The sequence below is a fragment of the Cupressus sempervirens genome, chromosome 3 (genome assembly GCF_028749045.1).
Source record: "Cupressus sempervirens isolate cs-2001-9-10 chromosome 3, ASM2874904v1, whole genome shotgun sequence".
Taxonomy (NCBI): domain Eukaryota; kingdom Viridiplantae; phylum Streptophyta; class Pinopsida; order Cupressales; family Cupressaceae; genus Cupressus; species Cupressus sempervirens.
The window spans coordinates 797120364-797192452 of NC_143120.1; the positions used below are offsets into that span (position 1 = coordinate 797120364).

Genomic DNA, 72089 nt, shown 5'->3' on the forward strand with positions numbered 1-72089 from the left:
AAGCCCTTAGGGCATGTTTTGAAGTTTATTTTCTCTATACTGTTTGTACTAGCTTATTTTCCCAGTTAATATAATTTCCCCTTTTCTGTTGTGTCCATTCTGTGCGTGGGTCATGTTGCCATCAAGTGGTATCAGAGCTGGTTTTCCTAAGTGTGTAGACAGAGCGCCGACTATGAGGCAGTTTGCACCAGGACTGTGTGGTTGTGGGTTTGAGTTAAGAAGATGCCTCCACGAAGAGAGCGTGGTGGAAGGGCCAGAGCTATTAATTCTGAGGAGGTTAGAGCCCTCCAAAGGTAGGTACAAGCATTGCAGGAGGAGCTCTGTAGAGGAACAACTGTGGTCGCAGGTGATGAAAGTGAGGATGACAACGAAGAAGACGAAATTGGACCAGAAGGGGAATTTGACAAGGAAGTTCTGAATCAGGCAGAGGAAAGGCTTTCTAGGGCCATTACTAAGTTTGGGAAAAGACCTACAATTGAAATGGGTGTATTTTCAGGAAATCTGAAACCAGATGAGTTTATCGATTGGATCAGTGAACTGGAAGAATACTGAGTATGAGGATATCAGGGACCCAGATAGGATTAAGTTTGCAAAGGCCATGCCAAAATCTGGTGGCAAGAGGTTCAATTGGAAAGAAACAGAAGAGGAAAGGAGAAGATCACAAGGTGGGATCGCATGGTGGACAAATTGAAGAAGCAGTTCATTCCTGTGGACTACAAGCTTGATTTGTTTAAAAAGATGCATGGGTTAAAGCAAGCAGGAAGATCAGTCCAAGAATATACAGAGGATTTATACCGACTCTTGATTAGAGCAGGGCATGCAGAAGCAAATAAGGACAAGGTTGCTCGTTATATCAGTGGGTTGCGACCTAGCATCCAGGAGGAATTAAGTCTGGTAAGAAGTACCAGCGTTGAAGAGGCATACTAGTTTGCCCTACGAGTTCAAGAGAAGCTGAATAAAAGGTTTGAAGGAAGACAAAGAGGGCGCGATCAAGGAGAAAGGGGAAGCGGTAGGTCATCTGGAGGCCGCAATGAAACCCAAAGGAAAAATGAAGATGTGGGTACTAGCAAGAACCAGAGGAATGAGGGTTTCAATCGCTCCCGTGATCAAGACTTTGGAAATCATAGAGGAAGAGGTAGAGGACATGGACAAGGAAGAGGAGGCTTCTGTGGTACCTATTTCCATTGCAATGAAGAAGGCCATCGTGCCTTTGAATGCCCTCAACGACAAGGAAGGACGGATAAGAGAGCTGAGGGTCAAGCTAGGGTTGCTCATGTGGATGAGGATGCACAATCATCACATTTAGAGGATGTAGAAAGAGGAGAGACCTTGGTAAATGAAAGAGTCCTACTAAGTGGTGAGATTGAACCAGGACAACGGAGGAGTTTGTTCCGTACCAGATGCAAGTTTGAGGATAAATGTTGTGACGTGATCATTGATGGTGGTAGCATAGATAACTTGGTATCAGAGGAGATGGTCTCTAAGCTGAAGCTCAAGAGGGAGAGACATCCCCAGCCCTATCGGATTGCTTGGGTGAAAGATGATCATAAGGTCCTGGTAAGTGAACAATGTTCAGTAAAATTTAAAAAATGGACTTACCATGATGAAGTTCTCTGTGATTTTATTCCGATGGATGTTTTCCATGTATTGTTGGGTAGACCATGGCAGTTTGATAGGCATGCAATACATGATGGTCATGCAAACACATACTCTCTAACAAAGGATGGAGTTCGCCACAAATTGAAGCCCATGAAAAAGGAAGGCGAAAAGGTATGTAGCAGTGCTAGGATTTGTCTTGTTGATGGAAGGAAGTTTTTAAATGGCATGAAACATCAACGTATGTGCTATGCTTTGATTCCTAGGAAAGATAAAGAAAGTAGTAGTGAAATACCACTTGAAGTTTTAGATTTACTAAGTGAGTTTGGAGATATTATCTCTGAAAATGTTCCAGATGGATTGCCACCAGTAAGGCAAATCAGTCATCAGATAGATTTAATCCCAAGAGCTAGTTTGCCTAACAAGGCTGCTCACAGGATGACTCCTACTGAAACAGAGGAGCTAAACAGACAGGTTCAGGAGTTGTTGAGGAAGGACTTGATTCGGGAGAGCCTAAGTCCATGTGTAGTACCTGTAGTACTCGCACCAAAGAAGGATGGAGAGTGGAGGATGTGTATAGATTCTCGAGCTATAAATAGGATAACCATAAAGTACCAGTTTCCTTTGCCAAGGATCGATGATCTTATGGACTGCTTGAGTGGAGCTCGGTACTTCACAAAGATAGATCTGAAGAGTGGTTATCACCCAATACGAATTTGAGAAGGAGATGAGTGGAAAACAGCCTTCAAGACCAAGGAGGGTCTTTATGAGTGGTTAGTCATGCCCTTTGGATTGACGAATGCCACAAGGACCTTCATGCGGCTCATGAATGAGGTACTTAAGAAGTTCTTGGGAAAATTTGTTATTGTTTATTTGGATGATATTTTAATTTTCAGCAAGACTTTGGAAGAACATTTATTGCATATTCGTAGTGTCCTTGAAAGGCTAAGGGAAGATAAACTATTAATTAATTTGAAGAAGTGTATCTTTGCAAAAAGGGAGTTAGTCTACTTGGGGTTTGTTATATCACCTAAAGGTCTCAAAATGGATCTAGAGAAGGTAAAAGCCATCTTGGAATGGCCTACTCCAAGGTTTGCTAATGAGGTAAGATCATTTCATGGTCTGGTTAGTTTTTACACGAAGTTTATTAAGAATTTCAGTGGCATATGTGCACCCCTAACTGACACAATAAGAGGGGATAGAAAAGAGTTGAAATGGACTACAGCAGCTGCGAAAAGTTTTGAATTGCTGAAGAAGAAGGTGACAGAACAACCTATGTTGGCACTTCCAGATTTTAGAAAAGTGTTCCAGGTGGATTGTGATGCTAGTGGCAGCGCTATTGGGGCTGTATTAAGCCAAGAAGGTAAGCCTATTACATATTTTAGTGAAAAATTGAATGATGCAAAGAAGAAGTATTATGTTTATGATCAAGACCACTATGCAATAGTTTAGGCCTTAAAGAAATGGAGGCATTATTTATTGCCAAAGGAATTTTTTTTGTATATTGATCATCAAGCATTACAGTACCTAAATAGCCAAGGTAAACTGAATCAGAGGCATATGAAGTGGGTAGAGTTCTTGCAGAGTTATACATTTGTGTTGAAGCCTAGAAGCGGAAAATCTAACAGGGTTGCAGATGCACTAAGTAGGAGACAGTTGTTGCTTACAATAATGCAGGTTGAAGTTGTTGGGTTTGATGAACTCAAGAATTTGTATCCTGAAGATCCTAATTTTTCTGAAGCATGGAAAGCTTGTAAAGAGCCTGTTGCTATAGATAGAACTAAGTGGTTAGACTATCTGATTCAGGATGGTATGTTATTCAAGGGCAGTCAATTATGCATTCCAAGGAGTTCCATGAGGGAAAATCTGATTAAGGAGAAACATAGTGGAGGGATGGCAGGACACTTTGGTCAAGATAAGACCATTGCCATTCTTAGAGAACATTATTTTTTGCCTCAGATTTCACAGGATGTGAAGAAGTTTGTACAAAGTTTCCAGGTTTGTCAAGTTGCCAAGGGACTTAGCCACAATACTGGACTATATCAGCCATTGCCTATTCCATCAAAGCCATGGGAGGACATAAGCATGGATTTTGTTCTTGGATTGCTGACGACACAAAGGGGTAATGACTCAGTATTTGTGGTGGTTGATAGGTTCTCCAAAATGGCACATTTCATTCCATGCCACAAAACTCATGATGTTGTCCAAATTGCAGACTTGTTTTTCAAAGTGGTGGTGAGACTACATGGTCTCCCAAGGAGTATAGTTTCTAACAGAGATACTAAATTTGTGGTGTATTTTTGGAAGACATTGTGGAAGAAGTTGAGAACAGACTTGAAATTCCGTTCCACACATCACCCGCAAATTGACGGCCAAACAGAAGTCTGGGCAATTTGCTGAGATGTTTAGTTGGGGATAAGCCCAAGGGATGGGATTTGATTCTACCACAGGCAGAGTTTGCTTACAATAACTCTATAAATAGGAGTACTGGAAAATCACCATTCCAAATTGTATAAGGAAGTAGCCCAAGGACTGCACCAGAATTGAGGAAGATAGAGCAAGGGGAGAGGACAAGTGCTGAAGCTGAAGAATTTGCTAAACATATCAAGCGTCTACATGAGGAGGTTCAGGCACACATTACCAAGATGAATCAAGAGTATAAAACTAGGGCTGATCAAAGGAGAAGACATAAGGAATTCCAAGCAAGGGATCTAGTCATGGTACATTTATGAAAAGAAAGATTTCTAGCCGGTACTTACAACAAGCTGAAAATGAAGAAATTTGGCCCCTGCAAAATTCTGAAGAAACATGACTCAGAAAATGCATATGAGGTGGAGCTGCCAGATGGTATTCACATTTCTCCTATTTTCAACATTGCAGATTTAACAGAGTATCATGATGATGGTGGTGGAGATGAGGAGCTGGTGTTAGAGCCATGTCCAATTCCTACTTCTAAGAAGGAGGAGATAGAAGACATTCTAGATCATCGTGTGGGTAGGAGTACCAAAAATAGGCAGTATGAAGAGTATTTGGTCAAGTGGAAAGGGCGACCGATAGAGGACTCAACTTGGATTTCAGCAGCTGAGGTTTCCCATTTGGGATTTCCTCTACCATTCATAAAGTGACAGGGTCACTTTTCAATCTACCCTGGGTGTCTGATGCAGGAGCATCCAGAGGTATAAGGGTAATCCTGTGTCACCCAAAAAAAATGTACTTAGACTTAGTTTATATTTCATGTGTTTTCATTTCTGGATACCCATTTGGGTCAAATAAAGGTTCCAACTCTCACAGTTCCACTATTAGTGTTCTAGGATAGAGTATTTGAGCCCCTTGGGGATACTTGAAAAAGCCAAAAAAATAGGAGCATGTAATTAAGCCATCATTTTGGTGAACTAGGAGGTGTAAATTGGCCAGATGAATGTAATTGTAATTTAGAGCACTCCAAAAAAAGAATCAGGTCAAAAGGCCCCACGGTTTGAAAGTTATTGCAATTTTTCGAGTTTTGGAGACCTCCTAAGAATGCTTCAAAGTCAAGTTAGGGGCTTTAAATGACCTCGAAAAGGGCTGAAAAATGGGGGACAAGCGAAGTTGGTCCATAGGGCTATAGAGCGCTTCGAGAGCTTTTCGAAAATGTAAACGGTTCGTTAATTGGAGCTATGGTTCAAAAGTTATGCCTCCCAAAAGTTCGGTTACCGTTTCTGGATTCTTCTAGATTTGCGTTGACTTCTAACGTAGCTTCTAGAACCTTCTATTTGGTCGGTGGAGGCCTACTAGCACTTTCTAGAATGTATTCCTAGTCCTTAACCTCTGGGGTCTATTTAAGGAGATTTCTGGCATTGTAAAAGGCAGTTCGGAGTGGAGTTTGAGAGGAGGTACTGAAAGGAGAAATTATCTCCAGATTTATGCTATTGTAAGCCCTTAGGGCATGTTTTGAAGTTTATTTTCTCTGTACTGTTTGTACTAGCTTATTTTCCCAGTTAATATAATTTCCCCTTTTCTGTTGTGTCCATTCTGTGCGTGGGTCGTGTCGCCATCACGAATCGTGCCACATGGGACATCTCACGGTCCTCGCTATCCCTCCAAGGAGAAGTTGCTCACGTGATAACATGGCGACATAGCGAGGGTTGATGTTGTGACGACATGTGGCAGTAGGTCCCAATAGCACTGACTAGGCAGATGTGAGTTTTGACCGATAATGGAGTGCCATGTGGCATTAGAGTGGCACGATGATGTGGCAAGTACAAGGATGAATGAAGTGATGTTATGTGGCACTAGTTGTACAAGCCTGAGCTAATCAAGACCGAGCTAATCACATCTTGACACATGTCTAGGTTGAATCGGATTGGAAGGGGAGGAAGAATTTCAAAGGTTTCAAATAAAGTTTTTTTTTAATTCCTTCTCAAGTTCTATGTACAGGTCAGACATTTAAATAAAATCTGAAAGTTTATATAGTTCAAACTATATAAAAGTTTAAAATTTTGCAAAATATTATGGAAGCCATGACATGGAGGTTTGAATTTCAAACAAGCATAACCTGGGCAATTTTTGTCAAAAACTAGCATTCCAATATACCACCGGAACCGAGAAAATCCGAATTTTCCAAATTTGAGGTCAATTTTTGCACAGGTGTTCACCAATTCCTGCTATAGATCAATTTATGATTCTTGTGGCATTGGCAGCAGAATAGGCAGATTTGATCATGGAACATCAGATTTGGTTAGAGGGCAGTTCTAAAGGGTTGTTTGGATCCGAATGTGAAGAAAATCATCTTTAAACCTTTTTCCCGCATTCTTGAAGTCACTTTCGACTGATTTGTTACTTTTACCTTGTGAATTCATTTTAACGTCAGAATCAGTTACTTTCTTTCATCATTGTGTTCTGAGATATTTTTGCATTTGGGAGGCTAAATGATGAAGGTTTGATTCACCTATTGAGGACAGAGGGTAGAAAGAGGTTTTTTCATCTTCTTGGGAATGAATTCTGAGTGGACACTTGTCAGTTGCAGAATAGATTTGAGAATTCACTTCTTCCTATATCATTCCCTTTCTTTCTCATTGTATAGGTTCTAGTCTTTTGGAGAAAATTGGCATAGTACTGTGATACCATGGTTTTGGTTCCAGTCTTGATGCATTCCCAATACTGAAACACCATATTTTTCAGCAAAATTCTCTTGTATGAACAACAGTAAAAGGATAACACAGATATTTCAGATCTATTAGGTATTTCCATGTTTTCATTTTCATGCATATGACTGTATTAATTTCAAGGAAATAAATGCAAAGAGCAGTAGATGATTGAGTTTCACTTTAAATCTTGTCTCCATCTTCAGTGAGTTGTGATGTTTTATGGTCTTGGAACAGAGAGCCTAGGTCATAGTTACAGTCCTTTAAGGTTGTATGTTGTTTCATCGTTGTTGATAATTCAAGGGATTGTGTAAATGCTTCAGAGATTCAACAGGGTTGCAGGTTTGTTGAGGAGGATATCATGTAAGAATGAGGTTTAAGCTGAACATTGATGTCTATTTACAAGTTGAATAGATAGATCAGATATCTGAAGATACAAATAGGTATCAGATATCCACATGTGTGCATTTGATTCATGGATTTGTCCAATGGTTAAGGAACTGATCAGCTACAGGGTCACTTAGTTCTTGCTGCTGCATATTAGGGGTTTTATTGAATTCAACATTATTAATCAAACGTTCTTTTCCTTTCATGTTGAAGGATCTAAATGTTTAACCCTCACTCAGCTTATGAGATTCATAGCTTTGCATTTAGCTACTATAGATATGTGTCATTTCATGAGTCATTAGGAGAAATAAGGGTAAAATCTACTTAATGGATTCAGGGATATGTTTTTGCATTGGTACAGTATCATTTGAATCTGAAGGTCTACCCACCTAGGTTTAGCAGAGCCTGAAGTAGAAGAAGGTTCAAGCCTTATAGTTGGCCCTGTGTCTGAAATTATATGTTGAGAATGGGAATTAGTTGCCCCTAGATATGTCATATTCTCATGGGGATAATTGAAAACTTGGTAACGTTTTCAAACACCAACAAGATGATACCCTTAAACTTAACTATGGCTTACAGAAGAGAAATTTATTTCTTGGAAAGCATAGGCATGTGCATATTACAAATGGTTCAACCACAAACTCATTTGTTGACCAAATTGTGTTATTAAGTGGATGAAGAATAAAAAAGGAAGCATATTGATCAGCTATTGACAATGCCAATTAACCATAAATAACAAAGGTGTGTCATATCTAAGAAGAAAATAAAGGAGCTAAATGAGCAACAAGAAGTCATTGCAGAGGAGAAGAGGTAGAAGAAAAAGAAGAGCACAAGTCAAACAATGAAACAAATCAAAGAAGACATATTGGAAGAAGGCGATGAAACTCGTAGAGGATATTCTTCATCTAAGCTAGAACTGGAGAAGAAAGCCACCAAGAAGAAGATCCCTGCTACTGTAAAATATCCAATGGTAGAAATGTACAAGATGAAAGCCTCAAAGAAGGACAAGAAGAAACCTGCAACTTCACTAAAGGAAGAAGAATTTGAAGAGGAAACAAAGATAGAGAGTCTCAAATCACCAAAAGATGGTAAGAAACTTAAATTTAAGAATATTATTGGTGATATGGAGAATAATGACAATTATATATATTGAAAATTAGTTTTTTCCTTAAAGTTCACCGAAGAAACTAAGAATAAAATTGTAAATGATGCATTAGTAAGTTTAAGATTGTTCAATAGAACACCAGAGTCCATCGAAACACTGGTGCCCAGTGAAGGTTACGCAATGAAAGGAGAAATATGGTCAAAAGGAATACTTGAGTGAAAGAATATGCTAGATGATGCTCTAGCCAAAATAAGAACTGACTTAGATGATAATGAAAGAGTCACATTATTGAACTCATGCAAAAAGGATTTTTACATGTTTGTTAATGTAGCACTAATAACAATATGTATAAAGAAAGAAGCATTTTAGAATGCAAAGAAGTTTTTGGTCAAAAGTTTACACTAAATAGGAAAAAATCTTGATGATGAAGAATGACCAAAAATAACTGACATAGGAGAAGCCAAAGAAGAAAAAATCAGAAAACAAAACAAAACCAAAGGGTTCACAAAAGTAGTCAGTAGAATAGGTTGCTTCACAAAATAAGAAAAGGACTCGGATGAGTCAAGATTTGAACATGGAACCCAAGGAGAGTGGAGAAGTTCAATGGGAACAATCCAACACAACACAACTAGAGATGAAATAACAACAAAAAGATGACATATATATTGATGAAATTCATCCAAAGATTATTGATGTCTTGATGATGGACTTAAGTTCGAAGAACGTAGAAAAGAAGGTCAAATTGTGACCATTATTTCACATAAAGTACATAGAGATAAAAAGGAAGGAGAAAAGACCAAAGAAAATGGTCAAAAGATGGGTGTTGTAGATGAAGAACAAAAAGTGCATGTAATGGATACCCCAAAAGATACAATAGGACAGGCCACCCAAGAAGAAGAAGAAATACAAACTAAAGAAATTGTCTAGCAAGAGACATGAAAGGGAGAGCACATTGGTCAAGTTCAGGGACATAGTTTAGTAGAATGCACCTAAATCTTGATTCAAGAAACAATATGATTTGATAAGTCAAGTCAAAAAAAAATCAATCATATCTACGAAAAGGCTGAGAAAATAAAATAGGTCTTTGAATAAATGGTTCTAATGAAAAACTTGTCAAAATAAATAAATCTTGTTGAAGACATGACAGGGGAACTAATATCATCGAAATACAAAATGTCAAATGCATTAAAAGATATAATCCATGCATTCAAAATCCATGCACATCATACACCTTAACTGGGGATCATGAGAAGATAAGAGAGAAAGCTCAATAGAATCTTGATGAATCCAATCAACCTTACAATCCATTAATAGGATTAGCCTCATAGAAAACCACAAATATTTAGTGTACCATGTATTTGGTACATCAATTAAGAGAATAAGAAGAAAAGAGAGTTTTCAATTGATGTAACTTCAATGTTTCTTATCTCCACTGGGAGAGATCATTAGTGAACATCTAACAGATGCAAAAGCTCAATTAGCCAAGCCATTGATAAAGAAAAAAAGGAGCAATTGATTGGAAATTGGTTGAGCTCAGGAGTGCAATACTGACTTTTACTCACTTGAAGGACTCATGGGAGACTCAATTGAACACAGCAAGAGATTGATACAAGGAAATATTTGAGAATCTATAAGCCACTACAACCCCCATACACTTTGTTAGGATAATGCACCCAAGAGGGAGAGAATTTATGTAAAATATGGAGCTTAATCCTTATATACCCTTTTTTCCTTGATGCCAGAAAGGGGGAGAATACAAAGAATAAATACAAGGGGGGGAATATGAGAATACAAGGGGGAGAATACAGAAAATACAACCAAAAAAAAAGGTGAATAATAAAGAAGGTCAAGGGGGGGGGAGTAATGTAACAAGAGAAAGGGGGAGAACAATAAGAGAAAGGAAAATTGAATTTTGAAAGATAAAATGACACAAGGAGATCATACAAAAAGGGGGGATGCAAAGAATGAGGCAACTTCATGTTAAAGGAGTGAAAATAAAGTCTTAGGTCATAGATAGGTAGAAAGAAGACTTGTAAATGAAGAGATAGGAGAGCTTTACATGTATAGAGAATGTAGTCTTGTTAACCAAGCCTTTATTCTTAATAGAGAAGTTCTGCAATCGATACTAAAGGGCAAGACTGTTGGACTTAACTAATCAGATCGACATGATCAACTGATAAAGTGGTGATGAGAGGACTCACTCATGAAGTGTTGTCATTTATTAGAAACTGGTCAATAAGAAGTTTGGAGCATTGCAAGGCAGTGCAACCACAGGTAGACTAGCATATCAATCATGACAAGAAATGGGATGAAGACAAGCTATGACTGGAAGACAATTGTAGAAGTTTGATTGCCATAGTTGAGTCACCATTGATGTGACAAGACCAATAGAGAATCTAATAGTGATGTGACATGCATACAAAGAGAAGTAGCAGAAGTGATAGAAGGAGGCAAGAACACAAATCTAGAAATAGACTTAGAGGTGGGAAGACTAGCCTGTGTGAACAGGAAGTTATGAATAGGTAGTCATAGGTATTTTGTGACTAGGATCACCAATGTATTTTAAAATTTTGAATGGATGATTTGAGTGAGATAATTTTACAGTTTTGACACCTATATTGGATGAGTGGAATTAAGGACACTTGAACTTAATTTTGGAGAGGTTAGTGCTAATTTTATTACTAGACATCTATGGGAAGCAAATGAAAATAGAAAGAACTGAGAGCCAATAGAAGATTGGTGCTTGTGCATAGGAAAGTAGTGAAGAGAGCTTGTTCACTGAACAGGGCTAGATTAGAGGAAGTAGATTAGAGAATCTTCATAGTGTATCATAGTGGATCTACAAGGCAAGTTGTGCCACATATTTAGATCTAATATTTAGTTTTCTTTCTTACCATTGAAACTATTGTAAGCCTATAACAAGGTAGACTTGTAATGAGCCTTTGAAATCCTCTAACAAGGAATCTCTTAGAAAATGATCAAAATCCATTAACAAGTTAGCCTTAACAAGTTGTTGTAATCTTAATAGATTATGTTTATTCCTAACAAGGTGATTTGTCCAAATGAATAGATGCAATCTTTTTTCAAAGCACCCTTTTATTTGCAAGGAAAGGCTAGTGGGTATATTACTCCCACTGTGGTTTTCACCCTTACATTGAGGGTTTTCACATAACACTATCTATGTAATTGATGCATGCTTCTCCATGTGATCTTGTATGGTTTTACTATATTATATCTATTATTATTTTGATTATAAAAGAACTAATATCAAGTAGTGTGAATAAGGTTGCTATCAAAGCCAATAGAATAAGTCATATTGAATAAGATTACACAGATTAGCCAACTGGAAGTGTAGAACTTGTCAAAATTCGTAAACATCCAATCCTTTCCATTAGGGATCCTCCTAGATTTAATTGGGTTTAGCCAAAGATGGTATCCAACATTCACTTCCTTCTTAGGTGGTGTAATATTATAAAAAATAACAATAGCCAATAGCTCAAATCCTTTTACAAAAAAGATAATGTAAATATTTTATCCTCCACAAACCTCAATAACCAAAAAGAGTATAAATTCATCCTTCCTAAGGTCAAAAAATCTAGCAAATCTAGGAAAATCTCTCAGGGTTCATCGTTAGTAGCTACTACTGCAAAAACTGATCTTTATTAAATATATTTTTTGGCTATAATCAAAGTTTTGTGAACATATTGTACTTGATAGATCTCTAAGAGTGATTAATATGATTATACCTTCTATGTTTTTTGAATTTAATTTATACCAAATGGTTTACTTCAACATTTTTGATGTGATAAAATTGATGACCTCATTGTCAATTCATAGGTATAGGATTTAGGGTTAATATAAAGATCTTTCCCTTATAGCCACATCAAATTATTCCTATCACAATAATGATTTTAGATAGCTCATTCATGTCAAAATCTCCAATGTGTTTAATGATTTGAGTGCGAAGCAATTCTACTAGTAAGTTCTTTATTACCAAGCAAGTCAAAACTAAAGCATGGCTTAGATCACTTTCATTGAAATTTGGCTTCCATTTAAAGAGATTAACACTATAGCATTCATACAAACATGTTGGCCCATATAATAATTCATTCCTAATACTTCTATTTTTGTATGCCCATATAATAATTCATTCCTAGTACTTCTATTTTTGAATTGCATATGGATAAAATTACTAGAGGGGGAAGTGATACCTACTTGATCGCAAAATGCTTCAAGAGACCATCAACATTCTTTGCAGATCATTCCAATAAATAAAGAGGCCAAGAAATTTATAGTAGAACAAACATTCTTTTGTGTGGCTATTGCCAATAATAGTTAAGCTAGTATTGTTGTCATTTCTATTTATGTTGCTTTCTTGTGATCTCTTTGTTTTGCTTTCTACTCATGGCGTCTTTGTTATGATTTCCTCTTTATAGCTAAATTTGCCCCTTTTTCCATGATGAATCTTGACTATACATGATGTTTGTGATCCAAATGCTTTATAATTTTTTACTAAACTTGCCCCTTTTTTCATGATGAATCTTGACTATACCTGATGTTTGTGATGCAAATGCTTTATGTTTTTTATTTGAGAGGGAATTTAGTGGATATGATCAGATTTAGGGTTTTGACCCTAGGTTTGAGGATATTCCTATTTGTGCTTATATTTCCACATGTGGCTAGGGCATATCTTAGCTTTTTTTCCTTATTAGAAATGGATGCTCGCTTCTTCTAGACTAGCTTCTATCCCTCCTCATGGACATCTTATGATGTTTGGTCTTAGTGAACCTTGAGCAAGTCACTTATTATATTGTTCAATATTCTTTGTACATAACTCATTTATAAATGATTTTTTTTAAAAGGTCAAAATAATGAAAAAACTAAGAACAAATATCTCATCTATGAAATTTATTTCCTTTACTAACATCTCAATATTTTAGCACAAAATTAGAATTTCAAATTAATGTTTATTAGAAATTAGAAAAAAGAAAACATCTATTTTATATTATCATAAAGTTCGATTACCACAAACACATAGTAAAATGACTTTCGAAATTTTACTCCAATTTTAAAATGAAATGTACAAAGTCTGCTACCTAATATTGAATATGATTATCATGAATACGTTAAGAGATGAGTATTTAAATTTTTCCCATACAATACGAGTGTTTAAAAAAATTAAAACATTCTTTGCCCTTCAACGTTCATGATGATAAACGAGCAGTTTATCATTTATTTAAGTTGTCTGCTCCGAGTCAAAATGGGATTCTGGGTGAATTTAACTTCTTCAACTAGTGAGTAAAGAAACCAGTTCTTCTCTGGGGCCTGTCTGAGTGGTGAGTAAAGAACATAGTATGCATATCAATTTTGCCGAAGAGATATTCATTCGTGGATTGGAACCCTGAACCTGTTTTCATATAGCAGAGGCAGAGGAGGAGATAAGAATCGTCCACAGACTGTAAAGAACACCACGCATGTGAAGTAAGCCTCTTTTGCTTCAATTGTCTGCGTTCCACAATGAACCCCGGCTCTCCCTCTCATCTGCGTCGGAGAAATTTACCATGGTATATACCAAATTGGTCAACCTTGTTTCAATCATGCTTTCTCATAACGTTTCTGTTCCTGTTCTTGATTATCTTCACTGGAATACATTTCCCCAGTGGGAGATCATCAGCATCCAGAGCCATGGAGTCGGCCTGTAATAGAACATTGTATCCGGAGCTCTGCCTTTCTACTCTCCTGTCATATCCCAATGCCGAAAGAGAGAGCCCCAAGAATTTCGCATATATGACCACGAATGTGACAATGAGTCAAACCCATGAAGCCTACCGCCTAGCTCTGAAATTAGACCCCCAGCACGGGGATTTGTATGAGAGAACGTCCTTGGAAAGGTGTATTGTTATGCTGGAGGATTCTATGTCTGCCATAAAGCTCTTGCTAGCAGAGGGGCTCCAGCCCTCAAATGGGTGCCAGATTGCGAACCTTCACTTATGGCTCTATGAAGTTGTGAAGAACCACGACACCTGTTCTGAGTGGCTTCAAGATTTTGGCAGTGCAGTAACTGTTCCGCTACAGGAAAGATCTCGGCACTTGTCCAACTCCATAACCAATGCGATTTACCTCCTCAATATCTCCTTTCCCTTAACCACCCAGGAGGCCGAAACGTGTTATGCCCCGTATCAGGAAACCAGTGAGCAAGTGTTTGTGCAATCTCACGGGCGGCACCCACTACAAGTAGCGAAACAGGGGATTCAGGAAAGATTTCCAGAGTGGATTAAAGATTCTGGTGCTCTACTAAAGAATGTGAATGTGACCGTGGCCCAAGATGGAAGTGGGCATTACAAGACTATCACAGAGGCTCTCCATAATGCGCCATCCTACAGCAGGGAGCCTTATGTTATCTTTGTGAAGCAGGGGATTTACAACGAGAATGTCAATGCGGGGCTTTGCAAAGAAAAGATTAATGTGGTGCTGATTGGAGAGGGAAGGACCAAGACCACCATTGTTGCGGATACTCTCCCTTGTGCAACTTTAATTGGTATGACCTTGTCTCTTTTTTTCAACTCAATTATGCGAATTACGAAAAAGAAGTGGTTGCAATTATATGCTTTAATGTAAAGGGAGGAGATTTCTCTTCATCTCTGCTCCTTGAGCCTCCCTGCCTTTCCTTGCACATAATTCTATTTCTTTGGCGACCCTAAGATTCTTTATATCTTCTTAAACCAGGAAAATTCTGGGTAGCTACTATTTGCTATATATCAGAAAGATTGTTTTCTTTTAAATTTTATTTTGCATTATTTCATAGTTACTAGAAGGATTAGTACTGTACTGTTTCAGGTTCATTCCAAAATTTCTTACAAATTTTATTGCGGTAAAGAAACTCACAACTTTTCTTTAACAAGTGTTCGTCTTCTCCACTTGTTTCGGACAGATCAGAAAATCGTCCCAATCTTGTTAATATTTTGTTTCTTTTAAACTGAAAAAAGCAATTCGTTTTCCATTCTCTCCTCTTCCTTATTTCCAATGCCCATATCTTGTTGCAAAAATAAATCTAATCCGTTATATTCTGCTGCCTCCATAACACGTTTTAAGTAGTGAGAAAGATTTCAAACCTGCCTTTCGTTTCACAAATTCTTTTCCTCTGTATTTTGTGGAGTCAAGTTCAATTTAATGAAGACGCACAAGTGTTTATTTCTTTCGAAAATGAAGAATAACTAGTAATCCGTTCTTTAAGGTTATTTCAAATTGGACAGTGTAGATTTTAAATTGAAAGGCAATCCACCCTTCTAACTAGATTTTTTGTTCCCAATGGCGATATTTCAGGTCTAATCTCACATTCCGCTGCATCATGATTTAAATGAGAGAGACTTCAAACCTGCAAAATTGTTCATAATATTTTTTCTTTTTGTAAAAGAATTCCGTTATCTTGTTACCGGTTGCTCCTCCATTCTGGTTTAACTCGTTTAATTTGAAGTTAGAATAATGAAATATGCATGGATGTATTGTTCTCATATATAATACTAGCATCTGTTTCTGGAGATTTTCAAGATAACTGTTTCTCTTCTTTTAAGGGTTATTTGATTTGCTATCGCCACACTACAATCATATTTTTGTAAAAGAATTCCGTTATCTTGTTATCGGTTGCTCCTCCATTCTGGTTTAACTCGTTTATTTTGAAGTTAGAATAATAAAATATGCATGGATGTATTGTTCTCATTTATAATACTAGCAATCACACCCTAAGGTGCAATGGGTTTACCGAAGTCAAGTTTAGTGGGTCGTTTTATAAATGTGCTGAGTTATTTTGGTGGTTCGAAATGGGCATAAATACTGAAGATTGCTGTCAATTGTAAAAGTATAAATAATTAATTATTCAGCTCTGATGTTTTGGGAGCAATAGATTAAGTGATTTGATCGCTCACATAGGGTAGTAAATCAATGCAGAACATGCAGTAAAGTTTGGCCTCAGCATAAGCCTTTTCATGTGAATCCTCATTCTAAAATAACAACAATTCAGCCGTAGAAACCAGAGAGCTCCAAAATGAACCACAAAATACACCTTTTAAGCTGTGAAACTTAAATGACTGTAACAATTTGGATCCTCAATTAGTCATAGTAGCACAAGAACTATACCTCTAAAATCTGCAGAGCACATTGACTTTTGTAATGCAAGGGTATAGTTCCAGATTGGTTTTCAAAAACATCATTACTTGCTTGACTAAATACTGTTGTATTTATACCACGACAGTCCCATTTCCAAAAGGATAAATGGCTCATGATATAAGACTTGGTGGATTTGAAATGCAGAACAGTTTGTTTTGTCCAGACCCTAAGGACTGTTGCAATTGACTTTGAAGCGGACATGACTTGGACTTTCCATAGGAAAGGGCGTTTCTGAAACTGGGGAATTTGTGAAGGCTCAATTAACACTGGTTTTTATCCAATTGCACTGTATTCTATTGATGGACTGTGGCATGGATCTCCCCTTGTGGTGTCCATTTCAACAGGTTTCAACAGGTTCCTCCAACTATTGTGGTGTTCATTATAACTCCAAATAGCAGTATGAGAAATCCAATAGTTCAATAAGCAGCTGGAATCACAAGACAAATTATTCAAAATATATGAGTGACATGCTTTGCTTGGATTTGATCAGCAGTAGAAAAGATACATTAAAAAAATTCTAGAACCCAAAAGATTGCTCGTTTCCAGAACATAAGAAAAATAAATCATCCAACTCCCAAGCAGAAGACACTAACAATTTTAAATCAAAATAAGAGATGCATAATATTTTTCAACAAGCATGAACCCTGATTGCTGTGTGATATAAAGTGAATGAATGCCCTCGGTTCTTAGCTAGATAAACCATGCCCTAAAGATAATGACAATCACACAGTAATAGGAAATTAATGACAATCACATGCTTTCTTAAGGAATGCTTGCTCAGATCGTCAGAGGATTATAATGAAGTCTTTTATATCACATACGGATTTATATAAATGTTGGAATGCTTGCTCAGATCGTCAGAGGATTATAATGAAGTCTTTTATATCACATTCAGATTTATATAAATGTTGGAAGTTGCACATTATAGAAGATATTGCTCTTATCATAGACACAACCCTAGCTACAGATGTTGCGAGGAATTTTCAACAACTGCTTACTATAATTACATCACAAGAAAATACTAATCCATGAGAAGTGACAAGCAGAACATCAAAGAGCAGTTTGTAAAGTTTGAACTGGTGTGCATATGATGATAAAATTCAAACCTCTAGTTATACAGAGCATGCAACAAATGTTAACATTGGAGTTGACAATCCACAGAAACGATGATGAATATCTCTTGAAACACATTCAAATTACAAGTCCTTTACTTAACGTTCCATCTATTCATTTTTGGCATATAATCCAAAACTGGCATTCAAAGCAGTAGTACTGACATGGATCAAGGCATTCAAAGCAGTAGTACTGACATGGATCAAACTAGACAGAGTCTAAATAACTGACACAAATTAAATGTAATAATCCATCACTAACTGTATGATGAATCAAAAATCCGTCTTATGGCCACATAAGGAATCCAATTATAAAAGCTTATATTTGTGGACACAGTATAACATTGGACTACACATGATAGAAATCAGCTTGTTAAGGTAAATAAGGAAAACCTCAGTCTAGTCTGTTATGCTTAATAATAAGGATGATCTAAGTTAAAAGATGCCAATCCAGATTTTGTGGAGAAATCACCTCAAATTCCACATCACAACTATCCAGTTCATGTAAATTGTCAAACATGAATTTTGCCTGTATAGTTGTGGTCTAGTAGTAATAAAAATTATAATGAGATGCCTATCACAATTTTATACTATTTTGAAAACACAGTGGGGCACTTGCATCATAAAATAAGAAGAATATCATCAGAAATTGTGTGGGAAATTGAATGGGCTTATCATGGGCACATTAAACATTCAACCATATTTAGCAAGATCCTATGATCGTAAATGAGAACAAATTCTACATTGTAATATTCATGTGGTGTACGTATGACTACAAATCCAAATATATGATAAATTGGAAAAACAATCTTATGACCACATTATGTACGCAGGTATATCATGATCAGCATAAATTCTATGGACATGCTATGTGATTGAATTCCAGAATGTAAGAATTGCCTGGCACAGCTAAACAATTAAACACCAATGTACTGTGTTAGTTTGTACTCTATCAGTAAGATAGTCCACTTATCAATAAAATAACCATATTTCAAATCATGGTGGGCTGCTGTGCATATGCAAGTAGGTAAGAATTCACCACTACATATATTAAAAATTAAGATGTCTTTACCATGCCCACATTCTAAATCAATCATATCAAAATTGCCTTGTATTTATAGGCATCCTGTGATAACTAACTATATTTGGGTTAGTAACTAACTCATTTTTGCGCAGTTAGAACAAAGTTATGAACTTCACAAATTCTGTGCAAAAAACGTTGATATCTTAACTTTGACCAAAACTGATAATAGTCACTAATCACAAAAAGAAATTTGAAACCCATAAGGCAAATTAGAAAGAAGATATTGGCTTTGCTAAAACAATTTTGCATCTTTGTCTACTTGATCTTTGATGCTTTTGATGTAACTAATTTTCCACCTAGCCATGTAAGCTTGGATCCTTGTTCATCTAGAACCTCATACCCTTTTATCCTTTAACTGCTGTCACATGTGTTATTAATTCTATGCCATGTGCAAAAACGGTGAGCTCAGAGCTTGAACATGCTCTAAGCAAATTTACATCTAGAAGCACAGGCGAATCATGTAACTTGGAAATGAGATATGTTGAAAATGAACTGTCATCTACACCACTATTGTATTCTACCACTTCCTTGGATTGATACATATAATATGAACGTGAGGCAAATCATCATGTTATATAGTAAGTGCCTGAATCAATAGAGTCCATGGGTGTACTTTAAAAGCTAATAGCCTTAATAAATCTTCGACAAACTTTGTGCCAAATGCCCCTATCTTCTGTAAGTGCATGAAGTGCTTAGGCTGTCATAGTGGTGTACCACATAAAGATATAGATTTGAAAAGTCTTCTTGTATTATATTTGTGTCTTGATGTCTGCTTTTTTTATGTGCCGACCTCTATCTGTCCCCATATTTCCATCATGCTGAAATGATTGTAACAGCAGCTTTCTATTGGTTCTACAAATTCATGGTATTTTGTCTCATTTGACTCTGCTTAATCCATTCATGACTGCTAGAACATTTCTAAGGTCATTGTCTGAAGTAAACTCACGCCCATTATGATTTCCTGGAGATGTATATCTGCTCTCAAAAGATGGCTGCGTGTAACTGGCTCGAAGATCATCAAATATTCTTCCCAAGTCCTGTATTTTTTCTCTTCTACTCATTCTTGCCATGCAAACTCTCAACATTTGATATTTTAACAAATAGATAGTGTTCCACATAGGAGATTTCTTCAATTTATGAAATGTGTAAAGTTACTACAAATTCTGTTATTAAATCATAATACCTTCTATCCTTGCTGTAGATGATCTTCTTTATCTTCTGAATGTAGGAGGTGTTATCAGAATATTAAATGTTGTTCTGAAATTTGTTTTATCTCTGCAATAAATTCGTATAGGCAGAATTGCTTAAAGGAGCAGACTTATTTTTCTTGTGTGTCATTTAACTACAATCACACCTTGTATAAATACCTTAACCAAAGGGCATGTCCCTTAAAGGGACATGACCCTATCTAGGTTGGCCCAAACAATGCATTCTCAGAATCGGCGCCCAAGGAGATAATGTTTAGCAAACAAGAATAACTAAAACTAGTTAAGGTAAATGCCAACACACACTCATCTATGAAATCGCCGATCATGCCTATTCAAGGAAGAATGTATTTAAAGGCCATCATAAGGTAATATACCAAGATGAGGTCTGTACAATCTGCACATTCAGATCTGTATGATGATCGAAGTTATAGTTCTAACACTCCCTCTTAACTTGATAATCATACTGAGAGATAACGTATGTAGCATCATCAATTTCGATGAATAAGCATAGAATGATACTCTATATCTATCTAAATCTTATTTATCTTGTGGTATCATTGAACACATGATACTATGTCATATTACTAGATCTGTGATATGACTTATCACTGATACTAGTGATAACTGTATTGCATGGAATGCAATACATAGGATAAAATCTGAAAAATTATTAAATTTTTCTTTTATCCAAGTTGTGACTCATAAGTACTGGCAATCCTATATCACAACATGATCTTGAGTTAAGATCTACCAGTACACAGGATAAAGTCTGAAGAATAAATTCTTCCTTTATCCGAGTTGTGACCCATAGGCATAGAAATGTCTGTCACAAATGATTTTGAACTCATCTAGATCCGACAGTAGTTCTCTGTTGTTCAGCACATTATCTAAAAGATTGTCATCTCTCATAATGTCTTTTATACAAGTGTTCATTATCTCAGAGATCGTCACCTCTTGAATAAGGAATACAAATGGTGGAGCCCATAATAGTCAATAGCTTGACAATAAAATTATTTTATTTAAAAATTTAAAGAATACAAAAAAATTATAATTCAACCATACCAAGTCTTTTTCTAAAGTGATCTATCTTCACTCGAGAGAGAGGTTTGGTAAGAATATTTGTTATCTGATCTATAATACAAATGTATTCTAATTTTACAGTATTTTTGTCTACCATATCTCTAACATAATGGTAAGGAATTTCAATATGCTTGGATCTATAATGGAAAACTGGATTCACAGAAAACTCGATGGAACTCTGATTATCACAATGAATAACTGTAAGATTCATGGCTTGACCAAATAGTCCCACAAGTAGCTTCCTAAGCGAAACTGCTTCCCCAAAGGCCATTACTGCTGCGATGTATTCGGCTTCTATGAAACTGCGTGCTACTGAAAATTGTTTTCTACATATCCATGATATCATTGTTGATCCTAAATTGAAACAACATCCTGAAATACTTTTTCTATACACTTCCACCCCACTCTGAGTTTGTGAATCCATGTAAATCCAAGTCAACTTTCTCATATTTGAGCGCAAGGTTAAGAGTGCCTTGTCTTAGCCTTGTAAGTATCTCATAATGTGTTTGACTGCAACTAAGTGAATCTCCTTTGGCTCACACATAAACTGACTTAAAGCGTTAACAGCATAGCAAATATCAAGGATTGTATCTACCAAATACATAAGGGACCCAATCATCTGTCTGTAGAGAGTAGAATCTATGGAAGGTGATTCTAATGCTGCTTCTTTAAGTTTATGTAGATTAGTCTCTATTGGAGAAGATATAGACTTGCAATTCCACATTCCAAATCTCTTTAAGATATCTAATGTATACTTTCCTTGATTAAGTATAATGTTGTTAGAATTTCGCCTTACTTCCAGTCCTAGAAAGTAATGAAGGAATCCCAAATCTTTCATCTTGAATTCTCTGATTAGATCCTTCTTGCATTGACCTTTTAGATGATCATCACCTGCTATTAGTAAATCATCAACATACAATATCAAAATTACCATATCATCTTTATCCCTTTTATAATGTAGATTTGGATCAGCTTCATTTTTGGAGAATCCTAAGCCAATGAGATATTTATCAATTCTTTCATACCAAGCCCTTGAAGCCTGTTTAAGCCCGTCGAGAGCTTTCTTGAGCTTGCAAACAAAAGCTTCAGGATCATGAGTTTCAAATCCTTCAGGTTACTCCAAACATACCTCTTTTGTAATCTTTCTATTCAAAAATGTTGTTTTTACATCCATCCGATGTACTTTCTATCCCTTCGATGCTGCAATAGCTAGGACTGCTCTTACAGAGGTGTATTTGGCAACAAGGGCAAATGTTTCTTCATAATCAATCCCTTCTTTCTGAGAGAACCCCCTGGCTACAAATCTAACTTTATATTTTTCAATGCTACTGTTAGCAACATGCTTTATTTTAAATATCCACTTGGAAGAAACAAGAGATTTTCCTTCAGGTCTATGAACAATTTCCCAAACATCATTTTTCATAATGGATTGGTATTCTTCCATCATAGCATCCTTCCAAGCTATATGTTTAATAGCATCTGAAACATCGGTTGGTTCTGATTTAGACAAATCATTTATGTTTGTTGTATAACTAGAAAATCTTTTGGATCTTTTGCTTTCTCTGATTGTTCCTGATAGTGCAACGAAGTCTTGTGCTTCCTCTACTGTCTTAATGACCCAAAGTGGTCTTTTCTTAGAATTTTGAGTTTCTTCAAGATTGAGATTTTGAATTTCATCTTCAATTTCTTCAATGTTCTCCCTCTGAGACTCAGATTCAGTATTTATTTCAGAACTAGGTAACAGAGAGGGATTTTCAAAACTTAGGGCTCTTTTGAATGCCAAATCTTCTTCAAAAATTACATCCCTACTAAGTTCAATATTTTTCTAACCAAGTATGAAAAGCCTATATGCTTTAGATGTTTCACTATACCCTACAAAAATACCTTTCCTCCTGGAGGGTTCTAACTTAGTTCTCTTTTCTTTTGGAACATGTATATATACAGGGCACCCAAAAACCCTAAGGTGACTTATATTGGGTTTAACCTTAGCAAAGACTTCTTCAAGAGTTTTATCTCTAAAGTAGGAGAGAGGACTCTTGTTTTGAATATAGAAGCAGTACAAGAGGCTTCTACCCAAAGATAATATTCTAGATTTTGATCAAATATCATAGCTCTTGCAGCTTCTATAATTGTTCTATTCTTCCTTTCTGCTACTTCATTTTGTTGTGGCTTATAAGGAACAGTATACTCCCTCTTAATTCCTATTTCTTTACAAAATTCTTTAAACAAATCTGAGGTATATTCCCCTCCATTATCAGTCCTAAGAGTTTTAATTTTATGTCTTGAAAAGTTTTCAATTAAGGTTTTAAATTCCTTAAATCTCTTCAGGATTTCTTCTGATTCTTTGCATTTTAAGAAGTAAATCCAATTTTTTCTAGAGAAGTCATCTATTAAAAGTATATAGTACCAGAATCCTCCATGAGAAGGAATAGACATAGGTCCACATAAATCTGAGTGGATTAGTTCCAAAATAGTTTTTCTAGTGTTATCATGAAATAGACTTTTGGTGTTATTACCCAGAGCCCGTCCTTTGCATATGCTTGAGTAATCTTTATTCAATTTAGGTAAACCAGTAACCATCTTCTCCATAGTTGATAAAGTTTTTAAATTTAGATGTCCAAACCTTCTATGCCATATTTCATTTATATCAATAGCTTCATGAAATAAGGCTTGAATAAGTCAACTAGGTTCTGAATTCAATTCATACAAGTACTCTTTTCTTTGACCAATCAACTTTGCTTTCTTAAATGAGGAGTTCTTAGCCCAGGTTATTACTTTACCGTCCATGAATGCAATATTATGTCTATCATCTTCAAGTGTTGTAACCGAGATTAAATTCCTTTTTATTCTTGGTACATAGAGTACTCCTTTGAGAAGAAGAGAATTACCCAACTTTAGTTTCAAGGTGCAATTTCCAATTCCTTTGACGGAATGTGCTGATCACCATTAACCTTTTCTGATATAGAGCATAGTGCTTGTTTGTATCATGTAATATGTCGAGATGATCCACTATCAATCACCCATGCTTTGCTTGAGATTTCATTTGATAGTGGCGAATACAATACACAATTCTCAGGATCATAGTTATCTTTTCCCTAGTAATGTTTGTACAGTTCACTTGCTGTTTAGAATTCTCAGGGCAATTAGATCTGTAGTGTCCAAACTTTTCGTATCTGATGCATTTTATTTTGGATAGATCTTTCTTAAGTTTGTCATTCGTTTGATTACCCTTTTTCTTCTTGAAGTGCTTCTTCTTTCCTTTATGAATTTGTATTAAAAACATTTAGTTCTTCATCTTTTGTTTTCAATTTTCCTCCTTTCTTAAGTTTTCTGGATTCTTCCTGAAGACAATCTCCCTCAAGTCTATTGAAGTCAGGAAGATTATCTCTGGCACTTACTCCTTGTGCGAATGTTTCCCATGAATTTGGCAATCCATCTATAGCCATTAGTGTTAGTTTTGTGTCATTAATGATGGTTCCTATACTTGCAAGTTCATCTCTTAAACTGGCAACCCTAATAAAATATGAATTCATCGATTCTCCCTTCTTTATTTGTATATGATTTAGTTGCCTTTTCAATGCTAGAACTCTAGTTGCATTGTTAACCTCATATGCATTTAGTAATGCATTCATCATATCAAATGTTGTTTGATGTTTCGTTAGCATGGGTACTATATCATTTCTAACCCCATCTAATATGATCTGTATGGCTTTCATGTTTCCTATGCTCCAGATAGTTTTATGAGGTTCAACATTAGGTTCTCTAGATGTTGAATCAACAAATTGTTTTATATCATTTTCTTTAAGAATCATCATGATTCTAAATTTCCAAGCATCAATGTGTTCTTTCCCATCAAACCTGTACTCGGATCTGATTGTGTATGCCATTTGAAGATAGTAGAATGATGCTAGATATATATTAAGTCTAATTATTTAATTTGCTGAGCCTAGGTTCGGCTACCAAAGCTCTGATACTATGTAAAGTTTTTACAAATTCTGTTATTAAATCAGACTTAGATAATACCTTCTATCCTTCTTGTAGATGATCTTCTTTATCTTCTGAATGTAGGAGGTGTTATTAGAAAATTAAATGCTGTTCTGAAATTTGTTTTATCTCTGCAATAAATTCATACAGGCAGAATTGCTTAAAGGGGCAGACTTATTCTTCTTGTGTGTCCTTTCACTACAATCACAACTTGTATAAATACCTTAATCAAAGGGCATGTCCCTTGAAGAGACATGACCCTATCTAGGTCGGCCCATACAATGCATTCTCAGAATCAGCGCCCAAGGAGATAATGTTTAGCAAACAAAAATAACTAAAATTAGTTAAGGTAAATGCTAACGCACACTCATCTATGAAATTGCCGATCATGCCTATTCAAGGAGCAATTTATTTAAAGGCCATTATAAGGTAATATACCAAGATAAGATCTGTGTGATCTGCACAGTCAGATTTGTATGATGATCGAAGTTATAGTTTTTAACAAAATGTGCATTTGTGTTTCTGGAAAGATTGTGTGCAAATTTCAGACATCAATATTTGAAAGATTGTTGTCAAAAAATTCGAACACAATCTTTCCAAAAACATAAATGCAAATAGATAGAGTGCCAAGTGCCAACTGGTACGATATTTAATAAAACAAATTTCTGTGTTGTGCGCTTTCGATGTGAGCAATTTGTCAAATGATTGGTGTGCTATTCCGCATTTGTCATTTTGTTACAGACATCAAAGCTAATAGCAAGATATTCAAAGCTCTTCATTTCATTTCCTGAGTACCCATGTATACTATCTATTGCGCAACATGCTTCCAATGATTCTTGGCATGGCACCGGTCTCAACAAGAACGGCAGAAATAGATTATGAACCTTTCAGCACATCTGTTTTATGAAAACTCTTGCACTTATGGCATTTCTTGTGACATCGCTGCTTTAATAGCTTTTGGTGGGCCGATTTCTCTATGAGGCATTTTGTCAAATAGTTGCAGTATAATCTATGTTTCCACAATTTGCATGCATGTCCATTGCGGCTATTTCCTCATGAGGCAATCTTGGCATGAGTGTTCTATATCTGCATTCCACACAGCAAGGATATTAGTAAAAATCTGCCAAGTGCTTTTGTTTGATCACAGCGATGGAAATCAATATTTATTCCAACCAATCCATAATGTGCATCCTGTTCTGGCAACATCTCCAAGTTTTACCCAAAACTTCACCTCAACCCATTGCATATCACGAATCATATTCAAGAATCCTCTAACATTTTCATCATCTAGTTAAAAAGAATTAATAATTGTTTCTTGGAATAGGGTTTGATCGTAAAGTTCAAAATGCTCCATTTGGGAGCTTTTGGAGCCACAACCCGAGTTGAGTTATGTCTGCTTGGATTTTGAACAATAACAACTTAACCAGTTATGAGTTTGACCATACAGAGCATAGAGGTTTTGGTTTTGACTTTTTTGAGCAATTTAAAGAAATAATTTGAAATGTTCAATTTTTGAGCATTTAAAACTACTAAGTTATACATGTTCAATTTTTGAGCGCACGCAATCTTTTAAATTGTTTTGATTTTGAAATTCTCAAATGCCTTAGAAAAATTGGTTGTGAATGCTCACTTTTCAAGCATTAAGAACTATTAAGTGCCATGGATCTCCCCTTGTGGTGTCCGTTTCAACAGGTTCTCCAACTATTGCATTGTCCATTCCAACTCCAAATAGCAGTATGAGAAATCCAATAGTTCATTAAGCAGCTGGAATCAGAAGACAAAGTATTCAAACTATATGAGTGACATGCTTTAGTCGGATTTGATCAGCAGCGGGAAAAAAAATCTAGAATCCAAAAGATAGCTTGATTTCAGTGCATAAGAAAAATAAATCATCCAACTCCCAAGCAGAAGACACTAACAATTTTAAATAAAAAATAAGAGATACAAAATATTTTTCAACAAGCATGAATCCTGATCGTTGTGAGATATAAAGTGAATGAATGCCCTCAGTTCTTAGATAGATATACCATGCCCTAAAGATAATGATGCTCTAAACAGTAATACTAAGTTGCCGATTCGGGTTCAGGGACGGATTTGGGTTCGAGGTTCGGGTTTGTGGGTTCAGGCTAAATTTGTTTTCACCATTTGGGTTTGTGAGTGAGTGTGTGTGTGTGTACATATATACACACACACAACAGAAAAATGTATAGTTGCAAAACAAAGTCATTTCACAGTATGAATAATTGTTGCTTGATCATTGATCAGTGCCAAATGTCAACGACAAACATTAAATACTCACTCATTAATCTATCTTCATGATTGTAAAAAAACTCATACATTGAATTACTAGATTGCAAAACATAGACCTAGTTCATCAAATAATAAAGTTTGAAACATAATGATAGATGACAAGTGTTTAGTAGTTTATCAATGATCATAGTATCAAATGCTCTGCGAGGGCCAAATGGATCATCATAAAATGAGGGATCAATGGCTTCATCCTCGATTGCAACTATATCTTGATCCTCATCATTGGAACCCAAACTCGTTCCACTAGTCCCATATGCTGCTATATGATCATCCTCCTCAACATAAGAGATTAGATGAGTGAACTGTCTTTATTAGGTTCCTTTTAGAGTTGCATAAAAAAATAATTCAAAAACACTCTTTAAAGTTGTTTTATTTCACATTTTGGACCCTACTGCCACAAGTTCACCATGGGTTCGCTGTGTTCACCCGGGTTCACTCCAGCAAGGACCCGGACAAACCCGCAGTCCAAACTAAAGATTGTACCTGGACCCACAGCGAACCTGGGAGCAAATCCAGACCCGGACCTGAATCTGGGCAGCAGGGGACAAATCCAGCTTCTTAGCAGTAACAGCAAGTTAATGACAATCGCATGCTTTCTTAAGGAATGCTTGCTCCAATCGTCAGAGGATTATAATGAAGTCTTTTATATCACATACGGATTTATATAAATGTGGAAAGTTACACATTATAGAAGATATTGCTCTTGCCATAGACACAACCCTAGCTACAGATGTTGCAAGGAATTTTCAATTTAACTGCTTACTATAATTACATCACAAGTAATTACTAATCTAATCTATAAGAAGTGACAAGCAGAACATCAAAGAACAGTTTGTAAAAGCTTGAACTGGGTTCAATGTGCATATGATGATGAAATTCAAACCTCTAGTTATATAGAGGGTCCAACAAATGTTAACATTGGAATTGACAATCCACAGAAATGAAGATGAACATCTCTTGAAACACGTTCAAATTACAAGCCCTTTGCTATTCATTTTGGCATATAATCCAAAACTGGCATTCGAAGCAGTAGTACTGACATGGATCAGCATAGGCAGAATCTAAATACACAAATTAAACGTAGGAATCCATAACTAACTGTATGATGAATCAAAAATATGTCTCATGGCCACATAAGATATCCAATTATAAAAGCTTAGATTTGTGGACACAGTATAACATTGGATTACACATGGTAGAAATCAGCTTGTTAAGGTAAACAAGCAAAACCTCAATCTAGTCAGTTATGCTTAATCATAAGGATGATCTAAGTAGAAAGATACCAATCCAGATTTTGTGGGGAAAGTATGACCACAAATTCCACATCAGAACTATCCAATTCATGTAAATTGTCAAACATAAAGTTAGCATGTATAGTTGTGGTCTAGTAGTAGTAAAAATTAAAATGGAACACGTATTACAATGTCATACTATTTTGAAAACACAGTGGGGCACTTGCCATCATAAAATAAGAAGAATATCAATGTGTCGGAAATTGAATAGGCTTATCATGGGCACATTAAACTTTCAACCATATTCACCTAGATTCTGTGATCATAAATGAGAACAAATTCTACATTGTGATATTCATGTGGTGTATGTATGACTCCAAATCCAAATATATGATAAATTGGAAAAACAATCTTATGACCACATTAAGTACACATGTATATCATGTTTAGCATAAATTCTATGGACATGCTATGTGATTTAATTCCACCATGTAGGAATTTCCTGGCACAGCTAAACAATTAAACAGCAATGTACTCTGTTAGTCTGTAATCTATCAGTAATATAGTCCACTTGTCAATAAAATAAGCATATTTCAAATCATGGACTGCTGTGCATATACAAGTAGGTAAGAATTCACCACTGGATATATGAAAAATTTAGATGTCTTTACCATGCCCACGTTCTAAGTCAATTATATCAAGCTAGATTCCATGAGCACGCTATGCAAGTGAATCTCACATTGTGGAATTGCCCAATTCAGGTAGGCTTTAAAACCTATATGCAATCTGTTGGGTTATGGTAAAGGAGAAAGAGGGTTGCCTATCACAATGAGAATCCATAATATAAATATTAGTAGGGAAATACAAGCAAAAGTAACGTAAGAATCCTTCACTATAAATGAGAAGATAAGACAGAATCCTTCACCAAACAAAAATGAGAAATTGACAGCCTTACTTATGGCTAGATGATGTATCCAATTATGTCAACATAATGCCATAGAGTATAGACATTGTGTTCCATTAAATAACACACTGTGGGAATCAGTCAATTCAGATGAGCATTCAAGCCTAGATATAGCCTGCTAGGATCAGAGACTTGCACTAGGAAGGAGCAGTTATCACAAAGATGAGCTTTGTTCAAAGCCAGATAAGATGTTTTCCACATGAAATTGATCTCCAAAATTATTCCCCTCTTTCATGTCATACTATTTTTTGGACACGGTTTGATTGGGTTTTTGTTGCACCATGTATACAGCACATGTGCCACAGGGATGTCAAGTTGGAGACTACTTTATTAGATGGAAACTCTTCTCCATGGATGAAAATATGAGGCCATTATTGGATGAAGTTCCTTTAAACAAAACAGACTATTAAATCAGTTCTGAGATAACACAATGTGGGAATCAGGCAGTTCAGATGAACATTCAAACCTAGCTATAGCCTGTTAGGATTATAGACTTGCACTAGGAAGGAGCAGTTATCACAAAGATGAGCTTAGTTCAAAACCAGATAAGATGTTTTCCACGTGAAATTGATCTCCAAAATTATTCCCCTCTTTCATGACATACTGTTTTTTGGACACGGTTTGATTGGGTTTTTGTTGCACCTTGTATACAACATGTGCGCCACAGGGATGTCAAGTTGGAGAATACTTTATTAGATGGAAACTCTTCTCCATGGATGAAAATATGAAACCACTATTGGATGAAGTTCCTTTAAACAAAATAGGCTATTAGATCAATTCTGAAATAACACACTGTGAGAATCAGTCAGCTCAAATGAACATTCAAACCTAGATATAGCCAATTAGGTTTAGAGGCTCGCACTAGGATGGAGCAGTTATCACAAAGATGAGCTTGGTTCAAAACCAGATAAGCTGTTTTCCATAGGAAATTGATCTCCAACATTATTCCCCTCTTTCATGTCGTACTATTTTTTGCACACGGTTTGATTGGGTTTTCGTTCAACCATGTATACAGCATGTGTGCCACAGGGATGCCAAGTTGGAGAATACTTAATCAGATGGAAACTCTTCTCCATAAATGAAAATATGAGGCCACAATTGGATGAAGTTCCTTTAAACAAAACAAACAAAGAAAAGATGCATGACATAACAGAATTTAGTTAAAAATATAAAATCTCACAATGAAAAACTTTGCAGTGTAGGGGACGATTAAAACAGGACAAGAATGAAACCAAGGATCCTTCCAACTTTTAGCATGAGCAGACCGAAGTTATTGATATCCCAAAAAACAAAGAAAAGAAGATTTGAGAGACTGTAATTCAACATTAGAAGATTCTTCACTAAAATTTGACAAATCAATAACACTCCAAGACTCCGCACCTCTGTGTGTTTCTCTCTCAAAAGAATTGTGCATTTAAAAATTAAGAACCCTAAAAAGAAAAAGAAAAATTATTACTTGCAAATAGTTTAGTGTTATGAAAGTAAAATGCATGTGTCTGTCATTCTAATAATTGGCCAACAGTATCATTTTAAAAGGACTTGCAACAACTTTGAAATTGAGGCGTTATATCGTTCATTTCCCTATGGCATTGCATCAACAGACTATTAAATCGGCTCTGAAATAGAATTGCACATGTATGTGAAAGGCTGAAAACTAAAACCTTGAGAAACAGCAATAATTAGACCAAAATAATCAAATATTTAAGAGATGGGGCAAATACAACTACCCAAATAAAACAAAATGAGAGGGATCTCAGTAGTACATAAGCAACACACGATTATAAACTCTATGCACATTGTACGAGTGGAATGATGATAATCTCCTAGTAGTCTGGACTCTCAAATGAGAAAGCTGAATATATTTTGATGAAATATTTCAACCCACTAGCTTTTCATCTCAATCTCCAGAAATAAGCACAAGAAGGTCTACATGAATTAAGAAGAGAGAAGTCGTACCCACCTCACCACAAAGTGACTCAAAGGAAAGTTTCATGTCTTCTTTTCATCTCGGTCTCCAGAAATAAGCACGAGAAGGATACATGAATTAAGAAGAGAGAAATGATACCCACCTCGCCCCAAAGTGACTCGAAGGAAAGTTTCATGTCTTCTTTTCATCTCAATCTCCAGAAATAAGCAGAAGAAGGGATACATGAATTAAGAAGAGGGAAGTGGTACCCACCTCACCCCAAAGTAACTCAAAGGAAAGTTTCATTTGCACTCCACCTTTCCATTAAGGTTTGTAAATTAGATTGTTCATGTACACCTATCCCACTCATCTTCTGACTGAATCATGATTAATAAAACGATTATCGCCTTCTATGATGGAGAAAATTGCCAAATAGTAGTCACAATGACTGCGACAATGAAAATAAGAGCATTTTTATGCAATTTTGATCTTAATCTTGGAGGCAATGTTAAGGCAGTGAAATACAACGCATCAATTTTGTCCATTTGGAGAACCAACCAATTCTCCCAATAAATGCAGTCTTCAGAATAACTCGAGCCCTTATGAACAATCATAGGTGGTTTGCAAACCACCTGAAATCTATCTAATCGAATTTCTCATGTAAGGCCCACAAAAACATCGACTTATGTAAGGTTCTGGCTTGATTTTTTATTCAAATCTCAAAAAGGGTTGTCTATCTATATATAGATGACTTCATTGATCTAAGCTGATAGGGAGTGACTTTGGCATGATTGAGAGTATTTTTTACCTTAACCTTATCGCTGCATTTGGGAGACCTCTCTATTGGCTATTGAGAGTATTTTTGACCTTAATCTTATTGCTGCACTTGAGAGACCTCTCTATTGGCTAAAGGAAGATGATTACAGCAAGCTTCTTGTTGTCCTCAAATTCAGCATGGCACTACAGGTCTAAGGCTCTAAGGATTGCTTCATTTTAAGATATTAGCAAGTTGCACAGTTGGCTTATTTCTATCAGCATGTGGTCAAACTTGCTATGCATATTAAATCTTCAATGTCATTGTATTAGAAAAATGAATAAAACTGGAATTATTCGAATTAGAATTTTTCTTATCAGCAAAACTCATTTTTCCATTTGTTACCTTATCTCTCTATAGGTAGAACTAAAGGGAAAAAACAATTAGGGGCGCATGTTACATTTGGATGCTCTAGGACGCTAACAGATCATGGCAAAAGCTATGCACTTTCATATCTTTCCCATATTGTAATTTGAGTTTACCAAAGTTCATGCTCTAAATAGTAGCTCATGTTTGTCAGGAAGTGCATGGTGAAAACTTTGGTTGGAGGAGGGAATATGCACTTGCTGATCAGGCATCCAATCTTGATGACCTAGGGATTAGACCTCATTGCATGATGGATCCCCTCACCCCCTAGATATATTAATTTCTGTAGCTTTACGTAGGCATGTCTAGAAATGTGGTTTACTATGGCCAATTTGGCATTGAACTTGACTTCTGATTTGACAAAATCTGATGCTATGTGCCCTCGACAACTTTAAAACTCTGAGCACACATACTAATCATAAAATTGATTATGCCATGACAATGGTTTCAATGGGCTTTGTAGTAACATTTGTAAACTGTACCCATAATAATGTGCAAAGCATCTCAGTAAGATTTAACCACAAGATATTCAAGTCTCGAGGCTGGCTAGACAATGTAACATCTTGAATCTGTTGAATGTTATCTAACACAAGATGTTCAAATTTTTTTTGAATGCCTTAAGCTCATATGCATATTGCAAAAATGCTGCAAAATGCTTTAGCCATTTACCTTATATAATTCAGTCCGCAACATATCATCTTGACTGTGTAGGCTCTACCAAGAGATATAATTTTATTCTTTATGTCTTGTGACATCAGCCACCTTGGTTAATCTAGGATTATATTGATATTTCTATCCGAAAGATAAGTCTAAAATTTCTCACTTAGATTGCTTTGGTTAGCTATCACTCCAAGTATATTTATAATTTATCTCTTTTTTATAGTTATACCAATTCTTTCCAGTCAATATTTTAGATCAATATTTGCATACCCAGGTGTATCTTTCATTCCAAACTAAAAAGAGCATAGCAGCAATTCCTTTTTGGTTGCATCAACTTGACATAGTAAATCAACCCCTTCTATCTCTGATGTTTATTCTCGGAGCTAAGATCATTTATATATGTAATAGCATCTGCAAGCATAGAAGCCTTATCCATCTTTGAGACATTTTCTGCTACAGCACGAACCTCGCAGAATTTCTAGTTTAACAGGGCTTGACATCAGAAAGCTCTGATTCAATAGTAGAACGCAAACCTGACTTGCAAAAAAATTAAGTGCCCAAAACTTGATATCATGCAAGTCGCATAATAAGATGTGACCACAACCTAAGAGTAGACTATAACACAAGGAAATGACTTCCAAATTACCCATTAGTGCTCTATGTCCTCTCCCTCTTTGGTAGTCCAAGGAAAGGACAAACGATGCCCCGTCATGACATGAGTCGGGGACGTGACACATTACCCATAGTTTCTTCTGGTCAAGAAAATGAAAGATCAACAAAGAAGTGTATTGAGCATCTAGTTCTTATGTGACTGAATCCTAATTCTACTTGTGCCATTCTGTTTTTCTCTTCGAAGGTTTTTGACCTAATTGAGGACTATGAAATTGTAATTAGAATGGATATGATAATATGCACTGCATCTGATAATCATGAACTACATAAATTTGTCGTAAATACCTCACATATGTTGTTTTTGGTTCTACCAGGCAATATAGATAACCACAGAACAGACTGGGACGGGAAAATGTTGATTACGTTGGTTTAAAATTTTAAAATGTATAGACCATAAAGTACAATAAATTTGCTGTGATTTCAGACTAAAGGAAACTATTCATTTATTGCTGTTCATTGAAGGAAAGCTGTACATTATCAAAATTCAACACAAAACCCAAAATTTGTTAACTTTGACACTGCTCTGGCCTTATGAAAATGATAACTAGTAATGCAGGCCACAGAGTCAGAGGCAAAATTTTAATACCCACTATTTGAAACTCAGGGAGGAGATTGCTCCTGCCGCCGTCGCCAGGCAAGCATAACCAAAACCACGGAGTTTTCGGTCAATGGCTGCACAGACACAAATAATGAACACGCTACATTAGCAGGCAGAAGAAAAGATCAAAATCAAAGAGAACACAGCAGGAAACCGCTGGCATGCCTTTGCTACTGCAGACCTCAAACACATGATATTGTAAAAACCTGCCAAAAACCGTACTAATATCATCCCTGCGGTCCAAAAATGCCCACAGTAAACAGTACCCCGCCACGAAAAATGAAGGCCATAGCACGTTACAGACCCGTGATGACCCACTCTCGTAGCAATGCACAGGTGAAACAACAGCAGGTCCGTGGCCGCTGCTGCAACCGCCAAAATGCATTCACGACTACACACCCCGATCATTCCAAGCCAACTGGGGCCGAGTTTGTTCAGAGAGGCGTACTTATGTGAATAGAAAATAATTATAGGGTCTCTTTTGGGAGAGGTTGGTGTGCAATATAATAACTGTGAAATAAATTTTAGTTTAAGAAATATTTTTATACGAAAATAAAATTAAAAGTTAAATGTATTTCATTTTATAATAAATGAAGTAATATGTTCATTCTAAATATATAAAAGTTAAATGCCTGGATTATGCTAGTTCTATATTAAGTTTAGTAATTATGCTCATTTCAAATGAAATGGAGGTATTAGTATATAAAACAAGTGAATGGTTTTAAGGTCTAGACATAAGTGTTAGTTGTATAGATTCATAATTCAACTTTCATAATAGTCTTAAAGTAGCATATATAAATGTAGTTTAAATTAATGTACTATTTTTTTGGCAGATTTTGGCACTATAATCATCTTGCAAGCAAGAAATATGATTTATCTATATAAAGATGATGATTTTATTTATTAAAAGTATCATCACATAAGTGAACAATATTTACAATATACTAGTATAGTTCTCCACGAATTTAGTGTGGGAGTTACTCATCATAAAAACTAAATATCCCATCCATCAAACTGTTTAATAACAACTATCTTGTAATTTTAATTTTATTGAATAAATATAAGTAAATTCTCACATTTACTTTGAGAGTTGGGTAGCCATTTGCTCAATGAATTGAGTTGCTTGAGTGCAAACAAAGAGATATTCAACATATATTATGCAACATAGAATGACCCAAATTTAATTTTTGAAGAAGATAACAAAAATGTTTAATGATCATTTAAACTTGATTTAGACAAGTGGAAAGGATGGAAATACACATCATATGAGTTTTTTGTCGTTTAAGAGCAAGAGACAAGTTCATAATAACAATCCATTGAATAATTATTGTTTAATATTCATGATAATATTTAAATGTATAATATTGCAAAAGTGCAATAATTTCATTAAAAAAATTTCAAAGAACTTATACTAAACAAAATGCTTGCTATAAGAAAAATGAAGTAGCTCTAAAACTAATCCCAACATGTCCCCTTACCATCCATTGGACACAATAAGTTTTTTATGAAGATCAAGTGGGCCTAATGTATATATGAGTTGAATCCAACACTTCAAAAGAAGTCTTAATCATTATAAATAGATACAAAAGAACTACATATAGAGTCAAAATAATAATAAATAGAGTTGTCATCTGATTTTTGAAAGGTGTTGTTTGTCCCTCCCAACTAAGTTAGGGACTAATATTTTGGGGGCTCTATTTTGACTTAATCTCCACCTCAATTTCTGTGCAAACATCCCAAAATTCGCTTTACACAAAGGTGTGTGAAAAACCAAAGCTTAATGATCATTTAAACTTGATGTAGGCAAGTGGAAAGGATGGAAATGTGTATCATACAATTTTTTTTGTCATTTAAGAGCACGAGACAAGTTCATAATAACAATCTATTAAATAATTTTTTTAAATATTTATGATAATATTTAAATGTATAATATGACACATAAAAAATTATTAAAATAACTCATCGTATACTAAACAAAATGCTTACTATAAGAAAAATGAAGTAGCACTAAAACTAATCCTAACATGTAATTCTCACAAGGGCATTGACATGTTTAGTTTATTACTACAAACCACTTTTCCAATTGACCAACTAAGTATGCATGCATTGGTATTTCTGTTCTCAATCACTTATTCTATGTGTGTTTCTTCTAAACATATAGGTTTTCAGGGTTGAGTCAATTAACTTACCCTATAGTTTGAAAAAAAAAACTGTAGTATTATTTATGCCTTTTACTATTACACATTTGGCTTGTATGGACTACCACTTTGACTTGGTATACTTTTGCATAGTTTATTTTATAGAAGACCATTTTATCATAGTTGTGTGCAAACTTCTTGCATGATGCTAGTCATTGTATTCTAGGTCTTTCTATTCCATATCATACCTGAGTCCTTATATCTACCTCTATCAAAATATTGGCCATATAAGTCTTTCCTTATTTATTCCAACTTTGATGGATCTGAATGATAATGAATGCAAACTTTCTTTATGTTAAACCTTATCTATCAAAGCTCATAGTCTTCTTCTTAATTTTCTAGAAATAAATAACCATTACAATAGTGAGGTAAATTCATAGTGAAATTATGATTGCCATTTGAATTATTTTAAGCATATTGAGATTCAAAAATGCTATGAGCAATTCAGTATTCAAGTGTAAATATTGTTCACATGGAAAACTAAAGGTTCCTAGTAGAGAGAACGCATTCAAATATATCCATAATTCTCTACTAACTTATAAAAAATGAAATTATCTAGATATATTGTAAAAAATCCTAAAGATTGTGTGTAGTTGGAATCTTCTCTTAGGCGCACCATAAACTACAGACAACAACATAAATAAAAACATTTATATTTTACATTTTGAATTGATATATTTTTATCATAAACATCGTTGAAGAATAACATGCATATAGCTTCCAAAATATCATTTGATTAATGACCGAAATAGAAAATTGTTTGATTTGGATAACTAGGGGGCAAATCAATTATCACATAGGTCATTTAAACACTTTTTCACAAACTTAACCTTATACACTTTCATATCAATAGCTTGATAAACATATCAAACTTTAAGATTCAATTTGATTTAAATACTTACAAATTTTAAACATATTTCTTCTTAATATAGTGAGTATTAGAGTATTCATTCAATTTATGTATGTTTATGTCTAATTACATAATTACCTTTTAGTGTATACCGACTTGTAGCAATAATTAGTAAACATGAAAACAAACATGCAACACAATAAAAATTCACATAATTTGACATAAGTATTTAATGTGGAAACCCTATAAAGGGAAAAACCGCTGTGGAACAGGCAACCCAAAAATTGAACTCTTTTGAAGTGAGCTCTATTAGAAGCTTGCCTTGTTAAAGGTTACATACACATCATAACATATGACCTTGTTAGAGGATTTTCACCAAAGATCATCTAGACCTTATCACTCCATGAAACTTCTATAGAGTGGCATGCTCTAAAGGATTTAAAAACATTACTATTGAATATTACCATATAGGATTTCAGGTAAAGTCACATATCTTTGTCACCTTTAAGGATATCGAAACCTATTGTGGTCAAATCTCATTTCTCTATCAAAACACCTTCTTTTTTTTCAAAAAGTAAAAATACTCTTTAATAGATCTCAAATTCAATATCATCATTATATAAATTCCTGAGTGTTTTGATTAGTTATAATATGTTATAATTTCAAAATATTATAAGTCGATATTTCAACACTTCAGAATATGCTCCCTCAAAAAAGGAAAAAAATAGTAAATCATATCAAAAAAATAAAAATTTGTATTTATCTCTAGAGGAAAGAGTCCTCTTCATGAATATGTAATTTTTTTTCAAAAAGTTGTAGATTTGATAGGGAAGTTTTGACAGGAGGAAAAAATTGTTGGATTATAATAAGGTCGACCTTGAGTGCTCATAACAAAGAAAATATACATAAAAAATAATTATTTCTTTTTTTTTTTCCCTAGCGATACATGTCATCTATAAAATATTTTTAAATCATAATTAAAAAGGATGATTTTCATGTACTTGTTTGATGGGAACTACACCCTATATTTTTTACAATTAAAAAAGGGACTTCAATTTTTTTTAAAGTAATTAAATTCTTACTCAAAAAATTATAAAAATTATAGGCATAAAATTCATCCAATCCTACACATTTCATCAGTTTACATCATCTTCAAATTCTAAACAAAAATACCATTTTTTTGTCATTAAAGTTGAACAGTAGCATTTTAATATCCTTTTTCTTTATAAAAGGTGACACAAGTTTATGTTTTTACCCTTTTACAAGACTATTAGGTCAACTTGATTAAGATATTTTATACTACAAATGTTAAAATGTAACAATGAAATGATATGTTAGGTTTAGCACTACCTTACTTGTTTAGATATTTATTCTTCTTTGTCTCGATCATATATCAATCCTTCTAATCGTTTCTCTAGATGATCATTTAAACTTGATTTAGGCAAGTGGAAAGGATGGAAATATGTATCATACGAGTTTTTTGTCATTTAAGAGCATGAGATGAGTTCATAATAATAATCCATTGAATAATTATTTTTTAATATTTATGATAATATTTAAACGTATAATATTGCAAAATTATAACAATTTCATAAAAAAAGGGAACTTATCTTGTAGAAAACAAAATGCTTACTATTAGAAAAATGAAGTAGCCCTAAAACTAATCCCAATATGTCCCCTTACCATCCATTGGACACGATAAGTTTTTAATGAAGATCAAGCATGCCTAGTGTATATTTGAGTTGAATCCAACACTTCAAAAGAAGTCTTAATCATGATAAATGGATATGTAAGAACTATATATAGAGCCTAAATAATAATAAATAGAGTTATTGTTTGATTTTTGAAAGGCATTGTTAGTCCCTACCAACTAAGTTAGGGACTAATGTTTTGGGGGCTCTATCTTGAATTATTATCCACCTCAATTTCTGTGAAAACATCCCAAAATTGGGTTGACAAAGGTGTGCAAAAAATCAAAGCTTAATGATCATTTAAACTTGATTTAGGCAAGTGGAAAGGATGGAAATATGTATCATACATTTTTTTCATCATTTAAGAGCACAAGACAAGTTTTGATGAGGGCATAAGCTAAGACAAAATGAACACAACATGAAAAGGAGAATTATATTATTAGAAATGAAATGCTATTACATTTAGTACAACAAAGATAGACTCCACTACATGCCCTATGAGCTTACAATACAATCAAATTCTGGAGAAAACCCCTTCGCACAGTACCTTTTATTCAAACTCTACAAAAAAATTTCCTTTACAATGCAAGAAATAACCTTAAGTAACCCAAATTAGGTTTAGGGTTAGGAATACAATTTAGAATATGTCATTTGGAATCCACCACCAAAGTAGAAGGTTCTAGAAGACGTGTCAAAAGTCGATGCAAATTTGGAAGAATCCAAAAAATGATAGTCCAACTTTTGAGAGGCATAACTTTTGATTTGGGACTCTAATTGACAAACCATTTACATTTTCAAAAAAACTCTCTAAGTACTCTATAACTCTATGAATAAAATTTTCTCATAACCTATTTTTTGGACCTGTACAAGGCCGTTTAGTGCCTCAAATCTTACTTTGAAGTGTTCTTAGGGGGTCTCCAAGAAACTTAAAACTATAATAACTTTCAAACTGTAAGGTCTTTTGACCTGATTTTTTCTCTGGAGTACCTTAAATTACAAGTAAAATCACCCCTCCAACTTACACCCCCTAACTCATCATAATAATGGATTAATTACAAAATGTCCCATTTTCTACACTAGCACATATCCTGAGGTGGTCAAAAACACTAAATCATAAAATCAATAGTGGAACTAAGAGAATTGGAATCTTTATTTGGCCAAGATGGTATCCAGAAATGCACACACATTAAATGAAAACTAACACTAAGCATGTCTTTGGGTGATACAAGATCGCCCTTACACCACTAGATTCTCCTGCATCAAACACCCAGGGTAAATTGAAAAGTGACCCTGTCACTTTACAATTAGTTGAGGAAAACCCAAATTGGAAACCCCCATCTTGAATAACCAAGATGAATCTTCCACTGGTCGTCCCTTCTATTTCACTAGGTACTCATACTACATGTTTCTAGTACAATGGCCCTTACGACTATCCAGAATTTCTTCAATCTCCTCCTTCTCAAAAGTAGGAATGGGACATGACTCTAGTATCAACTCCTCCTCTACACCATCTTCATGATATTATGTTAAGTCGACAATATTGAAATTAGGGGAAATATGGATCTCATCTGAAAATTCTACTTTATCCGCATTCCCTGAATCATTTTTTTTCAAATTCTTATAGGGACCAAAATTCTCCATCTTTGTCTTGTTGTACGTGCCACTGGAAATTGTTCCTTCCTCAAGTACACCATAACTAGATCCCCAACTTGGAACTCCTTATGTCTCCTCTTTTGATTTTCTCTAGCCTTATATTGTAGGTTCATCTTGGTAATATGTGCACGTACCTCCATTTATAGGTTTTTGACATGTTCAGCAATGTCTTCTACCTCAACACTACTCCTCTCTCCTTGCTCCATCTTCCTCAACTCTGGTGTAGTATGTGGTCTACTCCCATACACAATTTGGAATGGTGACCTACTAGTACTCCTATTCACTAAATTATTATAAGAAAATTTTGCTTGTGATAGAATCAAATCCCATCCCTTAGGATGATCTCCTACTAAACACCTCAACAAATTTCCCAGACTTCTATTCACCACTTCATTTTCTCCATCAGTCTACAAATGATGTGTAGAACTATACTTTAATTATGTCTTCAACTTCTTCCACAAAGTTCTCCAAGAATACCCAACAAATTGTGTATCTTTGTCAGAAATAATACTTTTTGGAAGACCATGTAGCCTCACCACCTGTCTGAAAAATAAATCTACAATATGCACTGCATCATTATTTTTATGGTAGGGAATGAAATCTACCATCTTGGAAAGCTATCAACTACCACAAATACATAATCATTACCCCTTTGTTTCATGGATAACCCAAGAACAAAATCCATACTTATGTCCTCCTAGGGCTTTGATAGAACAAGCAATGGTTGATAGTCTACTATTCTTACTGGCTCCTTTATGTTAGAAATGTTTAGAATAACTGAGAGGGGGTGTGGTATGAATCAGTTACTCAAGGTCCATATGTACCATTTGAACAATTAAACATAAACATTCAATGTTCTGCATATCCTGTTGTTGCTCAGTCTCTACTGTATAAAAGCAAAATTAGTGTCCTACTATCTTAAACATAACATACTTTGTTGAATATAAAATGTAAAGCATGTAAAGCATTCAACACAAGTTTTGACACTAGGATTTCATGTAGAATCCCAATTTGGGAAAAACCACTAGCAACATGTCAATATTTTTTCACTCTTTCAAAGTGAGCTCTGTTAGGAGCCAACCTTGTTAAAGGTTTACAATACACACTAGTAAATGTGACCTAGTTAGAGAATTTAATCACCCTATTAAGAGTGGTCTTGTTAGAGAACTTTGATCATTCCGCTTAGAATCTCACCTTGTTAAAGGATTTACATAGATTGTTAAGTCTTCCAAATGACTGTTAGGTCAACCTCTATTAAAATGATTTCAATAAAAACTATTTACAATTGTTAAAAAGAAAATAGTAGGTTTTAATATGTATGATTACAACTCACTTTGCATGTTTAGATCAATGTTGTGTTCATTTTTCGAGTCACTGATAAGCTTTCCATTTTCATCTTTGTTTCGATTTGCTTGGCGGCCCTTCAAACAATTAGACTTCACCTAACAATAAAACTTAAGCCTTCTGCTTAGATTCACTTATCAATATTAGCAGCATCTATCTAAGCAATCTTCTTTAGCTTCATATTCACTAACACACTCTTATATTCACCTTTGTGTGTCTTTGATCCACCTTTCTCTATGCGCACCTCTCACATACATTCACACACATAGTGACACTCACACATCTTCATTCAGCATTGTGCCTCTTTATACAGGTAATTCTTGCTTTATTATTTTCCAAAATCATCATAGATCTTAGGGTTTGCGATCAGGTTCAACATGATTCATTGTATCTATCCATCTTCTTGATCTTCCTTTAGAAACTTCTCTAGAATCTATCTATTAGGCCTTTATATAATCCTCATCTTGAATTTAATAATCTAACTCATCAATCTTATCTTCAACGTGGTTTACATCTCCTAAGAAATCAACTAAGTCCACTAAGAATCACAATTTCCTAAAAATTCATTCTCAACATTGTTACTCGAGAATCACTAAGTCCTGACACTCGGTCGTCACTTAATACTTATTCATTATAAAACATTTGTCTCGGCATCAACTATCTTGCTCGGTCAATACTGATGCTCAGTTAACATTAGATTTTCTTGGCACTTATTGTGGCTCGATTAACACTAGCATCACTTGACATTCCTTTACATTTACTCTATTGCTCAGCTTAGCTGAACTTTCTTGCTATAAACAATCACTTTTGTCTCATCAAATTCTAACTAACCAAATGTCTATTTGTAGCTTCCTTTTCATAACTCAACCTTTCCTTTAGGTGCTATGAGCAATTTGTCAAATCCTCTTCATTAATCAAAATAGATATGACATCTAGATTAGGTAGCAACATGCCTTATCAATAGATTTGACATCAATGACAAAACAATAATTGTTCCAATTGTAATTTTCAATAATCTCCCTCCTTGGCATTGATGGGAACATCTTTACAATTCATCTCTACATCTTAAGAATAGTACCTCACTTTGTTACCATGCAATCCAAAAATATTTTCCCCCTCTAAGATAATAGTTCTCCCTCTTGCTTCATTTTCTCCTTCTTTGAAATTTTGTATACCTCTCATTTTCTTAATTATGGCTCCCCTCGCTGGTATATGGTTTTTGTTGGAAATGATTGAAAAGATCATGAATGAAGAATAATGGAACTGGTAAAGAATGTTTTCAATCATTGTTTTTTATTGATGTCAAAATTTCTACTTGCACGAATGACAATTGCTTAAGTGATCCAAATACTATCAATTGGTTGATTGACAAGGAGGAGGCAATCAATAAGATGTAACTAGAGCACCTAGAGAAAGGTTGAAGTTATGATGTTGTAATGAAGTATAAGGATCAACTAAGCCATTGATGAAATAGTGTATTGTTGACATACTCTAAGACACAGGGAATGGACACACTAAGACACATCAAAGATGTAAGGTTTAACTAAGTCATTTGTAAAGCATAACTAAGTTCATTTGTGAGAGTCGAGCAAGCTAGTTAGTGCTGAGAAAATTCTCAGTTGAAGCCAAGCAAGTTCGACTTTAGTGTGTGCCAAGAAATTCTTCAGGTGCCGAGCAAGATCATTTAGGTGCCGAGTAACACAGAATTGTTCAGGTGCCGAGTAATACAGGATTGTTCAAGTGTTGAGCAATCCAGAACTAGATAGTGTCGAGCATCAGTAAATAGCAGTTGAAGCCAAGTAACCCAGTTAATGTGGAGCATCAGTAAACCATTGATGCTGAGTTGTTGCATTATTTGTTAAGTCAAAAGATTCACCAAATCAGTAACGATAAGTTTGTTGCATTGAATTTTTTGAATTAGTTGGATGATAAGGATGATGAGTAGATGTCACAGAATTTTATGTAAACCATGCAAACCAATTCAAGGTGAATGCTGATGGACTTATCATGAAGTTTCTGGAAGAAACAATTTGGAGGGAAAACAATATCATTTTCTCAGATCCAATCAAATTGATGAGCGAGAAGATTTGAGCAGGAAATGAAGAACATAACTTCTTTATAAGGAGTTACAGGTCAGAGATCAAAGTGGTGGTCGTGGTCGTGGTCGTGTGGAGAAGCTAAGAGAAAGCTAGTGTGAAGTGTCAAGAAGAGTACACAGTGAGGAGCAAGTATAGAGCATCAAGACTCTGAGTTGATCAAGTGACCATAGAGTGCATTGGCATAACAAGTGGAAGAACTCAAGGATATAGATCTTGAAGGGTGGACACGTTGTTAGCACTACAAGGAAGAAAAGCCAAGCAAAGAAAAGAACTGAAGAGTGATATGAAATCTGCAAGGTTAGAGTTGCAATCTTTATTAGGTCAAAACCTTTCTAATACTTTCTTACCATTGTATTGGACATTGAAATCCTACATTGCTAGGTTAGCTTAATAGCTAGGTGGATAAGCCTCAAGAAAAGGATAGAAGATCCCCAGGAGAAGGATAAGAGATTCTCAGGAGAAGGATAGGAGATCCTTAGAGAGGGATAAAAGATCCTTTTGAGAAGGTGACTGTAAATCCCATGGACTTGGGTGGGCCTAACAGCTCTATGTAAATCCTTTAACAAGGTGGCATTCTAAGTTGAATGTTCTTAAGTCCTCTAACAGGGCACACTCCTAACAGGGTGTAGAAATCCTTTAACAGGGTCACATATGACAGTGTGTAAAGCCTTTAACAGGGCAAACCATCAGAAGTGGTTGAAATCAATTGTGTAGTTATTTTGTGGGTGTCATCTCCACCCCAGTTTTACCTTCTTATTCCTAGAGGGTTTCTGGGTCACCAAAATCCTTTGTGTTATGTGGTGATGCATGTTTACTTTTCATGATTGTTTAATGTTTAATTGCATACATGATAATTTCAATTATATGCCATTAAGGATTTGACAAAAAATTTGTATTGGACATTATTGGACCTTGAATAACTGATTCACCCCCCCTCTTAGTTATTCTAAAAGAATTCTAACAGTTTCTACTATATATTCTCTGCTCTTTTATGGCTATCTTTCCCTCTTTTACTATATATCTCTCCCTCTTTGACAACAATTCCAAAGACACTTAGTTTTTTTAGCTTCAATCGCTTCATACATCTGAGTTATGTAGATTTTGCATGTTTGGCTGATTCCTGTCATCTATCTATGACTGATCTGTTATGTTGTACTAGACTATCTACCTTAGGCAGTTCCCAAAGTAGAGATGTGTTGCATCAATGTGCAAGAAATTTTGATTAGCACATTTGATGCAATGCACCCAACCTCTTTAAGTAGCTTTGTTTAGGGGAATCACCCCTAATTTACCTTTAAGATATTCATGAGCATCTTTAGGTAAGGCTTTTGTGGATATATCAGCAATTTGTTCTTTGGTGTGCACATATTCTAGCTTCACTTCTTTGTCTTGAACTAATTCCCTCAAGTAATGATACTTGATAGCAATGTGCTTTGTTTTAGTGTGCATCATTGTATTCTTTGAAATGTTAATAGCACTTGTGTTATCAAAATAGATAACTATTGGATCTATAATTTCCTCTTTCATACCTTTCAGTAATTACTTTATCCACATAATGTTTAAACAGTTCACTGTAGCTTCCACATACTCTACTTCAGTTTTTTATTGGGAAATATAATTATGTTTATTGCTTGTCCATGACACCAATCTCTTTCCTAGAAAGAATACACCTCCACTAGTATTTTTCTTGTCATCAATATTTCCTGCCCAATTTGAGTTAGTAAATACCTTAAGTTCAAATCTATTTACTTCTCCTGTAGTACAATCCATATTCTTCTATACCTTTAAGCTATATCATTATCCTTTTTACTTCCATCATGTGATTCTCCTTAGGATTTGATGAGCATCTAACAACTATCCCAAAGGCTAATGCAATATCTGGTCTACTATGGATAACATATTGCAATTTTTCAATTATGGATCTATATAGGGTCTAGTTCACATCAATAGATTCATCATTCTTAGATAGCTTATGTCTTATAGGAATATGTGTGCTCACTGGCCTGGAATATTCTATACCAAAAGTCTTTATTATATCCTTAATGTATTTGGATTGTGTAATGAAAATACCAAACTTCATTTGACATACTTGTAATCCAACAAAGAATTTGATTTCACCAAACATGGACATTTCAAAATCCTTCTTCATTTCATCAACAAATCATTTGCATAATGCTTCTCTTCCTCCAAATATAACATCATCAACAAATATTTCAGATAGCAATACTTCATTGTTCTTGCCATTCTTCAAATATAAATTATTGTTGTCATTTGTCCTTTCAAAACTAATCTTTACCAAATAGTTATGTGATCTTTCATACCATGCTCTTGGGTTTGTTTCAATCCATAGAAAGAGCTTTGTTCAGTTTACATACCATGTTCTTCTTGTTTAGATCTACAAATCCTTCAATTTGTTCAATGTACACTTCTTCCTCAAGTATACCATTCAAAAATGCAGATTTGACATCCATTTGATATACCTTGAAATTCTTGTAGATTGAATATGCAAGCAGAGTTTTGACTCCTTCAAGTCTTGCCACATGAGAAAAAGTTTCTCCATAATCAACTCCTTCTTCTTGAGCATAACCCTTATATACCAGTCTTGCCTTGTTTCTTGTCACTTCACCATTTGCTCCTAAAAAGCCCACTTTTTCCCATTGATATTTTTGTCTTTAGGTCTTTGCACTAAAGTCCAAGTATTGTTCTTCTCAATCTAGTCAATTTCCTCATTCATTTTCTGAATCCAATCTTCATTGTCTAAATCATCTTTTACTATTTTGGGCTCAAATTCACATAGTAAGCATGTGTTAGATCTTTGAGTCTTTTTCTTGTCATAACACTCGATTTAGCATCACCAATGATTTGCTCAAGTTTGTGATGTCTTCTCACATATTTTGCTAGCACAAGTAGTTTCCTTCTTTGTTCTTCTATAAATTCATCTTGGAAAATAATCTCAAGCTTGTTGGCTCTTTCTTGTTTAGGTTTTGGTTCATGTCTTGCATGCTTGACATTTTTTATCTAATGGTTGGCATTGAATGTATATGACTTGGCATCTTTAGTCTGTTTCTCGATACCCACTCTCTGTTGCTCAACAATTTGTATTTGCACTGCATCGTTTCCTGTCTGTTGGAAAATTGAAGCTTGATTTTTTTGTTCATTAGGAGTCTTGGGAGAATCACCATCCACATAGATGAATGTATTGTAGTCTTCAAGTTCTTCTTTGCATGTAGTGTCACTTCTTTCTACAAATTCATCAATTTTCACATTTGCACTTTCCACAACCTTTTTAACGTTAGAGTTCAAACACTTGTAAGGTTTTCTCTTGGTTGAATATCCTAGGAATATACCTTCATCAAGTTTTCCATTCCTATTCTCTTTAAGTATATAACATCTACTTCCAATTTTTTAAAAAATATTTCACATTATGAGCATATCCATACCATAGTTCAAAATGTGTAGCATGTGTACCTTTCTTAACTTGTACTCTATTCAGGGTATAGACAATAGTACTAACAATTTCTCTCTGATATTTCTTTGATACACTCTTCTCAGTCATTAATCTTCTTGCATAGTCCATTATTGATCTATTTCTCCTTTCAGCTATCCCATTTTGAGGAGGGGACATTGGTGATGACATTTTTCTTTTGATTCCTCTATCGTTGTAGAATGTATTGAACTCATTGGAATTGAATTCACCACCTCTTTCAAATCTCAAGCACTTCTGACTCTTCCTTATTTCGACTCTAGCAAGATATCACTTGAATAACTAAAAAGCATCATATTTAGCTTTAAGAAACATCACAGTCCTCATCCTTGAGTAATCATCAACAAATAGAATGAAATACTTATCTCCACAATAGCTTTGAACATCAATGGGTCCACATAGGTTGATATGAACCAATTCCAAAATATCACTAGCAGTGTATGTTTTGCTCTTAAAACTAGTCTTGGTCATTTTTCCCAATTGACATTGTTTACACATAGCATTATTAGGATTCTGTAGTTTAGGAAACCCTCTAACTTTCTTCATTTCATTGATATTCACCAAATTGTCAAATTTTGCATGACATAATCTCTTGTGCCATAACCAAACATCTTCTTGTTGTGCAAACAAACATGTCTCATTAGATAAATCTAGATAGAACAAGTTGCCTCTTGTTTGATCACCACTTCCAACTAGCTTGCCATCAATACCATGTATCTTGGCCTTCCTATTATGGAATTCAACTATTTACCCTGATTTGTTTAGTTGTGAAACACTCAATAGATTATAGTTAAGTCCTTCAACCCAGTAAACATTGTCACATTTTATCTTGTCAGTCAGTTGAATAGTACCTTTACGTTTTACAACACATGGAATGTCATTAGCAAATTTAACACATCCACCTTTGTATGGAATAATATCCTCAAATTTATCTTTATCACTAGTCATATGATTTGAACATCCACTATCAATTATCCATCTGTCACTTTTGTTTACATATGAAGTTAATGTAGTTTTCTCATCTTCGTCAAAATCTTCTTTCATAGCAACATAGACAACTTCATTATCATTACTCTTAGATTCATTTCAGTTTCTTCTTCATTAATATAACATAATTTCTTACCTTTGTCATCCTTGTTACTCTTGATGCCTTTGTCATCACTTCTTCCTTTGTACTTGGTTCCTTCATTTCATCCTTATGTTCTCTGTCAAGACACCTAGCAACAATATGACCTACTTTGTTGCATGAAAATAGATAATAGGTAGTTTATCATTGTATTTACCTTTTCCTCTTCCAAATAATTTTGCAATAAGGGCTTCACATTCATCAATCTCATCATTAGAATTGTCATTGTCACTCTTTACATGTTTTCCTTTCCTTTTACTAAGGACCAATTGTGACTTGAAACATATTCAATAGTAGGAGGAGTGTAGTTATCAAAGTTAGACATTTCAAAAGTAGTAAGTCTACCAATTACACCTTCCAAGGTTAAAGTGTTACTTGGTGTGCATCTCAATTCTTGAATTGCAGACACTATAATGACATCAATAGGGAGTAGAGTCCTCAATACTTTCCTTATCATAGTTTCATCTTTGATTTCTCCATTTGCACATTTAATAGAATTAACAACTTCTTTAACTCTTGTACAATATTGTACTATATTCTCACCTTCCATCATTCTCATGTCATCAAATTTATCTCTCAGGCTTTCTGATTTGGCTCTCAAGACATTATCATCACCTCCATATATGGTTTTTAATTTGTCTCACATTTTCTTTGTACTATCACAATATTTTATATCATCAAACTTGGTATAACTTAGGGCTGAGGCAATCTCCAAATTGCTTGATTTTGTCCTTGCTTCTTCCTCAAATTTTCAACTATCAGAGGAGTAGTTGTCACCTTCACATACTCATTATCCACAAAGTTGATATAAGCATCAGTGATACTGGATATGTACAACCTCATCAAGGTATGCCATGTAGGAAAGTTCTCCTTTTTTAGCTTGGGTACATCTCTCTTGTGAGTCATGATCTTTAGCTTTAAGTACCTTCAAACTTTTCTTTGCAAGCACTAAGCTCTAATACCAATTGTTAGAAATGTTTAGAATAAGGGGTGTGTGTGAATCAGTTACTCAAGGTTTACCTGTACCATTTGAACAATTAAACATAAACATTCATTGTTTTGCATATCCTATTGTTGCTCGATCTCTACTATATAAACCAAAATTATTGTCCTACTATCCCAGACATAACATACTTTGTTGAATATAAAATATAAAGCATATAAAGCATTCAACACAAGTTTTGATACTAGGATTTTATGTGGAAACCCAATTTGGGAAAAATCACTAGCAATATGTCACTACTTTTTCACTCTTTCAAAGTAAGCTCTATTAGGAGCCAACTTTATTAAATGTTTACAATACACACTTAAATGTGACCTGGTTAGAGGATTTAATCATTCTGTTAGGAGTGGCCTTGTTAGAGGACTTTGATCATTCCACTTAGAATGTCACCTTGTTAAGTATTTACATAGACTGTCAAGTCTTCCAAATGACTATTAGGTCAACATCTATTAAAAGGATTTCAATACAAACTGTTTACAATGATTGAAAAGAAAATAGTAGGCTTTGATCTGTATGATTACAACTCACTTTGCATGTTGAGATCATTGTTCAGTTCATGTGTTGCATCATTAATAAGCTTTCCATTTTCATCTCTATTTTGATTCACTTGGCAACCCTTCAAGCAATCAATCTTCACCTAACAAAAAAACTTAAGTCATATGCTTATATTCACTTATCAATATCGACAACACTTGGTGAAGGTTTTGCAAATGGGGTTGCAAGCTTTGGGTTTAACCATGGAGGAAACTCCGTAGTTAAGCGCGCTCAGACTGGAGTAGTACTGGGATGGGTGACCTCCTGGGAAGTCTCGGTGCTTCACCCCTATGAGCATCACCTAGATCCAATGAGTGCTAAGTGTTCCATTTATTCTCATGAGAGATGGATTCATGTTGAATCACTACTCATGAAACATGGGTCAATGAGTTTGACTCAAAAATCACGCAGTTAAATCTTGATAGCAATATCACAATTTGACTAGCTGTGGAAATTATCTCCTACTTATCAATTGATGAGCTTAAGGGGCTTTCTAATGAATGGTTCATAAGGCAAAACACTTGGTGAAGGTTTTGCAAATGGGGTTGCAAGCTTTGGGTTTAACCATGGAGGAAACTCCATAGTTAAGCGCGCTTAGGCTGGAGTAGTACTATGATGGGTGACCTCCCAGGAAGTCCCAGTGCTCCACCCCTGTGAGCATCACCTAGATCCAATGAGTGCTAAGTGTTCCATTTATTCTCATTAGAGATGGATTCATGTTGAATCACTACTCATGAAACATGGGCCAATGAGTTTGACTCAAAAATCACGCAGTTAAATCCTGATAGCAATATCACAATATCGACAACATCTGTGTAAGCAATCTTCTTTAGCTTTACATTTACTAACACACTCTTGTATTCACCTTTGTGCATCTGTGATCCACCTTCATCTATGTGCACCTCTCACATACATCCACACATGCACTAACACTCGTACTTCCTCGTTTAATGGTTTACCTCTTTATATAGGCAATTCTTGCTTTACCATTTTCTACAATCATTGTAGGTCTTAGGGTTTATGATCAAGTTCAACACGATTCATTATATCTATCCATCTTCTTGATCTTCCTCTAGAAACTTCTCTGGAATCCATTCTTTAGGTATTTATGTAATCCTCATCTTGAATTTAATTATCCAACTCATCAATCTTATCTTCAACGTGGTCTACATCACCTAAGAAATCAACTGAGTTAGTTGGGAATCATGATTTCCTCAAATTAATTCTCAACATTGTTACTCAACAATCACTAAGTTCTGACACTCGATCATCACTTAACACTTGTTCACTGTAAAAAATATGGCTTGACATCAACTATCTTGCTCGGTTGATACTAATGCTCAGTCAACACTAGATTTGCTCGACACTTACTCTGACTTAGTTGGAACTAGCATCACTTGATATTCCTTTACATTTACTCTATTGCTTGGCTAGCTTAACTTTCTTGATATAAACAATCAATTTTGTCTCATCAAAGTATAACTAACCAAAGGTCCATTTGTGGCTTCCTTTCCATAACTCAACCTTTACTCTAGGTGCTATTGCTATGAGAAATTTCTCAAATCCTCTTCATCAACCAAAATAGATATGACATTTAGATTAGGTAGCAACATTTCTTATCAATATATTTAACATCAATGACAAAACAACAATTGTTCCAAGTGTCAGTTTTCAACACTTTAGCTATCTAACAAATTTGACAAATCTATACAAACTTTCTCACATCCTATGACAACTGAGGCCAAAAATAATGCTTACTAACAATAGAAATGGTCTTATTTTGAGAAAAGTGTTTTGTCATCCCTCCACTGTGTTTCTTCTTGATCATGTTCTCTCTCATGGAACTCCTTAGAATACACAGTTGACTGCCCTTGAACAACATACCATCCTGGATCATTTCATCCAACCACCTAGTCCTATCTATAGTAATAGGTTCTTTACAAGCCTTCCAAGCCTCTCCGAAGTCAAGAGCCTCAAGGTATAGATTCTTGAGTTCATTAAACCTAACCACTTTAACCTGCATTTCTATCAATGACAATTATCTCCTACTCAATGGATCTACAACCCTATTAGTGTTAGAGTGGGATTGTCGTTGCACCAAAAGACTGATATGTCAATTCCTGATACAACCACTCAACTTATAGTACACAGGAGGTGGTTAAGCCCTTGTCACAAATCCCAAGGGGAGCACTGAACAAATTTCCAACAATCTCCCCCTCAGTGTTACCTGAGGGTCTAAGGATTTGAACTTGTGACCAAGCTCTAATAGCACTTGTTAGAGTGGGATTGTCATTGCACCAAAAGACTGATTTGTCAATGCCCAATACAACCACTCAACTTATAGTACATAGAGGCAATTAATCCCTTGTCATGAATCCTTAGGGGAGCACTAAACAAATTTCCAACAATTAGATCTTCCACTTCTATGTTTCAATACAAATGTATATCTCTGTAAGAACTTTACCCATTTTAAATGTCTTTGATTCAGTTTACCTTTTCTATTTATGTACTGCAATGCCTAATGATTAGTATAAACGATAAATTATTTTGGCAACAAATAATGCCTCCATTTCTTTAAGGCCAGAACTATTGCATAGAACTCTTGATCATTAACATAATACTTCTTCTTTACATCATTCAATTTTTCACTAAAATAGGATACAAGCTTACCTTCTTGGCTCAACATAACCCCAATAGCACTACCACTAGCATCATATTCCACCTTGAATACTTTGCTAAAATCATGGAGTGTCAATACAAATTTCCCTGTCACCTTCTTCTTCAACAACTCAAAAATCCTTGCAACTCCTGTACTACACTTGAACTCTTTTCTATCCCCCTTCATTATTTCAGTTAGAGGTTCACATATACTACTAAAATTCCTAATGAAATTCCTATAAAAACTAGCTAAACCATGGAATGACCTCACCTAAGTGGCAGACCTTGGAGTAGGTCATTCCAGGATGACCTTCACCTTCTTTGGGTCCATTTTGAGACCTTCAATTGATACAACAAACCCCAAATAGACTAACTCCTTTTTGACAAAGCTACACTTCTTCAAATTATCTAAAAACTTCTCTTCCCTCAACCTCTTAGGGACACTATGAATGTGCAACAAATTTTCATCAAGAGACTTACTAAAAATTAAAATGTCATCAAAATAGACAATAACAAATTTTCCCAAAATTTTCTTTAATACCCCATTAATAAGTCGCATAGAGGTGCTTGTCGCATTGGTCAATCCAAAGGGCATTACTAACCACTCATATAGACCTTCCTTGGTCTTGAATGAAATCTTCCACTCATCTTCATCTCTTATCCATATCCGGTGATAGCCACTCTTAAGATTTATCTTTGTGAAGTATTGATCTCCTCTCAAACAATCCATAAGATCATCCATCCTTGGCAAAGGAAATTGGTACTTGATGGTTATCTTGTTTGTAGCCCAAGAGTTGGTACACATCCTCCACTCTCCATCATTTTTTGGTGCTAGTACTATAGGTACTGTACATGGACTCGAGCTCTCTCGAATCAAACCTTTCCTCAACAACTCCTAAACTTGTTTGTTCAACTCCTCAGTCTCAGTGGGTATCATCCTATGAGTAGCCTTGTTAGGAAAACTAGATCCAAGGACTAAATATATTTGATGACTAATTTTCCTTACTAGTGGCAACCCTTCTAGGACATTATCATATATGATATCTCCATACTCACTTAATAGATCTAATACTTCAACTATAACTTTAGTACTACTTTTCTTATCCTTTCTAGGAATTAAAGCATAACACATATGCTACTATTTCATGTCATCCAAAAAAATTCTTCCATCAACAAGACATACCCTAGCACTACAACATACTTTTCATCTCGCTTTATCAAGGGCTTCAACTTGTGACAAACTCCATCCTTGATCAGAAATTAGGTGTTTGCATGACCATCATGTATAGCATGCCTATCATACTACCACAACCTTCCTAACATTAAATGGCATACATCCATCGATATGGTGTCACAGAGAACCTCGTGATGGTAACCCCCAATCTTGAACTTCACCAAACATTGTTCACTAACAAGGACCTTACTATCATCCTACACCTAGGTAATATGATATGGATGGGGGTGTTTCTCCCTCTTCAACTTTATCTTTGAGACCATCTCCTCTAATACCAAGTTGTCAGTGCTCGCACCATCAATAATCACATTACAATATTTACCTTCATATGTGTACCTAGTAAAAAAAATGCTCCTCCTTTGTCCAGGTTTAGTCTCACCACGTAGTAAGACCCTTTTATTAACTAGAACCTCTCCTCTTTTTGGATCCTCTAAATGTGATGACTTGGCATCATAGTCCACATGAGAAACCCTTGCTTGATCATCAACTCTCCATCTATCATTCCTTGGCGTTGAGGGAACTGATAGGCATGATGATCTTCTTCTTTATAGTGAAAACCATGAAAGCCTCCTCTTCTCAAGCATTGTCCATGTCCTCTACCTCTTCCTCTCTAGTCTCCAAAGTTTTGATCATGGGAGGAATTGAAACCCTTATTCCTTTGGTTTTAGTTTGTACCCACATCTTGATTTTTCTTCTTGTCCTCATTTCGGCCTCCAAAAGACCTACCACCACCCCTTCCTCCTTGATTTTTCCCTTGTTGCTTTCCATCAAACATTTTTTTTAGCTTCTCAAATCACAAGGCAAACAAGTATGCCTCTTTAATGTTGACCATTCTAACCATATTTAGCTCCTCATGAATGTTAGGTCTTAACCCATTAAGGTAATGAGCAACCTTCTCCTCATTTGCTTCTACATACCCCATCCTAATAACTAATCAATAAAGCTCCTTCATATATTCCTAGAGATATTTTCCCACTTCCTTTAATGCTTATATCTTCTTGAACAAATCAAGCTTTTAGTCAACAGAAATGAACTGCTTCTTTAGTTTGTCTACCATGTGATCCCATCTTGTGATTTTCTACTTCCCTCTTCTATTCCTCTCTAACTAAATCACTTTCCACCATATTTTGGTATGGACCTTCAATTGGCCTTTACAAAATTAACCCTATTAGGGTCCTCAATATCCTCATAATCAATATTCTCCTCCATCTCATTGATCCAATCGATGAACTCATCTGGGTTTAGATTTCCCAAAAATATACCGACCTCTAGTTTAGGTCTTTTTCTTAGCTCTAAAATTACCCTAAAAAGCTTCTCCACTTGGTTCAGGACTTCTCCTTCTTGCACAAAATTTCCTTCTTCATTTTCCTCCCTGTTTTCATCCCTTGTGACAAGATTCATCCATCTATGGATCTCATCTTATATTGCCTGAACTTGTCTCCAGAGGGCTCTAACCTTAGGGGGAGCACCTCCAACCTTCCACCATGCTCTCTTTGTGGAGGCATCTTCTTATTATCTCAAAACACATAACCACATAGTCTTGGTGCAAACTACCTCACTATGGGTGCTTTGTCTACACGCTCAAGAACTCTCACTTTGATACCACTTGATGAAGGCACATCCCAAGACAAAATGAACACAATAGGCAAAAAAGAATCTTATTATAAAAAATGATATGATATTACATTTAGTACATTGAAAATAGACTGCACTACATGCCCTATGGGCTTACAATACTATCATATTCTAGAGAAAAATCCTTCTCGTAGTACCTTCTGCCAAACTCTACAAAAAAAAAACCCCTTACAATGCAAGAAATGACTTTAAGTAACCTGAATTAATTTTAAGATCACAAACAAAAATTTAGAATATGCCATTTGAAATCCACCACCAAAGTAGAAGGTTTTAGAAGACACATCATAAGTCGGTGCAAAATTAGAAGAATCTAAAAAATGGCAGTCCAACTTCTGGGAGGCATAATTTTTGATCCAATACTTCGATTGACAAATCATTTCATTTTTGAAAAACTCTCTGAGCACTCTATAACCTAATGAACATATATGTTTGTCCCCAATTTTTTGGGCCCGTACAAGGTCATTTATTGCCGCAAATATGACTTTGAAGCTTTCTTAGTTGGTCTCCAGAAAAGTTAAAATTGCAATAACTTTCAAACTGTAAAGCCTTTTGACCTGCTTCTTTTTTTGCAGTGCCTGAAATAAAAGTACAATCACCCCTCCAACTTACACCCTATAACTCCTCATTATTATTTCTCAATTAAAAAATAACCTATTTTCTACACTGGACCATATCCTGAGGTGCTCAAAAACACTAACCTAGAAAACCAATAGTGGAACTAAGAGAGTTGGAATCTTTATTTGGCCCAAATGGGTAACCACAAATACACAAACACATTAAATAGAAATTAACACTAAGCATATTTTTGGGTGATACAGGATTGCCCTTACAACACTCAATGCTCCCACATCAAGTTCATAATGAAAATCCATTAAATAATTATTTTAAATAATTATTATAATATTTAAATGCATAATATTGCAAAAGTACTACAATTTCACAAAAAATATTAAAAGAACTTATCTTATACTAAACAAAATGATTACTATAAGGAAAATGGAGTAGCCTTAAAACTAATCCTAACATGTAATTCTCACAAGGGCATTGACATGTTTATTTCTACAAACCACTTTTCCAATTAAACAACTAAGTATCCATGCATTAGGATTTTTGTTCTCAATCACTTAGTCTGTGCATTTTTCTTCTAAACATGTAGGTTTTTAGGGTTGCGTCAATTAGTACCCTATAGTTTGAAATATTTTTTGTATTATTATTTTAATCTTTTGCTATTACACATATGGGCTTGTATGGACAACCACTTTAACTTGGTATACTTCCACATAGTTTGTTTTATAGAAGACCATTTTATCGTAGTTGTTTGCAAACTTCTTGCATGATGCTAGTTATTGTATTCTAGGTCTTTCTATTCCGTATCATGCCCGAGTCTTTATATCTACCTCTATCAAAATATTGGCCATATGGTTTTCCTCATTGATTCTAACTTTGATGGATTTGAATGACAATGAATACTAACTTTCTTTACACTAAACTTGATCTATGAAAGCTTAGAGTTTTCTTCTTAATTTTCTAGAAATAAAGAATCATTACAATAGTGAGATAAATTAATAGTGGTGAAATTGTGATTGCTATTTGAATTATTTTAAGCAAATTGAGATTTAAAAATGCTATGAGCAATTTAGTATTCAAGTGTAAATATTATTCACATGGAAAACTAAAGGTTTCTAGTAGAGAGAAAACACGTTCAAATGCATCCATAATTCTTTACTAACTTGTAAAAAATAATTGTCTAGATTTTAAATTATTCAAAATACTGTAGATAAATTCCTAAAGATTGTGCATAGAATCAAAATTTTCTTTTAGGAGCACCATAAACTACAAACAACAACATAAATAAAATATTTACATTTTACATTTTTAGCTGACTTTTTGTTAATCATAAACATCGCTAAGAATAACATACATTAGCTTCCAAACTATCATTTGGTTAATGATTGACATAGAAAAAAGTTTGATTTGGATAACTAAGGAGAAAATCAATTATCACACAAGTCCTTTAAACACTTTTTCACAAAATTAACCTTATACACTTTCAGATCAATAACTCAATAAACATATCAGACTTTAAGATTCAAACTAGTTTAATCCTTACATAAAACTTGCTAACATATTTTTTCTTAATATACCAAGTATCAAAGTAATCATTCAATTTTTGTTAGTGTTTATCAAACTACATAATTAAATTTTAGTGTGTACTGAGTTGAAGCAATAAGTAGTAAACATGAAAGCAAACATGCAACACAAAAAACATTCATACAATTCGACACAAGTATTTAACGTGGAAACACTACAAAGTGAAAACCCACCCAGGAACAGGCAACCCAAAACCTTCACTCTTCTGAAGTGAGCTTTGTTAGAAGCCTACCTTGTTAAAAGTTACATAAACATCATTACATGTGACCTTGTTAGAGGATTTTCACCAAAGATCATGTAGACCTTATCACTCCATGAAACTGCTAAAGAGTGGCATGTTTTGCAGGACTTAAAAATATTACTATTGAATATGACCACATAGGATTTCACAAGACTATTAGGTCAACTCAGTTAAGATATTTTCTACTACAAATATTAAAATGTAACAATGAAATGATGTGTTAGAGCACTACCTTACTTGTTTATATCTTTGTTCTTCTTTGTCTTTATCATATATCAATCCTTCTAATCATTTCTCTAGATGATCCACTAAACTACTTGTCCACTTAGTAGTTTTCTTGCTTGATTTCACAATGCAGCTCACTCAATTATCCTTGGCTTTCTCTTTCTTCTTCTACCTCACCTACTTGATCAACACCATCAACAATAATGAATGTCAATTTCACCCCTTAAATAATAATCTCTCTACTTCATGAATCAATCTAATATATTTATTTTGTCACTTAAACACATATGTTAGATCTTCATTTTGCATAGGTTCATTGAATCTAGTCACTCTGTTAATACTCTTCCACCTGAAAGTCTATGCTCACTTTGAAAATAGAAAATATCCTTCATTAGATTTCTCTTGAATTTCCCTAGTCGTTGATCTCATAACTAACTTTGTCCTTATCCAGTAGACTTCTCAAACATTCTTAATTTTCATCAAATGTCATTCTTATATTCTATCTTTTATTTTATTATTTATTTTCCATGCTTGATTAATACTAGATCACACTTGGGCAATACTATGCTCGACTAACATTAACTTTTCTTGTTTAACACTATATTATCTTATCTTCTTTCTTTGCACTCAAGTACAATTGCAAATGCATCATTATACTGTCTTCAAATCCTCTTTATCAATCAAATGATATGCACTCTACTGAATCAACACAATGTATCACTGGTAAACACTCAACATCAATGACAACATAACAACTAATATGACTTTTTCACATACATTAGCAACATTATCACTTGGGGCTAACAATCTCCCCATTTGACATTGATGGAAATACATCTTAATCATCTTACATTTTATGAACAAATGATTCTATAACATTACATTATGAAACAAATATACCATCAAACCATTACTTTATTCATCTCTCTGAATCTTTGTAATCTTCATGATCATTATATCAGGTTATCTATTATGTTCAATAACATCATATTTATTCTCCCCCTTTTGACTATGCATCATACATATGTTCCTTGTTCTACTTCTTATTCTCAACATCTCTCCCCCTATAAGTATAATCTAATAGTTCAATCTTCATTGTTGATTCTCTTCATTTTCCCATTCTCTCTCTAGTTTCTTTAGTTCTCTCCTTCATAGCTCACACTCTCCTTTGTATGAATTTCATAATTTTCTTAACTCTTTTGAGGGTAAATAATTTGTTCCAACACTTTTGATATTTTCCACTTTTGATTCTCTCCCCATACATGATTATCTCCCCCTTTGAAAACAATGTCAATGGTAAATATAAGTTCAAAGTAGAAACTAATAGAATCATATACTCATACTTTGTACCCTATATGTACTAATTTCAATAGGTTTATTACAATCACTCTTGCTTAATTATAGAAACAACTTCCCAAAGTGTGAACTCATACATTAATTCTACAAGGATATACTAATTCATACATGAATTTATGTAGCATGCATCTTTGCTCAGTAAATCTTGGATAGGGGAAGCGCCCCTAATTTACCTCTTAGATACTCAAAAGCATCCTTAGGTAATGGCTTATTAAATACATCTGCAATTTTCTCCTTAGACTTTAATTCCAATCTTACATGTTCCATATCTATCAAATAGACATGTTCTCTATTTTTGCATGCATCACATAATTCTTTAAAATATTAATATCACTTATGTTGTCACAATAGATAATTACTAGTTTGTTGGCTTTCTCTTTCATACCTTCCTATAATTGCTTGATCCAAACAATATTTGAATACTTAATAATAGTGTTGTGGTTTTCACAATGCACGCCCCATTTTGCCTTTTAGCTTTTTGGATCCCTAGTTTAGAGTCTGAGTCATTTTAGGGTTTCATCTAGTGTTTTTTGATCCAATTTGGGTCTCAATTTGAAAACCTAGATTTTAAAAATCATCATTGGAGAGATAAGTATTTTTCACAAAGAAAAAAGGTGCACTAGTGCACCTACCTAGGTGCGCTAGTACGCCAAAACACTTAGATCAAGGCATCACCCTTGGTGATGTGCAACAGCATAGCAACATAGTTGCGCAGCACCAAGGGGTGCTTGGGTCCTTGGGTCTATAAAACCTAGGGGACCCCCCTCTCCCTCCATCATTTTTACTTTGTGAGCATCTACAAATTGCAACACTACACCTCCTAGGTGTGCCTCCTCTACTCTTGCCCTACACACAAAACACTAAGACATCTATTAAGGTGCACAGCTGCACACCTTTTAAATTTCAAAACCTAAAACCAAAACATTAAAAAACAAATGAAAAAACATATACTAAATTTAAAGGTGTGTAGTGGTGCACCTAATTAGGTGCGCTACTGCATACCTTTAAACTCACAAACATCCCTTAGAAGGAAAAAAAGGTGTGCATTTAGTGCAACCCATGAGGTGCACTAAATGCACGCCTTTTTTTGCACTAAGTCCAATATAGGGTGTGCATTGGCGCACCCCATGAGGTGCGCTAATGTGTACCCCATATTGACAAGGGTAAATGTGCACTAGGCACACCTCATAGGTGCGCCAAGTGTGCATTTTTTTTTGTATTCTAGAGTCATATTCAATTTTTATTAGTGTTTTTGAGTAAGTAGGGTTTTTGGGTCCTCATCGTATCTATGTTAGGTTTTGAGTTTATTGATTTTTCTTCAACCCTGGACTAATACAATTCTTTATGTGTAGATTCAATGGCTTCTTCATCATCCTCCCTCACCACAAAGATGGTTCCAAAGCCCATAGTGTTAAAGTTTCAAGGTGTTCCAACCAAGTCACGCTTTCAAGACAACTATTCAGAGATCCGAGACATCGAATTAGGTCACATGGATTTGGGTGCATTCTTAGCATTATGCAATAAACCCACATAAAGGTCTCCAATGATATCTACATTGATCTACTCGGGACTTGTTAATGTAGCATCACATCCAATTTCAGTACAGTCCTCAGAATTGATCATGACACTAGCGAAAAAATATGGTCCCGAAGAAAGGGTCATGAAGGGCATAACCAGAGAGATCGTCCTAGATCTTCAACCTAATAACATAGAGAAGGTGTTCCATCTTCCAAGGACATATCAGTTTATCAAATTGACTTATCACCAAGCCAAGAGGTTGTACAAGGAACATATTGATGAAGCTTCTAAAATCATACAGTCATCATACCTCATTGAGAAGACTCCTCTAGGGCAGAAAGTAGGCAAAGTGGATATGACAAGAGGTTAGATGAAAGAGGATATTGGATATTCAATCATACTCTTGAGTAGAGTCATGGGCTTGCCTGTATTGGGGCACTTGAACATATGGACGGTCCATTTCATTGAGACTATCAAGACGACAAAGATGCTGATTGATTGGGCTTCCATTCTCAGTGAGAACTTGGGTGAGCAATTGGTGGCAGTTAGGAATAATCATAAATTTTACATGACATTGTACTTGGTGTACTTGTTAGTTGTAAGAGTGATAGATTATCTAGGGTTTTATAAGAAGGGTAGCATGCAAGATGCAAACACATGGCCCTATATTGAACATCCTCAACTAGTGAAGAAGAAGCTTCCAAAGCAAAGCAAGGAATATAGGATCATGAATGATACATTCATATTCCCAATAATTTGGTTCATTAAAGGGGATTATGCAAAAAGGATGTTAGAGGAGGCAACTGCTAAGGTATCAAAAGTTGGAGCCTACTACATCCAGTTTTGAACATTCACATATTTGAGGGTAGTGGGTACAACTATCAACCCCAAGAAGCTCCCTTTGTATCCCAATGATAGACTCATTCTACTGGAGATTTCTCAACAACTCGTCTGCATATGAAAGAGTCAAGAAACAACACAAAATATGTTGGGTATGGCCTATTACTATTGGACCTTTCAATGTGGTTCGAAGACAAGACATTCCATCTTTTTAGTCTGAATGGGATCAATATCCCTTAGAAGAATATAATTCTCCACGGTCCTATTTTGATAACATTGGAAGAGTGCAACATCTAGCTAGCAAGACATTTCAACATGAGGATGTAGTTGAGGATCACTAGATGAACGCAACAGACGACTATGATGTCCGTATTCAAGATTATTGTAGGATGACTCTCTATCTGGTAAGAAGTACTTTAAAGATAAAGATTCCTTTGAAGGCAATGCAAGAGGATACAAAGGGTCTTCTTGATCCATTGTTTAATAGGGATAAGATTGGTGACTAACCTATCATGAATGCCAAGATTGACAAAGAAGAAAACTCAAGCATTAATCACAGGATGAGGCATGCCATCAAATTGACAAAGTATTGGATCAAGAGACCTTTCAAACTTGATCCAATTCCTCAAGTGGTGGTCTTCCACGTGTAAGCCTACCTAACTAAAGGTTGAGGAGCTAAGGTCACAGTGCCTACATTTACAGCCCAGTCACCAGTAAGACCAAAAATAGTGCACCAACTTGATAGACTAATTGCATATTACAGAGCTTAGAAGGGTAAAGGAAAGAGAAGAGAACTTCTTCTCAACGGGTCAAGCCAAAAGAGGAACTGACTCAGGCACCTCCACAACAAGGAGAAGAAAATGTACAAGGGTTGAAGAATGTGGAAGCTACACAAGCCCAAGAAAATACTTAAGTGCCTCCCGCTGAACAAGGCCAAGGAGAAGCTCAAACTGAAGTGCAAGAGGTGTCTTTGCCTCAACAAGAGGTACAAGTCTCCCCCTTCGCTCCTAAGAAAAGAAAGATCAAGACTCTGATAAAGAGGAGACAAAAGGTCATTAGGAGAGTGATTCCTTTCCCATCAGTCCCCAAACCTATCTTAGAAGAAGTAGAAGAAGAGGATGATGAAGAGGAAGAGGATAATCTACCTTTGAACTAGAGGACTCATCTTGCTAGAGCCATAGAGTCAGAATAGAGAAGAAGTTCCATAATTACACTGCCATCTATTCCTGAGCAACCCATTTAGTCTACAACCTCCAAGGATGAAATGCAACAATGGATAGATGACCAAGGTGTTGAGAAAATTGATGTCTTTCAGATGTCAGATTTTGATTTCATGCTCGTCAGTATTGAATTGGTCGCGGATAAAATCAGAGATACTCAAACCAATCAACCTCAATAGGAGGATTGGAGTCAGTTGCCACCTGAGCCACAAGGGCCTAAGGTAGCTCCATCATCCCCAGTACAAGTCACATTTTGTGTAGACAAGGGATCAACTACCCCTCTTCCTCCAAGCACTGAAGGAGAACAGGTTCAGGCAGAATAAGAGGAAGAGCCACAATAAGCATCCGGTGAGGAAGTGTCAAAGGAAGGGCAGATGTATGTGAACAACCTCAGCAAACTTCCCAAGACATAGAGGTAAGGACTGTGGACTCTATGGACATAGAGACTCCTAGTGCAGATCTCATACAAAAGGAGAGGACTCCAGAAAGGAGAGATAAGGGAAAGAACATAGCTAAGAAAAATCCTTTATCCTCAAAAGGCAAATCTCCAATGGAGCATATACCAAGGTGGCTAAGGAAAGAAGTGATAAGAAATAAGAAGCAACAATTTAGTACAGAGGAAGAAGATAGGATGGAATTAACTGAAGTCCTAAGGAAACCTAAATCACCACCAAAGGATGCACAAGCATTAGCCTTTATCAAGAGTGATTAGAACCAAGACTTATTTGCTCACATGGTTATCCCTCCTCTACAAAAAAATGTTGAAGAATTGACTCCAAGGGATTATCAAATCAGGGAGGTCATGCTTGGGAAACCTACCTTGGATACTGCTAAGCTGATTGTTACAAAAGGAATTAAGGAAGTATTGAGGAGCTTAGAACAGGATGGGGCAGAATTAATAACACTTCGGTGACAAAATGAGATCCTAAAAGGATATCCAAGTGAAGTTTTTCGTTCGCTAGATCCTACAAACCCTAAGGAAACCTTGAACGTAGCACTAGAGAGAAGAGATAGGGGTATAGGCCAGTTGGATCCATTTTTGGAAGCTTGTCAGCAATGACGAGAAGTTTTGAGGAAAAAGGTGTATAGATTATACAAGGAAATCTGTAGTTGCTACACCATATATAGGATAATGTGGATAGGCTAGTCACCATTTTGAATCAAGATCTTGGTTTGATGGACAAAGTACATAATCGGGGCAAAGATTTGTAGACATTACAGTTTATCAAAGGATAAAGGTATCGGGTGTTGATGGAAGTATATACAGCTAAGGAATTAGATAAAATTGATGATTGGATAGAGAAAATTATAGATGGCAATAAAGTAATGAAGCCATTACACGTGGAGATTCTCAAGTTCAAGGATCAAACCCAAGAGCGAATTTTGGAGGCAAAGAGGCATTATAGTGATGCATGTTTAGACATTTTTGAGGATGATTCTAGGGAGAAGTTAATTCTAGTAGAGGTAGTAGTCGAGAAGCTTCAATTTTTTTTTAAGGAAGTTGCTAATGATGATGACATTAGGCAAGCATTTAGAACAGAGGAGGCATTATTAGAATTGGATGTAAAACTTGGATATTTTGTGAAGACTTGTATCGAGGTGGGCAACTATAGGAAAAAAGTGAAAGACAAATATGAAGCCTTAGATTTTCCATATGTGGCTCAAGTCATTGAGATTATCAAGAAATTCAAGGGAAAATACTCAAACATAGCTTTGGTATAAAGGGGAAGAAGGCCCAAAAGCTGGAATTTCAATTTTGACACTTGGTGAAATTTTGCATTTTTTGAACCTGTTTCCAAGGTGTGTAGGTGCACAGGTGTGCTAGGTGCATTGATGTGCTTTTTTAGTGGTGTTCTAGAATATTTTGAAGAATTCAAAGGTGCGCTGATAGTTAGCTACCAGTTCTAAATTTAGAGCTTTCCTTGTACCGTAAACACATTATAATAGTAGTTTAATTCCTACAAATGCCTAGTGAAGATGGAGCTTCTATTTTTGACACTTCCAGACACTCCTCCATCAACTAATGGCTCTCTTTCTTATTTTCTCATGTTTTTTTTGTTTTAAGACATGTAAAGGCTCATGCATCCATTTAATGATATAAATATGGATGGAGTCCTACAAAGCACTAGTTAGATAGTTAGTTTGTACATAAATAAATTTGTTTTATTAATTTGGAAGCATATGTTGCATAGAGATATCTCTCACTCTCAACACAAATTGAGGAGAAGATTTCTTATAAATTTAGGAATGTAATATGTATTCTAGGCTACCATTATTTTGATGCAATAATATATGTTGTTGGTGCTCGCATTTTGAGTGTAGTGATTCTTGCCTAAGTGTTTTATATTTTGTGGATGTATGTTCATGAAGTGTAATTGAGGCAATTATTTTATTGTGTTGTTCTGATTGTGCGATCTTTTAATTTTGGTATTTGCTATGGGTCTACAAATTCTGTTGACATACTTAGTTCGAGAAGAGATCACCATATTGTTCCTACATAGCTTTTTGTCTCGCATAACCGCACTTTTCATGGCCTTACAATTTGATGAAAAGTGAAACATCTTATGGTTACTGAATTCCCATCAATGATTGCATCAGTGGAATTAAGGAAGTGCTGCTCCTATTTTTGTTGGTTACCCACCAATATTTTTGAAAGCTTAACTCGCAGACGCGTTGTTTTCATAGTTTATGTCCATTAGGATTTTACTTTCACATTATTTGCTTAAACTTCTTGTTACCCTACCTTTGTTATTTTCTTTACTAACTCCCTTGTTTAAATTAGGAATTCATATAGTTGCATTGTTAGATTTCATTCATCATAAAATAGAAAAATATATTTCTTTTTGTGTGTTTTATTCTTTTGAGACAACAAGAAAATTCAAAATCTTATCCAAATTATTTAATGAACCAGCAAAGGCCTCCTCGTGAACACTCACATTTATCTTCAACTGAGCGGATTTTAGTAGGTTGCAAGATCACCTAGAACCTTGGAGTTGATCCCAGATTAGCTTTTCAAGGGAGGAGTTTGAAAGGATTTCTGCCATTAAGCACAATAGAAAATGATAGCTCAACAAATAGTAGCAACATACTCATCTTCAATAGTAGATTGGGAAATATAACTTTATTTCTTGCTCAAGCATGTAATCAATATTTCTCCTAAAAAGGAATCTCCACCACTAGTGTTCTTCCTCTCCTTAATATTTCTAGCCCAATTTGCATCAGTATAAAATCTTAGCTCAAAATCACCTTCTTTCTTATACCATAGACTATATTCTTTTGTTTCTTTTAGATGCCTTAATATCCTCTTCACTCTAGTCATGTGTGTCTCCTTAGGATTAGATAAAAATCTTGCAACTATTCCAACTACATTTGCAATATCAGGTTTTCTATGTACAACATATTGCAACTTTCCTATCATTGATCTTTACTATGTCTCATTCACTTTAGTAGTGTCATCTTCCTTAAATAATTTTCATCCAATTACCATAAGTGTGCCGACTAGATTAGACTTATCCATACCAAAAGTCTTCAATATCTCCTTTAAGTTCTTAGGATGAGTTACATAGATTCCACTTGTTTTATGAACTTGTAATCCCATGAAATTTGAATTTCTCAAAATATAGATTTTTCAAATTCTTTACTCATTTGATCAAAAAATGCTTTGCATAACAAATCATTCCCACCAAATATTATACCATCAACAAATATTTCAACAATTAATACCTTATCTTCAACTTCACTTTTCAAATATAGGTTATTTTTTTCACTTATTCTAACAAATCCAATTCTAATCAAATATAAATGTAATCTTTCATACCATTCTCTCGATGCATGTTTCAATCTATACAAATCTTTGTTTAGTTTACATACCAAGCTCCTCTGATTTGGCTCCACAAATCATTCTAGTTTTTCAATGTACACTTCTTCCTATAGCATTCCATTTGGAAAAGAATATTAGACATCCATTTAATATACCTTGAATTTCATGTAAGTAACATATGTAAGTAGTGTTTTGAATCCTTCCAATCTATCAATAGGTGCAAAGGTCTCTTCATAGTCAATTCCTTTTTCTTGGTTATAACCTTAACAAAATAGTATGGCCTTGTTCCTTACCACTTCTCCTTTCTCATTCAATTTGTTCCTAAATATTCACTTAGTTCCAATCACATTCTTTTTTTTGGGTATTAGTACTAGTGTCTATGTATTTTTATTTTCAATCAAATCTATCTCCTCATTCATTGCATTGATTGAATCTTCATTTTCAAGTGCATATTTCAAAGTTCTAGGCTCTAATTCATCAATAAAACATGTGTTGTCCTTCAAATCACTTCTTTTCACGACTCTAACATTCTTGTCTCCAATTATTTGATATTTTGAATGATGTCCTTGTTGGAAGCATGAATGTTGATGATACTTCTATGGGTGAGTATAGTAGAAACATGATTGGATCATTATCATGATGTCATGTTACATTCATGACTGTGTTTGTCATTGATATCAGAGAATCAAGTCCTTAAAGATAAAGTTTAACAACTTTGGGAGATCCATGGAAAACATATTCAGAAAAGATAGTCCTAAGTTTGATAGAGGAAATTTTGACACCTAGATGATGGAAATTCTTGGTGAGTTATTAGATTTGTGTAAAGAACAGAGCATTGAGTTTCCAGATCTAGAATCCTTCTATTGTATACAAGAGAATAGAAGAATAGGAAAAGATAAATCTAGATTTAAAGAAGACATAAAGATAAAGGAAGGTATTGATCTACTTATGAAAAGAGAGCCAAAATGTATGAAATTTTTTTGTTTATTAGACATGTAAAGAGTTTGGTCATTTTTCGACTATGTGTCCTAAGAGAATAAGAAAAACTAGAAAGAGTTCACTTTCTGATAAACTTGAAGAATTTAAAACAATTATGGAAAGATTCTTGAATGACTATGATAATGAGCCTAAGTTAATGAAGAGGAAGTAATAGAAGAGACAACTTTAGTAACCAATTGTTGAGAGTGCAAATGTAAGAGTTGATGAGAAATTCAAGATAGAAGAAAATATAGTTGACTACAATTCTGATGATGAGAATGTTGTTACTAAACCAAGGAATGATGAGGTATTCTTTGAGACTAACAATGATTTTCATAATGAAGGAGAGATAAGGTAGGAACAAAGCTTAGAACCTTCAATAGAGCTAAGAGTTGAGATAACAACTCCTACTTCTGGTAAGAACATGACAAAGAATCATCCACTAGAGCAGATCATCAGAAGTAAAGATAAAGGTGTAATGATAAGAAGTAGAATTAATAATGAACTATGTCTGATATGTCAAGTTGAACCAAAGAATGCAGATGAAGAATGTAAAGATGACTATTGGAAGCAAGCTATGAAAGAAGAATGGGATCAGATAGTGAAGAATGAGACATGGGAATTGGTCCCCAGATGAGATGAGAAGAATGTGATAGGAACAAAATGGGTAATTAGGAACAAGATGAATGAACAAGGTTAAGTTGCAAGGAACAAAGCAATATTGGTATGTAAAGGTTTCTCACAGTGCAAGAAGGAATAGACTATGGTGAAACCTATGCGTCTATGGCAAGAATAGAAGCAATAAGGTTATTCTTAACATATGCAGCACATAAGAAATTCAAAGTGTATCAGATGGATGTCAAGTCAACATTTCTGAATGGAGAACTTGAAGAAGAGGTATGCATAGAACAACATCAAGGTTTTCCTTTAACAGATGACAAGGACATAGTATGCAGATTGAAAGCATTGTATGGCTTGAAACAATCACCTAGAACTTGGTATGCAAGGTTGGACAAGCATTTAACAAAGCTTAGATTTAGCAAAGGTATGGCAAAAAATAATCTATACTGGAAAAAAATTGATGATGGATTGATGATTTTGGTAATATTTGTTGATGATATCATATTTAGAGGAACTGATGATGAAAGTGACAAGTTTGCAATAGAAATGAAGAAGGAATTTGAAATGAGCATGATAGGAGAAATGAAATACTTCCTAGGATTACAGATTGTGTAGGACAAAGAAGGTTAATCTTTATTTCTCAGATTAAGTATTTGAAAGATCTACTGAAAAGGTTCAATTTAGAAACATGTAAACCTATTGGAACACCTATGGTAACTGGACTCAAGTTATTTACAAAGGATGAGACACCTACTATTGAGCAGAAGAAGTACAGATCTATGATAAGAGGGTTGCAATATCTGACTCACATGAGGTTAGATATAGCAAATGTAGTTGGAATTATTGCAAGATTTCAAACTAATCCTAGAGAAGCACATTATGCAGTAGTCAAAAGGATATTTAGATACCTAACAAGAACACCAAAGTTTGGATTGTGGTATGACAGATCTAATGATTTTACTTTATATGTTTATACTGATGTTGATTAGGAAGGTGGTATGGATGATAGAAAGAGCACCATTGGTAGAGCCTTCTTTCTTGGAGGAAGATTGGTTTCTTGGTTAAGCAAGAAGTAGGACCGTACCTCAACAAGTACAAAAGAAGCAAAATATGTTACAATAGCAAACAATTGTAATCAAGTAATTTTGATGAAGTAGATGTTGAAGGATATAAGGATAGAATTCAGTGAACCTATTGTCATACATTATGATAACACAAGTACAATGAATATGTCTAAGAATCTAGTGCTGCATTCTAGGACTAAGCACATTTCTATCAAATATCACATGTTGAGAGAGAAAGTTGTAGAAAATGAAATTAGATTGGAGTATGTAAGCACCAAAGAGTAGATTGCAAATATTTTCACCAAGCCTCTTCCCAAAGAGACTTTTGAGTATTTGTGAAGTATGTTAGGGGTTATGCCTCTTCCTACATTAGAGTAGATGATACAAGAGTGCATCAATCCAGTGTAATAGAGCACTATTATTTGTCTGAACTAAATGCTAATGCTTCTTACATGGAGGAGTATCTATGATGGACATAGTCATCTAGGACTCTTGATTGGATGTTGTTATGAATAGTGTCTTTGGACACTTGAGCAAGTCAGAGACAGTTGTTGCAAAGATTGATGGTTGCTGAAACCTTTGACATTGATGTCAATGGGGGAGATATTAGCATGAAAAATAGATTACAACTTGAATTTTTTTTTACATAAAGAACATTGAGGTATATCAATGGGGGAGAATGATTGCTAAAGAGGTTTTGAAAAGAAAAGTTATCGATCTTTTACAATTGGTTTTTTTGGAACTAGATATTTTTCATCTACATTGTCATCAATGCTAAAGGAGGAGATTGTTGGAAGCATGAATGCTCATGATACTTCTATGTCAAAGTATTGTAGAAACATGCTTAGATAATTATCATGATGATATGTTACATTCATGATTGTGTTTGTCATTGATGTCAACATAGCAGTTTTTTGTGGTATCTGACAAAAGAATAATGGTAAAGAATAAGTTGGTACAGACAAATAGTTGAGCATTTTCACTAATAAAGGTTAAAGGGAGATAATACTAAGTTTCTAGTATATGTAGCTAACCTTGAAAGCATAAGGTATTAATTTTGGAAGAAGTTATGTAAGTTTCGGTGAAGACTATTTTGAGATAGAGTTTACATAAGCGTGTTCTGGTAAACTTATTATATCTCTTAGAATATTTTTTATTTTGAGAAGCTAAAGTTAAAGATGTGAAGAAGACATTCTAGAGATGACATAGCTAAACATGTTCATCATAATGTTACACATACATAAAGTTATTCAAGTTACAAGGTGAAAGATCAATGTTATCGCTAAGTTTAACATGTTCTTAATGAGGTCCTATAATAATTACTTGAGAAGGTGTAATAGTCAACTCAAGGAATTATTTTATGGATTTGATATAAAGGAAGGATATTTTCCTTTATCATGTATGGAATAGATTAATGATTACAAGAAGCATGGAGAGAAGAATGCGAAGATAAGAAAAGCAGAGTGAAGGTAAAGGAAACTTCATTGCCGAGATTTTATTATGTGTTTTGAAGTTTGATATTTGGATCTAAGGTTCATGACCTAGTCTACAAGGTTTGATAGTGATTGGTCTAGTTGATAGGATAGAGGAAAGGATTTAAAGTATAGTACATACATTTACTCTACAAAGGAATAGTTGAAAGATCAGTTGGATAGTGAGTTCAGTGGTCTACCTCAAAAGTTGTTTGGACAGTGGGTCCTTCTACCTTCTACAACTCCTAACAGGGTTGGCACAACTCCTAACAGGGTTGGCACAACTCCTAACAAGGTTGGAATCTCCTTATATGGATTCAAAGTCTCCCAACATGGACTCATTTATATTAAATGTTGTAATAGACTCCTAATAGGGACCATCCTCTAACAAGGAATATTTATATTAGTACATCATCTTGTGGGCATCATTCCCACCAGGGTTTTCCCTCTGATCAATGGTTTCCCTAGTTAACAAATCTAGTGTAATAATGTCTGTGCATTTTAGTATAGTTGTTGTTCACTTTGATTGAATGGTTAAGATTATTTAAGGTTGATAATTATTGGATAACTGATTCACCCCCACCCCCTCTAAGTTATCTTGGTGGACTATTGTTTCTAACAGTCTTTTCACATACTTTGGTAAAATAGGTATATTTTTGCAATCTCCAACATTATTATCACTCAGTTGTAGATCAACATTTTGCTCAATT

At 35.0% G+C, this 72089-nt stretch overlaps 2 protein-coding genes across 11 annotated transcripts; one reads left to right on the forward strand and one right to left on the reverse strand.

Moving 5' to 3' along the window:
• Positions 1-13284: 13284 nt before the first annotated feature.
• LOC149569193 (putative pectinesterase/pectinesterase inhibitor 34) lies at positions 13285-15787 on the forward strand. The gene is made up of 2 exons (XM_089821952.1): positions 13285-14749; positions 15535-15787. Exons 1-2 carry the CDS (start codon positions 13729-13731, stop codon positions 15561-15563), a joined length of 1050 nt encoding a protein of 349 aa, XP_089678078.1. The 5' UTR covers positions 13285-13728; the 3' UTR covers positions 15564-15787.
• A 466-nt stretch (positions 15788-16253) lies between these two features.
• Positions 16254-34872, reverse strand: LOC149569194 (uncharacterized). Of its 10 annotated transcripts, none has more exons than XR_016362727.1 (4): positions 34587-34872; positions 34357-34438; positions 26473-26606; positions 16254-16801 (listed from the first exon to the last, which is right to left on the reverse strand). XR_016362727.1 is itself a non-coding variant. In XM_089821955.1 (3 exons), the coding sequence occupies exons 1-3, from the start codon at positions 34747-34749 to the stop codon at positions 16648-16650; spliced, it is 399 nt and encodes a 132-aa protein (XP_089678081.1). In that variant the 5' UTR covers positions 34750-34833; the 3' UTR covers positions 16254-16647. The 10 variants fall into 10 exon arrangements, 5 of the variants coding, with proteins under 5 accessions (XP_089678081.1, XP_089678080.1, XP_089678079.1 ...); XR_016362726.1 differs by having other exon boundaries at positions 34571-34834; XR_016362725.1 differs by having other exon boundaries at positions 34530-34832.
• Between the last annotated feature and the right edge of the window lie 37217 nt (positions 34873-72089).

Excerpts from the sequence above, each read along its gene's own strand:
- LOC149569193 (XM_089821952.1), top strand. The coding sequence starts at position 13,729 with ATGAACCCCGGCTCTCCCTCTCATCTGCGTCGGAGAAATTTACCATGG. Across the intron at positions 14,750-15,534 it reads CCCTTGTGCAACTTTAATTG|GTCTAATCTCACATTCCGCT; the intron begins GTATGACCTTGT and ends GCGATATTTCAG.
- LOC149569194 (XM_089821953.1), bottom strand. The coding sequence starts at position 34,749 with ATGCATTTTGGCGGTTGCAGCAGCGGCCACGGACCTGCTGTTGTTTCA. Across the intron at positions 34,439-34,529 it reads TGAGGTCTGCAGTAGCAAAG|CCATTGACCGAAAACTCCGT; the intron begins GCATGCCAGCGG and ends GTGTCTGTGCAG. Across the intron at positions 16,802-34,356 it reads TCCTCCCTGAGTTTCAAATA|CTGCTTATTGAACTATTGGA; the intron begins GTGGGTATTAAA and ends TTGTGATTCCAG.